The sequence below is a fragment of the Xiphophorus hellerii genome, chromosome 6 (assembly GCF_003331165.1).
Source record: "Xiphophorus hellerii strain 12219 chromosome 6, Xiphophorus_hellerii-4.1, whole genome shotgun sequence".
NCBI lineage: Eukaryota > Metazoa > Chordata > Actinopteri > Cyprinodontiformes > Poeciliidae > Xiphophorus > Xiphophorus hellerii.
The window spans coordinates 3,427,968-3,488,795 of record NC_045677.1 but is presented as its reverse complement, the minus strand read 5'-3'; the positions used below and the strand labels follow the sequence as shown (position 1 = coordinate 3,488,795).

The window sequence follows — 60,828 nt, the reverse complement described above, 5'->3', positions numbered from 1 at the left end:
GGGCCACCGCAGTAATGTGGCCCCCAGGTTTATCCTCGCATGTTGGAGGGAGTGTGTTAATATCAAGCGGTGGCCCCACCCTCAAACTGGGATTGAAGCTATCAGCCACAAAGCCAAACCGTATTCCTCCATCAATGTGTCAGTAGGAAAGCTATTAAAAAGCGCTTTACTTTTCCTAAGTATCATGAGTATAAGCACAAGATTTAGTGAAATCCTCCCCAGAGCGCTGGAAATCTTGGGGGGATTTTCCCCCTGAAATGTATCCTGATGGACTACTCAGAGGCGTCAGAAACCCGCGTTAAACTTGAAGGTTTTTTTGGACTTTAAAGTTTTTACTTGGAGCTGAAGTGACAAAATATGGAGTGGAAGCACATCTGAACTTTTCTAAATCTAACAGAAATCCTTTAGTCGGCTCTCATCAGCAGAGCTTCAGTGCAGACTGCAGGGTTCTCCTAAAAAAAAATAATAATAAAAAAAAAAAAGCAACCCGACCACTTCCCATTTCAACCAGTCTGTTTTACAGCAACGAATTGATAATAACGGTTGGTTCAGAGCACTTTACTATTACAAAAAATAAAAAAAAATACAAATGTTTTAACAAACAATCATTGCTCTGCCAGGATGTAAAATTATTTAAATGTAACTTTAAGTTTACAAAAGCACACAACAGATTCCACAGGATCATTATTTATTTTAATAAATAATGATTTGCGTAAGCCAAAAAATTTTAAAAGCATTGCATGGAAAGTAATACTTCATCAGCAGGGAATTTGATACACTCTTCATTCCAACATTGCTTCAGCTTATTGAGACCGTTGTCCTCACTATATTTTATCAATAATATATTTAAGATATTATGTAAAATCCACTTTTTTGAGCCTTTCCCCACAATTCCCCCCCTCAGCTCCTTCAGACTAGCCAGCAGCAATTAGCAAACATCTGGTGGAACTGCACATCTCCTGAGCTCATTATCGGAGCTACTTCTCAGTGAAGTGCTGGTAAAAACGTTGTTAAAAGGTTAACAGAGGAGCCATGGTGTGATGACTTCCTGAAGGTGGAGTTTTAGAAAGAGCAGAAGTTTCTTAAAGAGACAGAGGTCCATTTTCATTGCGTTGTTACAAAGTGAAATTTCTTTCAAGTTATAGTTGACATATATGGTATTTTTAGAACTGAAGGTTACATAGTTCTTGATTGTGCTTTAATATAGTACTATGTGCCTAGAAAATACATAATGCTGCCCCTTTAACAAAAACCCTGTTCCATCCAAAAAAAAGATCCAAGGTCATGATTCTGCTTCCGCCGTGTTTCACTCTATGGGGTTCTTTTCATAACAGATGATAATGTTGTTGTATCAAAATTAACTCTTGGAATTGTGGACAAAGGTAAATGCTTTTAGAGACACGTCTGTGGTTTAGCCCCACTTTTTAGTCCAAACACGAGAAGAATGCAGCAGATTTTAATTGCCTAACCGGAACGCCGTAGAAATAATCGCTTGTCCCTGAACAGTTTCTGTCTTATTTTCTCATTACTTTGGGAAAAACCTCCAGTTTTTGTGATGTGTCTGCTGCTACGTAGCCTTTTCAGGATCACGATCCAATTCTTTACATTGCACTCTAAAATACTTTGAGGATGATATTTCTAGAATCCAGATGACCTTTGACTGGTAAAGGCTGATGGAGAATCCGGAAACCCATTGGAGAGGTTCTGCTTGTTGGGAACACTAAACTAGAAAGACAAATCAAAAAGATTTATGACGAATCGTTGGAGACGGTGAAGTGACTGGGGATTGTTGGAGGAAATAAAGAAGCTGTTCTATTACTTATCGGAGCTGATTTGTTTTGTTAGATTCCTTTTTTTTCTTGGCTGCCCCCTGTCTGAAATGTCCAGCCTGTCTCTCTGTCTCGTCCTTTATTTGCTTTTTCACCCCTGGGTTTTTTGCTACCTGCCAGCCTCTTTCTACGCTGTGACTCCCTAATCCACCTGAGTGCATAGAGGACAGTTTTGACATAAGAAGAAAAGATAGTCTCCTAAAGAGAGGACCAGTATCTTTAGAGCCTAGAGGATAACCGGATTATGGCCGCCATTTTGAGCTGCAGGCACTTTCCACCCATTTTATCCCCCCCCCCACCAACCTCATCTCTTTGGAGTTGAAACGCTGCCCTTTCTTAGAAGTCCCTCTAAAAACTTATAGGTACAAAACAACACAAGACAATTTTTCCACTTAAAACAACCAAAGCCTTTGTGGGGAGCGAAAAGAAGCGGATCATTTCTCCACACTTCGTTGTCCTCCAGCTGCTGTTCTTCTGCAGGGTGATTGTCTCTGCGCCTCCTGTGTGGAGGCCCGCCTGCCTGCAGCCACGGCAAAGCCGATAACAGCAGCTGCAAGGAGGCAGATCAGCTGCCTGAGCCCGGCTGTCCTCCCAGCCTCTGGACAGGGAGAGAAAAACATCTTATCACCCCCACCTCCAGTCTATTGTGCTCCACTGGATCTTTAATGTCAGGTTATTTTGCCCTTGAAGAGGCCTGGATTGCTTTAGATGATGTGAGGCAAATGGAATAAAGACCACCCTCCCTCCCCTCCTCTTCGTCAGTGGTTGCCCTGATATCGCTAAGACAACGGAAACCTGAACGTCAATCCTCCACCAGCCACAGCAGGCCCACGTCCACAGGAAAACACACCCCACCTCGTTCACGGGATTAATCCCTCTGGAGCCATTTTGGCTTCTTTTTTTTTTGAGGCAGTTTCCACTTCAACTTTTCTGTAAATTGATTGTGCTATTTTGATATTTTTTTTTCCCCATTTTGTCAGGCTAGAACCACATACTGTGGGGAGTTTCATTCGAATTTCATGTGACAGAAGAACAAAAGTTGTGCATAATTTAGAATTTTTGTGATTTTATAAATATTTTACAACTAAAACTCTAGAATATATGGTGCGCATTAATCTTCAACTATAGCTCCACATCTTTTCTATGTCTCACTCAGCATTGCACATTCAGACTTTCAAGAAAAATTTTGCGCATGCTTCTTTGCAAAACATCTCAAACTCAAACAGGTTGGATGAAATGTCTCAGGGAACACATTTGTCAATGTCTTCCAGACTTTGACTAGGCCAGTTTATTGTGATTCTGGCTGCATGATTAGGACGACTGTCCTGTAGGAAGGTCAACGTCTGCAGGAGCTGCCTTTAGCTCCATTCATCCTTTGAACACTTCTGACCAGCTTCCCTGTCCCTTTTGAAGAAAAGCCTCACCAAAGCATGACACTGCCACCACCATGTTTCATTATGGCAATGTCATGTTTAGGTTTTTTTCCTGTCACACATTTGAATGTAGACCAAACTTTTCCACTTTGGTCTCATCCAATCAAGTGACAAAATGCCTTTGAAAGTTAGATGCTTCTAGTAAATATATATATATATATATATATATATATATATATATATATATATATATATATATATATATATATATATATATATATATAAAACATGTGCAGGGTTTGATCCATGACCTCCCTCCTTCTGTACACAAAAATTAACTGCTGGAGGAGAGAAACAAATTGAAAGTTGTTTCCATTGTTTATCACACTGATCATCCCACATCAAAAATCGCTATGGTGATATTTCATACGCAGGCAAAAGAAGTCCAGTGGCCAAAAACATGAAGGTTGTGATTTTTGGATTATGTATCCAGCGTGGTGATGGAAGCAATAAACACAGGTCCATCTTTCTACTGTTTCTTGCTGCTTCTTTTGAACTGATAAAAAAAAAGAAAAACAGTAGTTTGCCCCAGTGCATGCTGGTCCTACACCAGTCCCTATGCTTACAGGAAATGGATAAACAGCTCTTCCTGTCTGACTTACAAAGGCCAATAGCAAAAAATAAAACTAACAAAATTAAATTAAACAGCTATTAACCTTCATAAAAACCTTAGAAATAACCCAAAGTACATAAAGAGAGTCAAAAACAAACACTAAAGGGAACTATTGTGTGTTGTCCAGCCACTGAATAATTTTATAGCACAATCAAGTAGCTATGTTACATTCAGTTGTATATATCAAATATTGCTTAAAATTTTTTGACTTTGTCATTTAGTGCCTTGAAATTGGGTCTGTCTGTTTAAAAACTTTCCCTGAAACTCTGCCTTCAGGATGTCATCACAACATGGCTCCTCTGCTAACCCTTTAACAACGTTTTTACCAGAGTAGCACTGAGAAGTAGCTCTTACAACTAGCTCAGCAGATGTGCAGTTCCCCGTGGTGTTTGCTAAATACTGCTGGCTAGTCTGAAGGAGCTGAGTGAAGGAGGAGCTGCGTCTCGAAGGCGGCATTTACAGTGTGGTTGCTTCTCTGATCGATGCTTTCATTGCTTAACAATTTATGTGGACACCGATATGTTGGCAGTCTATTTACACTGAAAGAAGAAAACAGGTGATCTAGCTTTTTTTTAAAAGTTCATTTGTTACGTTTATCCAAGTAAATATAAGCTTAAGAAGTTGTCACGTCAAACAAATAAATTAAGTTTGACAAATACAGTTGACCGAAGTCCTGTACACCACACCCAGAAATAAAAACCAAGAATAAATTCAATAACGATAAGTGTAAAAATGGAAACTTCAAGTTCAAAGTCAGTGAGAAAAGGTAAACTTTAAGAGAAGACTTTTTTTTAAAAAGCACGAAGAGACTCAGTTTGTCTGATATGTAAACCATTCCACAGTTTTGGGGTATCAGAGTGAAGGAGGCTGCACAGAAACACATGTATTCGGAAACATTTTTTTAAAAACTGTCTCTCCTGAGATTTTTTCCCCCTGTTTTGTTTTGGTCATCACACAAAATCCCAATAAAATCCAGCAAAGTTTCTGAACAATGTGAGAAAAAGTGAAAAAAAGTTGTAGTTATACTCCTATTTTGTCTTAAAGGATTATGTGGTCTCTTTAATCCCCACTGTGCCCCTCAACCCCCCACCTTGTCAGCGCGCGCGTGGTGATGAGTGGATGACATGCTCTGCGTCATCCACAACAAGCTCCCACTCGGTCCCGCGTGGCCCCCATTCATTCACTCATTCAGGCTTTCGGCTTCGCTGTTCCAAGTTTTTCTCCAGTCAGTTTGGACTTTTTGTTCCCCGAATCCTCCGAAACTAAACCAGCTTCTGGACTGTTTCTCCCCCACTCAGCAGCTTCTGCTTTTACGCACGAGAGGAGCATGAGCTGTTCCAAGAGGTGACTTGATTCCTTTTACATTTACAACATCAGCCCGTAAAAAATGGCAAAACCTTTGGATCACATTAAGAGGCCCATGAACGCCTTCATGGTTTGGTCCAGAGGGCAGAGGAGGCGGATGGCCCGGGAGAACCCCAAGATGCACAACTCTGAAATCAGCAAGCGGCTGGGCGCGGAGTGGAAGCGGCTCTCTGACCCGGAGAAGCGGCCGTACATCGACGAGGCGAAGCGGCTGCGGGCTCAGCACATGAAGGAGCATCCGGACTACAAGTACCGACCCCGGCGCAAACCCCGGAGCCCCTTGAAGAGGGACCGCTTGGTTTTCCCGCTGCCGTCTCTGCTCGGCGACGCAGCGGAACACCTGAAAGGGGTTAACCTGGACTCTTTGATCGTTTCCGGGGACAAACCCAGAACTCTGCTCTCTCCCTCCTCCTCCTCCCCCTCTTCGTTCTCGCTCTGTGAGCCTGTCACGCAGTTCAGCACCGGAGCTGTCCAGCGGATTGCGGAGATGCCGCACGCTCTGGCCGCAGGCGCGATGCCCTACGGCGCGCACGCCTTCGGCTACCAGGGCGGAGGGTACGGGGGGCTGGCAAGCCCCGGACAGCACCAGCTTCCGTCCAGCCCAGCCGGGTACGTGGTTCCCTGCAGCTGCAGCGCCTGGTCCGCAGCCTCCCTGCACCCTCAGGTGGCGTACATCCTGCTCCCAGGAGGGATGAGCAAGGGTGCCGTGGACTCGTCATACGCTCCATCAAACTCCCCCAGCATGTGACCGACTGGAAAACAAAAAACTACTATCAAATATTCCTCTAAAGGAAGAATCAACAAATGTGGCTGGAAAGGCGTACAGAGGAGGAGTAACATCTTATAATAACTCCAAGCTTTTGAAGAAACAAAATAAAACCAGCTGAAGAAAGTTTTATGTGCGAACATATCTCTTTTATTATTACTTGAAAATGCACTAAGACAATGTAATCACTTTCATATGTTGCTTTAAAACCAAGAAGGGAAGAAAAAAAAACTGTTCTGAACGATTTTCGTAAATCTGACATTTCTTCCTGTTTCTCACCTGGACGCGATTCCTATCAAGGTATGCTTCTTTGTTTTCAGAACGAATAAAACAGATATTTAGATGATATCTGTGGAGCTGAAAATCTATTAATCTGGTGTCATTCAAAGAGAGCAGCGTTTAAAATAAACTTGAGTCTATTTAGTCTATATACTGTATATATATATATATATATATATATATATATATATATATATATATATATATATACAGTACAGACCAAAAGTTTGGACACACCTTTTAATAAAAAGGTGTGTCCACACTTGCTATATATACAGAGAGAGAGAGAGAGAGAGAGAGAGCGGCTACTCCATGTAATATAACAACACAAAACAATGCACAACTGTGAAGATGAAGAAAACCATGAACAATTTTCTCTATTTATACCAATGAAAGTTATGCATTTGCGCACATCCCCCAAAAAAGTGCAGCCAATTACGCAGTTTCCTCGTCAGTAAACCGAGTCTATTGTGATTCATTCTCTGTAAATAAAACTGTTCCGGACATCTTTGGAAAAATAAACCTGACCACACTCTGTGTAGAGCATGTTTGTTTGGAGCTGAAAGAGAATAAAAATCTATACATTCAATATTATATGTGATAAAGGTGCAACTAATGATTATTTTGGTGATGTAATTAATCGACTAATTGGACAAAAGAAATTGGCATATTCAGCTGGTTTTTCATTTGAACCTCTGAACCTATTTTTATGCAGTATTGAAAAACTATGAAATGCAAATAAGCAAATAATTAATGTCCTTTCTTAAATAAGAAAATAAATATTTTACTTCCTAAATTGCATTAACATAACATTCCTTTAGCCATCGCTTGATCATTTGGAGCAAAGGATCTGCAGCTAAAACAATCCTTCTAACATCAACATGTGAAAAGATAAACCCTTTCTGCTCAACTTAACATAAATACAGTGTAGGGCTAATCTGGTGAATGTTATTTATTAACCAATTAGTAATTTGTAATTTTATAGCAAAGGGTGCTTAATAAGATGTTTCTTTTTTTATTATTATTATAGAATTTGAACCAGGTGAAATTAAAATTATGTCACTAGAGGATCTGGAAAGAGCATGTTTACTATCTATCTTAATTCCAAGATGTACATTTTTGTACAGTTTCACCTTAATTATTGCTTCTGATTGTGTTAACTCCAATTATTCGATTACTACATTAATTGATCCATTGATTATTTCAATAATTTGTTAATCAGGATCATTTAGTTAGTCTTCGTTTCCACAGTCACAAAAATAATTTTGATCAGCCTCAGTTCTGCATCTTTCTGACAGTGCAGGAGCATATTCATATCAAAGAACCGACAGCTGAGACAGAAATCAGACTCTACGCCAACAAATGAAAGTTGAATGCTGCCTCTTATGCTCTTCTCTTCGCTCAACGTACTGGATTTACATTTGTGACGGCAGGACAGAAAAAGGATTTTATCCTAGCATCAAGTAGCTGGAATGTCAACAGCTAATGGTTGTTACGGAGACGCCTCTCCTCTTACCATCCTGCTTACTGTGTGTGGTGGAAAGATGAAAACGGGTCCAGTGGCCAGAAGAATGTAGGTATCTTACATAACCCAAAAATAAAAGACTGGCATGGGTTAATAATTAGAAATTCCTAAAAAGTTTGATCAGCATAAGAAAGTATCAATTTAAAAAAGGTCTCTTCTCAAGAATCACTGCCGGTCCTATGGATAAAGCACAAAATTTGAATAAAATATACACAAAATATATATATTTTTTAAAAATATCGGACTAAAATAACCTGGGGCATGTGAGCACAGCAATGTATATTTTCCTGGTGTTTGCTGAATATTTTTTATTTTAAACTTTGTAGCAGGTGGATGGTGTCTTTAAAATCCCATGTCCTGGAGCAGAACTCAAAACATTATAATAGTTTTAAACAATTAAAGAAATACTAAGATAATCTATTATGACAATTAAGTATAAGTATTCGAATAAATAATTGTAAAAGTATCAATAAATTGAATTGAAAATAATTTTTATATATTTTCCAACTCCATTGAAATGTGTCCCAAGTTTTTGTCAACACCGTCAGACATAAAAAGAATGTAAAAAAAATCAGGCGTTATTGGGGGGCATCAGAACTTCTGAGGACCCCTTGACCTCTTCCTTTCTCTTCCTTTGCTAAGAGGGCTAAGTTGTTCTGGTTAGCATATGTTATTGGGGCCTGCCCATAGCAATGCACCTATTGCACCTATTGTTCTACACCTAATAGAACGCCTCTTTATTATTATTATTCTTAACTTTTTCTTCCGCGGCCGTTAATGCGGCTCCAACCGCTGCGTGCCCACCCTCAAAAGTGGTATCAAAAGTGGTATCAAAACGTGCGGCCGATGCCGGGACTTTACTTGTAGTGATATTCGAAGTTACAATGTAAAAAGCGAAAAATGAGCAACATTTCCAACTGCCGAAACGCAGAGTGTAACTGACACCAACTGCCGCTCCGTTAGAGTGTGAAATGAAGTGAATTTTTGACCCCAAAACAATTTTGAAATCGCAGTCACGCCCACAAATATCGCCATATCGGCATCAAACTCGGTCATGACATTGATACGCATGCCTGCTCCGGTAAAATGCTTTCGAAATTTCGCTAGGGCTTACGGTTTTCTGTCAAGGTGCTTCAGAGCGAAATCATGTGCCAGGGTAAACTGACGCTCTCCCTGATTCACTTCCATGTATTTCTGAAAAATTTCAGACCTCATCACACACCATCTTTCTCTCATCGCTGTTAACAATGTGAGTGAGGTAGAGATATGAATCGCGGGACTATCGGAGACGACAAATAGCCCTCTAATACGCTTCAAACGATTTTCGAATATGTATCACGGTTCCAGAACGGAAAGGAGTTGTTCGGACTGCTTTTTTCAGTCAAACTGGCTGGCTCAAACAGATAGAATTCTGTCAGCTGTGAGTGAGACACACTCACAGCTGACAGACATGCTTCATTACCATAGCAACAGAACAAAGAGCAGGGCAGAGCAGCTGATTAGGACTACAAAAACGCATCACTGTTGTTCTAACTACAGCAGAACTACAACATGGCAGAACTGTCAGTTTCTTCACTTCAGCAGACGTTGAAGGAGACAGTTTGGGCTCATCTGTCTCCTTTTCAGAGCAAACGTTCGCAGCCGCAGACGGTTTGAAAAGATATTCATCGAACTCAACATACTCTGTGCTCTCGTCCTGGTAGCTACTGGTGTCAAATTTAATACCTGGAAGCAGCTGGTTGAACACCTTCCTCACTCCAGTGGTGATCATATATCCAGTGGCAAAAGTCAGGGGGAAAAAAAAGGTAGCCAAGACTTGTTCCATACTAAGATTGTTGAAAAATACCGTGATAAGAGACCAAGAGCTGCTTGTAAAATACCTGATGTTTTGAGATGGAAGCATTTATAACCCTAGATGTTCTTTGATCTATGTCATAGAAGATGTCATAGCAACAATGACCTCACTGTAGTTCTGGGGGAATGTCTTGCTTCTGATCGTTGCTATGGAAACGGTCAGGTCAGTTCTGCATGACTCAAACCATTAACCCTTTGCAACTGCGTCACTTAATCATTCGAGGCGAATGATTAATCATGACGGACGTTGGAAGTGTATATTTCAGGAGGTTAGGAATTAAAACAGGGATTTTAATAGTTAAATATTACGTTTAGATTGACAGTGGCATATTAAAACCATTAATTTAAGTAGGGTTTTTCATCATTCTGTCAGGCTTAAAATTTTGAATCATGACTTAAAAATAACTTAAAAGAAAAATTAAATGTAACTTATAGGCATTTGCTGCTGCTGTTGTATAATGTGGCAAGAAATGTTGCCTGCTTGGAGAAGAGCTACAAAGAAATAACTTTGGTTGAATAATTTTATAACTCTGTTACTACAGAGGAGGGCTGAGTTGGCAGCTAAAATTCTACAATGACGGAGGAACTCTGACTGACTACAGACACGGCAGAATGTTTTGGGCATTATAGAACTGATTTAACCCAACCACTGTTACACATGGGATTAGTGTTGCCATTTAAAATGAAGTTTACTGAAAATTTCAAAATAAAAGCCTCAATATTCCTCTCAGGTTATTGAGATTGCAGGTTATTTATTATTGCACCACCTTTAGCGGTGCAATAATCTTTACCTCTCAGGTTAGTGCGCTGCCTTGTGCAGCAAGGCAATGCATTAGCACAAATATTAGCATTTCTCTTCCTTCCACTATGATCCTTTTCCCTAACATAAGCACTTTAGCTATTTCTTATACATTAGCTATGTTTAGTATACTCAATGGAGGAAGTGAATGTAAAACAACATGCTAGTGATACCCCACATGCTACTCACAGCATGCATGCTAACATTAGCATTTTGGCTAATTATTCTTGTGATTCTATACACAATACAATCCATTTTAACTAAGTTACAATACATTGTGGTATCAAAAATTATTTCAGCCACTATTAGGTTGCTCCATTCATAGTTTCTCCACCCTTTCAAAGCAGCAGTATTATATACATTTAAAAAAATATTTTTTTTTATAACAACTGAAGGTAACAGTTACTTGAGTGTGCAATAAAATGGCACTATGTGACTTGAGAATATAATACTGCTCCTTTAAACTTCAGGTTATTTTTCAGCATCGTAAATCTTCAAAGTGCCAACTCCTTGAAGGTAGCGGGTAGCTAGACTGATGTTACTGTGAACTATTGCCTCTGCTGCACGGAAATTTAGTCATTAGCATGTAATGAGACATACAACATCTTCAGTCAGAGGCCCCTGCAGATTCGCTGAAAGACTGACTGCTACTGGAGAGTCTTTCTGCCCAAAGCATCACCATTCACAATGGCCCTGTAAATATACTTTAATGATTCCCCTTTGGGGTAAATAAAGCATTACTGATTTTGAATTGCGTTAAACAGAATCATTTGGTAGATTATAAGCACCTGCTGTTAAATTTAGGGATAATTTATTCAAAACTTTGACTCAAAGTTTCTAAAACTTACAACAGATAATCTATTTTCATCATAGATTATGTAGATAAATGTAGTTATATGAAAATCCAAGAGGTTTAGAACACAAGCGTTAACACAAAGTAGCAACCTGATGCAAAAACATAGCTGCAATATACAAAAAGACCACTAGATGTCAGCAGATCATCTAAAATAGACAGTTCTGTCCAGGAATAATCTGATGCCGTTTGTTGGCATCAGAGGAAAAAAAACACCACCACCTTAAAAAAGAAATTGAAGATATTCTGTTTATTGTTGCATATTTATCCCATCATCCAGCTCATAAACAAACCCTGCAAAGAAAACCAGTTCCTCTTCAAAAGCAGCCGCTGAAGAAACACACAGATTTCCATCAGAGCTCACATCCCACAACCGGTTTACTGTGAGCTCTTCACTGACGTGTGTCTCAGCAAAGCCGGGTGCGATCGCTGAGGAACGGGGATTCACTCTCTCTTACTGCATTTACTGCTGGTCACAACGGTAAGCGTCATAAAAATAATCATCTCACAACAATATCCGATAAACAAAAAGAGGAACGTTTATCTTAGCAAATGATTCCTTTGTGAAATAGATTTTATGAATGTGTTTTAGTCGAGTCATCTGGTGAGATCCACGCAGACACACCGATTATAATCAGATACAAAAACATAGATCAATGATTTAAACAGCTGTCAAGCCCAGGTTGTATACAAACAGCTAAACAGTGACAGAAATCCAATGAAACAAAAAGCAACATTTTTGCCCACTTGCCCAAAATAAAGTCCATTTTCTTGGTAATTTAAAGGACCATTTAAGTTCTATACATATAAAAATTTTTTATATTTTTTTGCGTGTGTCTATATTCGGTCTAACTTCTCACTCAGAAACTCTTCAACGCTGTCTGTGTTCCACTTGGTGATGCTGAGCTCTTCAGCGATGTTCCCGTTATCGTCCAGGAGCTTTAGGATGGGATCGGAGCCTCTGACGTACTGCGCCATGGAAACGGGAGACAGAAGACGGAAGGCATGTTAGAAACGCACACAAAGGTTTGGCAAAAATAGTTGATGATAGAAAATGACAACGGCCAACACAAAAGTAGGGCTGAAAACGATCTGATTAGTCGCGATTAATCAATTATTGAAATAATCGGCAACTCATTTAATAATCGATTAATCTTAACTGAAGAATACAGACACAAAAAATGCAATTTGGTGTATGAAAATAACATATTCAGAGCAGTAATTAAGCCAAAACGGTCCAAAAATATATATACAAGATAAAAACACCACAGTCTGTAAAAATGTTTCAGCCAAAACTCCTCCAGTGGTACGGTTTTATCTTCCCCCAGTCTAGCTAAAGGAATGGTACAATGTTTCATTTTAGGCAACAAAATATTTTTATTATTTAAAAAAGGAAGTGAATTATTTGTTTGTTTGCATTTCTGAATGTACTTTTAATATTTTAAAAAAGTGTTTAAATGGAATCTGTAGAATGTGCCATTTTTCAATCCGATTAATCAACAGTCAGAATAATCGATTAATCGTTCACTAAAATAATCGCTAGTTGCAGCCCTACACAACAGGAAGAACATAACTCATCAGCGCTACCTTGATCTGAAGACCTTTAAACATCTTGGGCATCTCGCTCCTGACAAAAGCTGAGGGGAAAAAGCAGAGGCAGAGGTCATGTGGACAGACAGACGGACGGACATCCTGAGAATGCGGCAGAAACAGCTGAGGGGACACAGCTGAGGCAACTAAACAACAGATGGACGTCCAACTTCTCTTCCCAGAACTTACCCTGGACTTGAGGGAACCTCCCCAGTTTTCATCCACACACCTCCAGGATGGCTCCTGCGTAGAGCTGCAGGGGGAAATAAAAGAATAAAGAGGCGTGCATGAGTCTCTGCTGGAGGGGCGGAGCTTAGCGTTGGAGGAGCAGAGCCATAAAAAAGCCGTGGCATCTTCTCCAAGGTCATTAAGCAGCGAGCCTGAGCATATGCAGCAGGGCTGATGAATGACGAAGATGAGCTTTTCAACAACCAATACCAGTTAGCCAGAAAAAAAAAAGGTAAAGCACACAGTGACACTTCTTCACATTTATAGTTTTGCTTTTGATTAAATACATAGATAAGATGAGCCAATCAAAATTATAAAGTCATACTATGGTTGGGCAATAAATTTATTAAGTCAATCGAATTGGCTTTTTATGGAGATTTCATTTGTAGAAAAATTAAGATATATTTTCACTAATGTACTACTTTCACTTCGTAGTTTCCTGTGTCTGTCGTTTCCATGGACAGAATGAAATGACCATCAATCCATTAGGGATTATTTTTGTAATGTCTCCTGATGCAGGGAGATGGTGGAAGGAGTCGTGTGTGTTAATACACACCACAACAGAACATTTTGACTTATCCACTTGTAGCTTTGGCATCATTGAATGTGGACTACAGAAATAAAAATAGATTCACAAAACCGACTAGCTACAAGTCCATAAAGTTGTTTAGAAGTTCCACAACAAATACTGTGATGGAAACTGTTCAAAAAAAAATGTAACAGGGAAAAGAGAAAACTGAACAGATTGAAAAAATATGATGGAATATAAAGATATAAACGAATCACTGGGAGAGACTGAATTCAGTTTTTCTGCAGTTACAGACTCCAAGAGCACAACAATATGTATTAAAGGGGTAAAAAAAAAGCTGATTTTGCATAATATGTCCCATTTATGAAAAGAACGGGAGAAAAAAAATCTATTCAAATAAGAAATCAGATTTAGTATGGGGGAAAAACAGAGATTTTATGTTTAAAACTTAAGTCATACCTCATTTATCAATGACACTCATTAGTGACAGGCAAGATATAAGCAGAAAGATGTGATTTTGAGCGTTCTTTAAACGCTTCAAAACTAACCAACAGCATGTTCTGTTAAGGTTATAAAAGACCTGATAAGGACAACTTGAAAACGGTATCAGCCAGGAGAAACCTTCATGATGGATCTCCAGAATATGTAGGCAGAATTAAAAATGTGCATGTCTGTATTCCGGCATTTCTCATAAAAGGTCATCGCGCAGCAGGCTTCCACGCTCTGCGTGTCTCACAGGTATCATCATCGATTGTTCTCCAAAGACGCCTGAAAGACGGAGATAAGTCAGGTTAGCTGAGGGGCAGCGCCGCAAACGAGCTGTACTCTACCTGCTCACTAACCAACCGGGCTCTGCAGAGAGCCTAATGACTCGCCACTCACGTCCAATCCAACAACTAAACAGATTCTTAAGGGACATTATTGTAGCTGTCTGAGGGGGAAATGTGCTGAGAGGCAGTGTGGTTTCTACAGGTACAATGGGGGGGGATGGAGTGATGTGGGGGTGCAGCAGGAGGCTGCAGATTGCTTTTCGAGTGACAGTTTTTACTCAAATCCTAAGGAGGAGACGGAGGAGGAGGAAGAGGTAATCTTGGCTGAAAGCGTCTTTCTGGAATAGAGTTATCATCAAGAGGTGTAATGAGGTGTTCACTACACTTCTGAGAATGTGCTGTTGCTAGGATACTACACACACGCTCCAGGGGATTTGCTTAAATCAAAAGAGAGAGAAGAAAAACAAACAAAAAAAGAATGCTGTTTTCCCACCATCAGTCGACTGTGTGTTTATCCATCAGAGCTCAGCGAGGGTGGCTCTGATTCCTGCTGTAATCACAGAGGGGATCGCCACGGAGACGGTTCCGGGGCAAAACCTGCCGATTGAGCCCGTCACAGGGCTGGTAAAGCTTTGTTGTGCTGGAGTCTCACAGTAGTTACAAATGTGTGCAAAAATTTGTCAATATTCCAGTAATGCTGAAAACCCCCCACAATTTCGCAATTGTATCGTTTCCATTAAGTAAGAAACACAGTTGAAAATCACATGTGAAGAAGCTTGTTCACGCATATAAATCATTAAAAACACCATCCTCCTACTAGTTCCTGTGTTCTTCTTCAGGATTCGCATCAGTAGCAACATCCAGTTGTTGATAATGTGACTTGTGTGATGTGAAATAAACGATTCCCTTGCAGTTTTGCAAAATAAACCAATTTCATGCGTCCATTAAGCTAAGTTATTTTCGCAATGTCAAACTGTGCAGTTCCATGGTCAAAGGAATCGCAGCTGATGACAGACGGCTCAGAGATGATGCACAGCTGCAAAGTGTCAACAAACCCACAGACGGAGGGCAAACTGAGCTGCTTTTAGTAGCGGCAGAATGCTAAAGAATGTGTCCGTCTGTCAATGGAAGCTGACACATTCTGACAGATCGGCCTGCATTCCTTATACCGTCTTCAGTTTGCACCTCTGACATTGTAAACTATTCTTATTTTTACAGGCATTCCCTCTGTTCTCTAAATAAGCTCTCGTGTAGCCCACCCCGGCCCTCTCCCTGCTTTACCTTGCGTGACTCCATCTGAGCCTCCTGCTGGCAGCACTGCCGGCAGACGGGCTGCAGCTTGGTGAGGCTGAACTCCCCCAGCAGGTCGCAGGAGCTGCACAGGAGGTTGCTGGAGAAGCCCAGCTCCCTGCAGGCCTCGGACGACAGATCGGCCCCGTACGCAGACAGCTGCAGGGACACGCAGGTTAGATGAGGAGGAGATTCAGTTAGGAAGTGAATACGTTCATCATCCAGTCTCATGTGTAACTCAGTCTGTATGAGAATGACACTGGTAGGAAGAGGTTTGACTCAGTTTTAAGATGGTCTGTATGACCTTTGAGAACCATTTAAAGCCAACCTAGAGTGTACAAAAACATACAACAGATGTCAGTCTATTTGTTAGACAAACCACTCCAAAATGTTCAAATTATGTTTAGCAACAGTAATTTAAATTTCTGTCTAACGTTACCAAATATCAGTGTATGATCAGATCTGTTGATGACCCGGTTTGGGCCAACCACCAGCTTTTTGGACATATGGCCCCTGACGTTTGATTTTACAATATTTAGCTATAAAGACCCATTAATAGTTAACTTTAGAGTTTTTCACACCTCATAATCCGGTAGACTCTGCTCGATTGGGGACCAAAATTGTGACATTTGTTCCATTTTCATTTGCTGCAGTTCAAATTAATATGGCACTGTAAACTAATTGAAAAAACCTGTTCCCCTCCACACCTGTGGTGGCGCTGCACCAAGGACTACTTTAGGAAACGACATTAAAACCTTTGAAGACCACTTCCATCTTCACTAAATGTAAATAAAAATGGAGTGGCATCAGATCTAAGTGGTTGTAGGATTTATTTTGTCTTTGGTAATGATCATGAGCCTAACCCCAAACCCTTCTCACAATAGCACTAGAATCCCACTTTTGTTTGTATTTACCCAGAATGCCCTGCACTATACTGCACTTCCTGCTTTTGCAGACATCGGGGCTTGATTACACATTCACACCTCCCCAAACAAACCAGACCTTAGAGACAAAAGAAATGGAGCTTTAAACAGGACTGCTGTGAATGCACCCTTAGTGACTGTCGATGTGAAATGGGGGCACAAAGGCAGGTGGGTAAATTGGCCCTTTACTACCTAAACCTGGTAACAATCTGATCATTTTCATACAAGTATGAATGCGCTAGCTTTTGACCAACACCACAAACTAAGACATGAGAATTTGCAGCAATAAACTACTGCAAATCACACATTTATTTCCTTTTTGTAGGTCTGGACTATCAAGATGATACAGAATAAGATTACAATCCCTTTTAAAATAAGAATAAAAAAACAAACCTAGAAGCATATCACCAAATTAGTTAAGATAGTTATGGCCACTCCAAACAAAGTCAATGTTTGTAGTGGTCATCAAAAACCTGGAAGGGTACCCCACATGTCTAACTCAATTCATACAGTTTCAGGGGCGATTCCACAAAATACAAAGAAAATGTATGTAAACTTCAAAAGTTGAAAAATAAAAAGTATATATATATATAGAGAGGTCAGAATATCATTATTCTGACATTTATCAAATAGAAAAAAGTTTGGTAATTATAAGCAATCTTAAACAAGAAAACTTCTTAGTGAGGGAAAACGAGAAATACGTATTTTAAGACTTTTTTTTGGCTCGTTACATGTATTGAACAGTAATCTAGTCAGAAAACAGGATGGAGAGAAGAGGAAGACATGCAGCAAATGGCACGAGACCTGGAATCAAACCCACTTTCTTGTGTTTTTCATAAAGTGCAAATAACCGATTTCAACTGTATAGTCTTGTGCCCTGAACTTTTTTTTTTTTTTTTTACTTTGACATGAAAATTGAAGATGTTGTCCTTGAATATTTTGTACGGACTTCAATGACTTGAAAATACATCTTTGTAAAATCTTTGTAAATATTTTGGCCAAATTAAGCTTGCATAAGCAATAAAGTGCACTCACAAAACAACTGTTTGGTGTATTTGGTGTTATAAAACTTCATTAGATAAACGTTTCCGCTCGCAAAAAATATAAAAAACAGTAAGTTATGCTTCTTTGTCTTCTTGTTTGGTTAGCTGTGTCCAGCAGACACGTCAGCTTCTGAGGCGCTCCACTCATTTGTTTTCGTTTTCAGTACACAGAAAGGCGAAGTTTATGTTTCATAGATCTCCTTTAATTTTCGGCATACGAATACACTGTAGACCACGAGCGCCCTCTCCGTGCCATGTAACTTTACCACTAAACATTATCTTAAATCTCAGTTGTAGTTCAGCTTTTATACAGATTGAGTGAATTTGGAACACCGGAAGTCAAATGTTAACGTTGCCTCTCGGCGCCAAAAACCTGTAAATGAACTGTTCAGTTAATTTCTGACCACAACATCATCCAGATTTACAGTGTTCAGTGAATAAGCTCAATTTCTCCTCTTGGCTCGCAGCAGTTCATTGGAAGAGCCACGTCATGTAGCGACTCCTGGAACAGGATGCGGTGCTCTGAACTGAACGATGGACTGTAAGCACTACCAGCCGACTGTAAGCGGCCGGTACCGACTGTAAGCTTGTAAGGAGTCTCCCTGTGGCTAACACCGGCTCTCTCAGCGTTAATAAACTCACCGTCTGCAGCAACGACAACAGCCACAGTAGGTACACCTCTCCCGACATTTTGCAACCTGCTTTGTTAGCGAAACTACTACAATGGTCCTTTATTATTTCACTCAGGGAAAGCTACATTCGCCTGAGTAATGTTCAGTTTGAAAAATAGATTTGTCTTTTATTTTTTTCAGCTTATTGTCAGAACTTAAACATTGTCGCTTGAAAAATGTTGTTTTATTTTTTTAATAAAACATTTATTTTCTATTCCTTTCATTTTGTACATTTCTTTCATATTTTCTATGTTGGCATTAACTAAAGCCGACTAAAAATCTCTTCCTTGTCTTTATTGAATTTCGAGGATTATGAAAAGAGGGCGACACCTGTCGTCTGGTTGAGGTAAATCAGATGAAACTGTCCAATCCGGATTGAATAGGCAGGAATAGCGGACGAATGGAAAGCCACTGCTGGCTGGTGGACTGTTCATACATCCAATAGTCTGGGTGGCAAATAGGGGTAATGTGTCCGTAGTGCGGTGGTAACCACACTCGGTGTGATAGGGGACACTGGCAACACCGACTGGTACCAGTCTAGTTCCCCAATCCGACTGGAGAAGTTCGCATTCTCCTCAAATCTACTGAGTTTTGAGACGATTTACAACCCGGGACAATTAATGAAGCATGGGGATCTACAATTTGAGGTGACTGGAGGATCTGGATGTTACAAGATATCCACACACACGCTCCTGAGAAACGACGGGGAGAAAGAGAGAGAGAGAGGGCCATGCTCACACTCCCCAGCCGCTGAGTAAACCCCCCGCCGCAGCCGCTGTTTGTTTCGGTGTTGTCTCTTCCGAGGATGGAGTGACCAAATCCCTCTCCGGATGATTTGATGGGGTTGCTCAGAGTCATTATGCCGCCCAAATTGCAGCTGCTGGCGCTGCTTGCGTTCGCAGTGGCCATGTTCCTCCTGGAGAACCAGATCCAGAAGCTGGAGGAGTCCCGGGGAAAGCTCGGTAAGTTGTAGCGATCCCGACGGAACGCGGCCCCAAAACGGGACCGCAGCACGGCGTGAGGAGGAGCGCGGGCAGAGAGATGCGGGCGAGCTCTCATTGTTGAGCATGTGGGTCAGTTAGAGACGCGAGCTGCGCCTCATCCATCAAGCATGCTTCGTCTTGTTCCTCAGAAAATGGCACACAGTCTTTCATTATTTACTGATGCAGGAGATGCTGAACTTTGCATGACTGATAGGAACGTCTTTTACTCGGCATAGGGATTGGTGATCACGTTAAACAGAACTGAACGATGAGTCAGGGAGGAGCAATTCCGTGGCTTAGTACAGAATAAGGGACAGCAGGTCGCAGTGGTTTTTTTCATCACTGATTGATCGGTACTAGAAAACACTTAGTGACATCCACTGATGTCTTGGTCCATCTTAAAGGCAGCATACTTCTAAGGTATGATCAGCTATACTTCCAACAAAGCACAGCTGGTTGTTGAAGTCGATTTCCACTGTAATATTTCACTAAATATATTTTAAAGAAGTGCTCTGAAGAAAAGAAAAGAAAAAACTTCCAGCAAATTCTGTTTTGTGTGTATTTGGGTCATGACATCACAAGAGGCAAAAGAATCAAGCTGATGTTGCGTTTGCTCTCATAAGCAGGAATTTTTGAGTTTCCAATCGAGAAAGACCCTAGAGTCAGAATCCCAACCGAGAAGGTCGACAAAGCCTCAAGTGTAGCATCCAATATGGCGGGCGCCATATTGGATTTGAGCAGTGGCACACGTGGTGCAGTAAACTGTGAGCATTCCTTCAGTGTTTGAGCTCCTGTGTGTTATTGTAGTTCGTAGCACCACAATAATTAACAAATCTAATCCGACTTGTAACCAGAACACGCTCACCTCCAGCGTTCTGAAGAGACCCAGTTCAGTTTGATGGTATTTCTGCTCAGTAGTGGGATTTTTCAGAGTTTTCAGTCAGAAATGAAACAACATTTCAACATCTGAGGTCTCAAGTCCTAACAGACACGGCTGGAACCGGTACAAACTACTTATTAGGACTTTTTTTTTTTTTTCCAACTGTACTACATCTACTGCAGACATGTTTTTTCATCATTCCCTTCATCGCCATCAGTTTGTATTGCTGCTACAGCAATTCGCTAACTATTAGCAGATCCCACAGTTTCTCCACTTGCAACTGGAATACGCTTGATTCAGGTGTGACGTCATTCTGACTTCCAAGATGAACCAAATGTGCCACCAATAGACGCCTCTGAACAGGGAATCCAATTTAAAAACTTGCAAACACAGTGGACAAGAAAACTAAGAAAAGGCAATCAGCTGTGACCAGCTGCCTTATGTGATGTCATCAGAGGCATGCGGCTGTGGAAGCTTAGCTTCGTTTTGGAAAAGTGGAGTTTAACTTAAGTTACAGTTTACACCAAAATAGCAAAATAAAAGAAAAGGGTGATCATGCATGTTGTGCGGATATCTGAGGTGAGTTTGTTTGCAGAAAAGTCTGGCTGCCATGTTTAATACAGCACAGTTCACAGCACGTTACTTCTGCTTCATGTTGACGCCGATAGACGTTTTCTGGCTCTCGATTCACGTTTGAACTGCTGGAGGGAAACATTTCAATAATAACGTGGCCTGCCACCGTAGCCAGTTTTACTGGGGAATAAATTGTCCCAGAAATGATTGCGATAAACGATAATATCGCCGTTTCGAGACCGTTTTCAACTAAAATAATGACGGTGGCACAATAATGCAAAACTACAATTTTATTTTCTTAACAGCACTCCACACTGCAACTGGAAGACATTTTAAATGGAAAATAAAACCAACCAAAGACAATAAATATAAACGAACATAAAAACACACACACACACAAGTGAAACCACATAAAAAAAAGATAATGATGTCCCTGTCAATGAAATTGCCTTTCAAAAAATATTAACCATCAGAACGGAAATTATAATTTCTTTAATGATTTAGGTCATTAATTGATTAATTGCTTATTGAGACAGGCTTGGTAATAACCTGGACTTGTGGGGACACTGCAAATCCTCCCCTGGCCCCTTTAGCAAATTCTCCTCTGATTAAAAGAAGAAAAAAAAAAGTGGCCGGCGGTGCCCTCTGAAATCTCATCGCCAGCTCCCACGGGGGTTCAATCCCAGAAAAGATCTGGGACGTTGCAGGATTATCCGTGCAGTGCAGTGCCTCCGCTGAGGGGGTTTTTGAGGAGCAGCAGCGGACCTGAGCAGTCGTTGTGAAGGGTGCAGCCGAGGCGTCTCGGAGGGATTCACACCACATCCGAGCTGTTTTTGATGAGACCGCGAGTCTGGCGCAGAGGAGATTCCAGACCCGCAGCGTTCAGACAAGTTCCAGCAGGAGAGGCGCCAGGTGTGACCGGTCACAGCTGGGATGCATTCCGGATAGGTGCTGCAGCCTCAGAGCTCTTACTCTGAAGGGTCACGAGAACACTGGGAAAAACTTTCAGAGACGCGCTGCCTTGAGTCGATCAGACTGCATCAGCACGCATACGACCGCTTGTGTTTGATTTATAAACACAAGCGGCGTTTCCATTCACCATAGCATTGTGCAACTTGACATCTCGAAAATAAATTTGTTTAAAAGAAGCATGGCGGTTTTTAAAAAAAACCTCGTTTTTTAGATAAAAGATTTTGCTGCTAGGATGGCGTGTTTTTTTGTTGTTGTTGTTTTGGTTTTTTTGGCCATAACAAAATTTGGTTTATTTTCTGAAACTATAATGGAACCCCCCCCCCCCCCCCCCCCCCCAACAACCGGATGTTGCCTCTGACCCAAACCACGAAGAAGAAGACGACAGGAAGTAGTTAGAGGATGATAGTGCAGCGTGTTTTTTAGTTACTTATAGCGTTAACAAACTTATTCAAGTGTGATTTTAATTGCTTTTTTCATGTAATGGAAACCCCACAAAATTGTGTTGTTTTTTTTCACATTTGTAATGGAAACTAAACTAATATGGCTATTGCACAGTTAGATAGTTATAACAAGCAATGAAACTGGGATACTTCAAGACACAATATGCTGAGGTGTGAGACTGGGTGTGACTATCAGGGAGCACCGATAGATCGGCCAGGTGATGGACCGACCCCATTTCCTTCAATCAGCTGAAACTTACATGTTGGGATGAACTGATGTGTTGGACCCATGTTAATATTGCTGTGATGGCAATATTAATATAGTGTGTGTATGTGTGCGTGTGTGTTATATATATGCCAGGTGTTTGGGTGTAATAGTGCTGATTATAAAAGCTGTCTCAGAGTGTTACTCAGACCTCAGCCTCCTCCTACATCTCCTGCTTACCATCCCAGTGCCCTGGTGTGTGTGTGTGTGTGCTGTCTCACACGATGCTGCATACTTTCTCTCGATAGCGGATGCTTTTTTATAAGCCATAGTGCAGCTTGAAAGCCACACAGAGATTTAGCATGTTGTTTCTCATTAGTTCAGTTCACATTATATTTTTAGTTTTGAGCTTTTTGTCACATCGGACCGCAGCAGCCTGGGCTGCAACGATAAGTCAGCTGACCGATCAATCATCCTCGGTTTCCTTAATTTTGGGCGATCGGTCGATACCTAAACATGAATCCATCGATTGCGTCTACCTCAGGAAAAGGTATAAAAATCAGATTCTGTCACCAATGGAGTGACTTTGTCGTTATATTTAGTTTCTTTTTAGACAGGAAAAAAAAAATCATTCGGGGTGGGGGGGCTATTTTTTTTCTATGCCACCTTTTTTTTCCGTCTTGGGATATAAACAAATCAAATTAAGTCATTAATATCAGGTGAACAGACACAAAAACAAACCATAATGTGTGAAACAATCCTAAAAAGTGTTATGGAGTGTGTTTTTGTTTACATGGTTCATAAATGAAAAAGAATGAAGCAAAACGAAAAAAAAAAAACATTATATAAAGGGGAGAAAAAATAAATAAATAAATACATAAACGTCCTTGATTACGTTGCTGATGATAAAGTACTTTGCAGCAATAATAATAACTATAATTGAACTACACAGGATAAGTAGGAGACATAAATGAATGCGCAGGTCAGGCTTTTTAAAAATCGGTCAGAAAACTGCACCTGTAGTCCTCTCTGTTGATGGAAATGCTCCTGGTGCAGAAGTGAGAGAGAGAGAGAAACATCCTGAAGAGAAAATCTCTGGAACACGAGCCGCACATGTTGCCCTGTTGCTTTCTGAGACAGAGAGGGGATAATAAATGTTTCTGCGAGACGGACTGATGAAGCCCTTAGCGTTGCCTGTCATGTGTCTGAAAAGGTCGTCAGAGGCACAAAGACATCCGGGGCGAATCGGTAACACCTCTGCTTCCCTTGCCAGGCCCTGTTGATGCGCAGCTTAGACATCTATTTATATTTCCTGCTCTCCCACACAGTTGTTTTCCTTGTGGCAGCTCAGCGCTGCACAGGGCCACACAGAAGATGATGGAGTCTGTCTGGGCTCGTACGAACGCCAGCCGAGCTCGGCTTCGGGAGACGAATGCGCGTCGGTCAACAGTGTTTTGGACGGATGTGAAGAGACGCCTTATCGGCCCGAGGAAGGCAAAAACACCTCGGCTGGTTCAGGACACACATGATCACATAGACCTAAAAGTAAAGGTTAATTGTGAAGTGGATGGAAAATTATACAGTTTTCATGTATAATGAAAACTGCAAATTTCTGCCTTTGGTGAAAAACTTCAAAAAACACATCAACCTACTCCTGTTAGCACAACTTGAACACATTAATAGTTTTTTTTCCATTGTCCCATCAGCTTGTTGTTGGGTTTTTTTTGTTGTTTTTTTTTTGTAAAAAGAAAAATTGGGTTGAGGGAAGCAGCTTTGTCGTCCATCGTTGTTATTAGCGGATGTCGCTTGTGTGTCAGGTTTACGGGTGTACCAGAAACGCGCAAATACAACAATTCCAACCAGAACCTTTGTATGTAAGGAAAAAAAAAAAAAAGAAGGAAAGCGATTAATTGAGTTAAAATGTTTTACGTGTTAAAAATCAATGTAATGAATTAATCGAAATTGAATTAATGTTAAAGTTCTGACCCTAGTTATAGCGTGATTAAATGTTTTTCTAATCTGGTTCTTCAGATACAATTACAGCTATAAACCAAGACTTGGAGGATGTCATAAATTTGCAATTTTTTTCCTAGTCGTCGCTGGAAAACCCCCATAAAATTTAAAAAAATCAAACAGTGGGCCAGTATTTGCAGATTCACTCATTTGTGTGTGTGTGTTTTTTTTGTGGCACGTAAAAACACACACAAATTGTGTGGTAGCACAAATTATTTGTGGATAATTTGCGCGCAAGCAAAGTTTTTCTAAAATATTCAAAAGAAAATGCAACATGGCGCCTAGGCATTTTGACGCTTAAATGCCTAGGCGCCATGTTACAGAGCAACCAATCCAGGAACGCCACTCATTTTCCTTGGCGCTGATTGGCTGAACCACAAGAGCAGAGATACAGATGTGCGCTTCTGTGGTAGCCCTGAGATGTTTTCCTCCGTGTGTATTAATGCATGATTTGGTATATTTGGTGAGTGAACTTTAAAATAGGCAGTTAGAAGTAATATATAAGTCAAAGCTATGATTATTGGGTTGAATTTTAAACCAAATTCTGAATGAAATCTATTACGACTGTAATAGACTTTTCTCCTGCTGGAGATATCAGGACGCCTGCCTGGACAGGTTAGCTCTATCGTTCACCTCCTCCTTTAAAAACCTCCACACACTCTGGAAATGAACCCAAAAGGTGCTCCCCCTCGCCGCCCACCACCACAAGAATCTGATGACTTGGCGAGAAAACTCTCTGATGGATGACCCGAGCGGGCAGACGTCTGTGTATGGGAGCAGCGAGTTATGTGGGGGCTGGCGGTCACGATGCTGACGGCCCGCCACGCTGCCCGCTCCCATTACCAGGTACGCCTGCTGTAGATCCATCTGTGCCGTGCTGCAAGGCTGCACACGGACCATTAGAAGGGACAGGTGGTGTCCAAACCCACATGGAGATTCCACAAATCATCTCCACACACCGTGATGAAGCCGGAAACTACAGCGCATTGTTAGGTTACAATGACGGCATCTACAGATAGGACTTCTGTGTTCTCGCTATTTTTTTCACACAATAAAAGCTCTGCAAACAAATGTTAATATCAGACAAAGATAACTTAAGTAAATACAAAAATTGTTTTAAACAATAATTTGATTTATTGAGGAAATAAAAGCATTCAAAAACATCCTGGCCCTTTAAAAGGTAATCAGCCTTTAAACCTAATAACTGGTTATTTCTTGTGTGGTAGTAACAGCTGCCATCAACTGTTCACAACACTAGCTGAGTTTCCATTTCAAATGGAAATCTTTGTCTATATTCTACTAATGTCAAAAAAAATCACAATTTCACATTTGCAGCATTTCCATTAAATAAAAAATGGGAGAGGCTCTGTATGTGGTGTGTTTGGGAAAATTTTGTCTGATTTTACAGAAGAGTTGTGGATTCAACACGTTGGATTGACACAAAACATTTTATGAATTGTGTTGATGCTGTGAGAGCTCTGGTGGGGCCAGCTGCACATTGTTAGAAAAAATAACAAAACCAAACCATCATCCTCCTACCACTTCCTGTCGTCTTCTTCCTCGTTTTTGCCAGTAGTAACATCTGTCTGTTGATCACATGACTGGTGTGATGTCAAAAAATGCTAAAAAATCTTATTTCGCTGTTTTGCGATATTTGACTAGTTCGATACGTCATCCTAACGCAGAAACCTGGGATTTGGCGAGTGAAGCTGAACCAAAAAATCATTGACATATTTTCAAATAAATAAGTAAATGGAAAAACAACTGCTTTTTGTGTTTTCTCAAGTGAATATAAAAATCTGGTTTGAAGCATGAATGTGTAAAGCAAAAAAAAAATAGAAGGTTGTTATTATTACTGAACCAATTATTAATCATGTTAGTCATGTCCTTGATGTAAAACAATAAGCTCCCTCTCTTTACTGTTGCTTTGTTGGATTGATTTCTCTCTTTAATTCCCACAACTTGACTCTTTTGTTTTTCAGACATTTTGTTATGCTGGAAATAAAGTCTGTAGAGTCTAAGATTACAACTCCTGTTTTGTTTTGTTTTTTTAGCCTAGCATTATTCTCCTCTAGCAGTGTGAGATTGTGTTGCTGCACAGGTTGGTTAATTCCCCACATTACACACCTCCTGCAGGGCATATGACCTCTGATTTGCTCCTACTATTCATCATCCCAACGTTAGCTGCGATGCATCTGGCATTGCTAACTTCCAAAACTCCTGCAGCGGACCTAATCCAATATTCTGGTAGCATTGTACGCCGGCTGCTCACTGGTTTGGTAGAAAGGAGGAAGGAAATTAAGGAAATAAAGATTCTTCATTACAGAGCTATAGATTTGAATTCATGGCTCGACTGTCCTTGCTAAGATTGCTGTTACCTTTCCCATATTTCAAACAGTTTAAGGTGATCTAATTGAATGAATTTATTACTTCAATCCGACGTTTCCGACCAGCATTTAGAAGTAAATGTAATTCAAGAAGTCTACATGCAGCAGTCACTTTGTTGAAACTGAAGCAGTTGGTGAGCCTGAGGCAGCTGTGTGAGAAGGTGCGATACACCGATTCTGAAAAGGTCTAACCTAGCTTAGCATTTTTCTTTCTTTAATGCAAGACTCGATCTGGAAGTGAGCAACTAGATCATTTCGAATTATAAAACGTTTAATATTTGAGTGACGAAGCTCTGATTTACTGTAACTCATTAGCTTGTTCAATCATTCAGTAATTTACTGGAACTTTCCAAAAGCCTTGGAGAATTAATATCCAGTGATGGACCAAAGTTGTTGTTGCACACCTGTCAGGATGACTGTACCCCAGAAAGTGATTCTTTGGAACAGACTTTCACTCATGGTTTTAGTTTCATAGTTGTTGAATGTTCTTAAGTCTACTGATTTTGCCAGACATCAGTATATTTACGCTGTTAAGAGATGCATTCTGGGTACAGAATAAATGTCATCAGCTGCATTGCATCATGGGCAGCTAATGTGAGAAGTACCAACAAAAAGGCTCTCAAAAGAATTCATATATGTGAATCTGTGCATGTATTTATTTAATTGACTCCTCTGGTTGTTCATAAATACCTCATTTGTTCATCTGTTGTATACTTGCCTCTTTATCAATAAAAATTTTTATAAAAAAAGAGAATGTAAGGAGAGGAAACGGAACTGCCGTGTAAACAGACTTCAAAATAAGAGCGTGAATATAGAAGGCTAGCTTCTTGGAGAATTCTTAACAGTCAGTAACCAAAACTTCAACGCAGAAGTCGAACTTTATTCAGCTGAAAGCTTACAAAGCAGTCAGGTAAAGTAGCACCTTAGAAATTATCCGATAAAATGAATTTAGGGGAATCTAAGTGCACTAAATGTTTTCAAAGTTAGCCAAACCACTAGAGTGCTAGATGAAAAATTAGCTCCCCTGCTAGAGCAGTAGCGAAACACACAACGTTTCAGAGGCCCACAACGTTTCTCTGAAATGTTGTGGAGTTGTTACACAGCTCCACAGTTAAACGGGAAGACATCTTAAAGTAGCAATTAGCTCGGCTAGCATGACTGTAGAAAATACAGTTTCCTTTTCTAGAAACTTCTCACAGAGAAGCTAACCGTGATGTTTTCCATCAGTAACACCCACGCCAAGAGGGATGTTATCAGCACAATCTGTCAGCTCTCATATGACCTTTATATATATATATATATATATAATTAAATTATATATTTTTTAAAAATCAGAAATCGTCCCATTCCGCTCACCAGGCAACTTCTCCGTGTGTGGCTTGTGAAAACTAGACATTCGTTATCCGGCTGCTGGTATCTAATAAGCTGCATAAAGAGCTAAAGTAAAGTTTTTAAGCATGGGGGTTTAAATGGTTTGATAAACTGATATCACTGCCAGTCACATTGGTTTGCTCCACTGAGTTCATTACACAAATGGATGCATCAGCGTTGCATAACATCTGTCCTTCCAAGTTGCGGTTAAAGAGAGAAGGGTTGCCAAACGCTATTAAAAGGTTATTCCCTCTAGAGAAGCCCCTGTTCATGTAAAATCAGTGTGGCTATTAATTTTTAAAGCTCAGTAAACTCTTCAGACGTGTGGTTTTAGGTGGCACTTCATGTCATGGCAGAAATGGGAATGTTGCTTGTAAAAGCGTCACCTCACGGCCCTCGTAAGTGGAGAAAAATAGATGGCCCTAAGTTAGCGTTTGCCCTCCAGGCCTGGTGAGGTCTGCTCCTCTCCCAGCAGGACGGAATCTCAAAAGACTTATCTTTTTCTTTTTTTTTCTTTTTCCACCCAGCATCAGCGGCTTTCTATCTGCTGGCAGCGAGTCGGCACGATTAAAGGAATTCAATTTCCATCTGTTGCGTGGCAGTATCTGCTTCCAGACACAAGTGGCCCTGTGATGAGCTCTGGGAGAGCCGAGACGTGCTGTCGAAGGCCCACAGAGAGGAGGGTGTGTGCGGCCGTTGTCGAGGCATTCGCCGAGCTGACGCAAGACTTTTTAAGCATTCATTTCCTGGCTCAGCGCCATCGCTGTCAGTCCCCAGTTTGACTTTGATTGTCATGCTAGACTCTTGCGGCCCACCCACACACGCCCGCTGCTCGGGGACCTGGAGATCTGGTCAGGAATTTGCTCTTGAAAGGACATCGACCAGGCATTACCGGTCTGTCCTCAGGCGCACACAGCACAGACATTGATTGCAGCTCAGTTCCCTGCCGGACGTCGTTCATCTTGTTGCTGATACTGTATCGGACACTGCTGGAAATGTGTGTGCCATACTTCCTTTAACAACACCCACAGATTTGTAGATTTGTGCCAGTTGGCACAAAAAAGCAGCTTGAGTACTCAGCTGGACCATGACTCATCTCTTCTTTCAAAGTCTTTTCCTTGAAGACATCTAAGCCCTATTATTCCTCCTCGTCCTTTCTTGTTTTTCTTCTTACACAGCTTTCGGGTTTTGCTTTTGAACTCTCGCTGAAACCCTTCGTATCTGTTTTTAGCTCTCCTATGCTCTATAAAGGATGCACGAGTCATTTGTTCTCCCTCTGCACCCGGGCATCTGCTACTATAAGCAGCTGGTGGTGTCTGCCGCCTGCACCTCTATCTGAAACATGCTGTTTTGAGCAGCTAATGGAGGAGAGCTCGCTGAGGAGATGGGCGTAGGTGCTTGGGATGGATTTGCTGTGGGAGGTTGGACGGCGTAGCGCTAATGGTCAGACGGGGCTTTTGCCGTATTGTTAGAAGCGGGCCTTGATTGGGGCCAGGGATTTATGGCCCCTGGTGTGCACTTTGTCTGACAGAAAATGTGTTTCTGCAAAGTGGCGTGCGCAGCGGCAACCGGAGCCGGCTCAGCCGTTCGCTGCCGTCGCAGGATGACAGACAGGCTAATCGGGGTGTTATGGACGGTTTCACACCCTCGGTGTAATTGGAGGCTGTTCCAGCAGAGCAAAGCACTCCAGTGCCACCCATCACTCCCTTCCCCCCTTTTGATCGCCTCACTCTGATTCCCCCTACCTCTGCTCCTCACAAAGGCAACCCGTCACCCCACATTTCTCTCCTTTCCCTCCACATTTTAAAACACGGTGCAAAAATATAGGCTGTTATGCTTCAGAATGAAACTGAACAAATCTGAATCAAACCGTAAGTGGTGTGTCAACCTCTAAGCTCCCAGTTACTTGGACAACGTACCGCCTAAGCCTTTTATGACTGTAATTGTACCTAAGAAGAGAACACTAAGAGATGCGACAGCCAGCTGGCAGGTGGTAAATGAGTCATAATCACATTGTAATTTCTTTGGGAATTACGGGTTCGACAGAAGCCATCCCTTATGCTCTTTCTTGGTGCTTACTGTGCGCTTATATTCTAATTTTATTGTAGAGAAAGAACATCATCTGGGCTAATCGTTACACATTTCTTCACCAATGGTTTCCAATGTTGACTTCTGTAAAGGAGGAGCTTAATCAAATCTTGTTGACCTTACACCCCACCACACTATTCCATGTCTACCTTGCATTTCAATCACATATGGAAAGACACACTTCCTTAAGTAAAAAACATTCCTTCATCGACCTTTGTCGATGAAGGAGATGGAATACGTTAGATATTTCATCACTGGCTAAGCCTAGCTGCCACAGATTTCTTGTAAATGTAAAAAAAATAAATAAATACACAAGTGGCACGGCTATAAAATTAATTCAGAAACTTAGCAGATATAACATTAGTTTATCTCATGCCATGCTATGCAGTTGCTCTGTCTGCACTGATGATTAAATCACCTCAAAATCCCGAGTTCTTGTGGCGACTCCAACCGAGTGGCAGCTCAACCTACTTTCTGATTAACTCAGCGAATAATTATTTATCCACTCGTGTCCAGTTTTAGAGCTTTGAACTTCCGTCCCTAAATTGTTCTTTAGATATGACCTAAAACAAAACAAAATGTGATGTTACTGCAAAAGTAGCATTTCTCACCTTGGCCCTGTTGATCTCCACATAAACACACTAGGCATTTAAAGTCATACACACACTTCAAAGAGATTTTTTGCTACACCAACATACATTTCCATATTAGAACAACTTCATTATACTTCACACACATATTTTTAATCTTAAGTGTTGAGCGGGGTTATTATAGGCCCCAGGTGTTTTTTGCCATGTTGCGTTCGTGTGTAAACTGTGTTGTTCCCAGTTAACTTCCTGCTACTTCCTGGCTGCAACATGTCATTATAGGATTTTTTTTTTTTTAATTGTAGGATCTTTTTCAAGCTCATGTGGATTTCTGTTGGCTTTACTTCAACAAACTCAACATGCCAATGGGGTGATGTTTCAACCTATAGTACCAAACAAGAAGAAGCTTGAGAGAGTACCAGCAGTTTTGCACAAGCCTACAGGTGAAAACAATCAAATTTGGTTTGATTTTGTGTCAGGGAGACACGAATAAACAGATGAGAAACCGTCTCCCGTAGTTATAAGAGCTATGAAAATGTTCCATTTTAAGAAGAATGATTTGTCGAAAATCTTATGTTGCAAGGCGTTAACTGGCGAGATTTGTTTGTGAATTTAATGGTCAAAAGGGGTGGAGTTTAAAAACTTGTCTGTCTGGTGGTTTCATTTATTTCTTTAAGTAGTCAATAAAGACTTGATGTAATTGTTGAAGAAATTTCTTCTTAATTCTGTTTTCATTTAAAAGATAAAAGCCCTAAATTTACTCTAAAACGTCCCTTCCCGGTTGTAGAACTGTTCTAAAAACAAGTCAATGTTTGAAGATATTTCTGTATCTGTGGAAGACCAACTGATTAAAAAATCATCACAGAGAAAATACAAGTCGAGGTCAAACACGGTGCAATCTAATGCAGCTGATCTATAATCCAACTCGGGTCCATTCAGTTCATTTCGATACAAATCAATTAAACAGTTTAACTGATCCAATTACAACCCTGACCTACATCTACTGTAAATGTAGAAGGAGCTGAGATGAGCTCGTGTTCCCAGAGTGTGAGCTGTACAGGGAGATGGAATAAAATACACCCAAGCTCATGTAGATCTAGTGGGATTATAACTAATCCTCAAATCATAGGTTTTCATATTTCACCAATTGTAGATGCATTACATGCCCATTTTCCACATTACAAAACAGTGCAATAGTATTGTTCTATTTACTCACCGGGGTTCTTTTTTGTAGGGATTTCATGACATTTGACATTCTCAATCTAAAGCTGCTAACGAGTGTGTTACTGCTATCAAGGTGCCCCAAGAACAGACTTGCTCTTCAGTCCACAGTACGTTCCTCCACATCTTTCTATTGTAGTCTGTAGATGCATTTTCATTAGCCCTAAAATTGCTCAAATTGGCCTAATTTTGAGAAAACTTTTCCATAAAAAGTTTTTGTGCTAGGACAAAGTGTTTTGTTTTTTTCAGTCATATTGAAATATATATTTCGCAAAACTGCAATGGAAACACTTATTTTTAGCATTACGAGTCACGTGATCAAGAAGACAAGCACAGAAGACTGTGATTGGATACAACACTTAGTTGAATGTTACATTTCTAGGTGATATGCATATTGGTACCGTATTTGCTCATTTGGATGCATGCACCCACTCTACAAGACCAGAGCAATTAGCTCTTTATCTATTTCTGCAAGAAGAAAATAATGTTAGTCTGTTTTTGGCTTGGAAGTTCTTACAGCACGAAAACCACAACCCAGGAAAGATTAAATGAGCTTCATCGCTAATTATCTGAAAGTGCAAGGTGGGCAGCAACGGCGTCCTCAGCGCAGTCTTTTCTGTAAAGATGATTGTTTGATGAGAGACTGGCACAGAAAACAGGAAGTATTATGTACTATAGAATTGAAGAGTTACCTGACAGAGGTGGTTGCCAGGGCGATCATTTTCCGAGATTCTGACCTTGATAGACTGGCATCCTCTGTGTCGTAGCAGTAGAGGAATGGCGAGTGTCTCTTTGTTGGGGATTCTTTCACCCGCAGATAAAGGGCCCACTGTTTCTTCATAAAATAATGGACATCACTGATTGAACTCCACAGTGCTTCAATTTGAACACACACCTTTTAAATGGGCAGTATTGTGTGTTTTTCAGGCATATAGTGCCATTCTAAGGCACAATCAAGTAACAACATGCTGTATATCTCAAATACGACTTAAAATAAATTTTACTTTGTAATTTAACTCTTTGAAATCTGGCCTCTGTCTCTTTAAAAACTCCTGCTCTTTCGGAAGTCATCACAACATGGCTCCTCTCTTAACCCTTTAACATTTTTACCAGCATTGCACTGAAAAGTAGCTCGTATAATTAGCTGAGGAGATGCGCAGTTCCACCAGATGTTTGCTAATTGCTAGTCTGAGGGAGCTGAGTGGGTTAGTTTTGGGTTAGTTTGGTAGTGGGTTAGTTTTGGGGGTTCAAAAAAGTGGATTTTACATAATACTTCCCCTTTACTGCTGATGAAATCATGAACATTTTGAAATAAATGAATGTTCTGTATGGTGGAAACAATTGGTGGAAATGGAAGCAATTAGATAATGCTATATATTTATGTACCAGATGTAAAAAAAAAAAAAAAAATTCTATGCACTTCAACCTGTTTTAGCAACTAATATGGTTTAGTGTTTGCCGTAGTGTGTAGTTGCCTGTTACTTCTGGCGGTTGATGATGCTTGCTGTGGCAGCCATTGTTTTCCTCACTTCCCTGACGCAGCAGGGTTTTCCTTTTTCTGCTTCTCCTCCCAGCGTCCCTCACAGCACCAGCCCAAACATCAGGTGGCTTATAAAGCTCCGTCATCACCATAATTCATAATGACTGTGCTCTCACTCGCCTCCTCCTCGATCGATTGTTGTAAACAACGTTTTTATACGCTCCCACCGTCTCCTATGTGGTATTCCAATGTGCCACTTGTGTTTTACTGTGCCCGTCCGTGGAGCGCCTGGGAGGACAATAATGTTTGCAGGAAGCTAGCTGCTGTCATGGGAGAAGGAGGCAATTGAAATGAAAGGGATGATTTCATTTTCATTGGGACATAGAAATATTTAAATCCCTCGCTGGTGGAAACCACAAACTTCTACAAAGAACGGTGGGGGGGGACGAGGACAGCAAGCCTGCAGGAGTTTTACAACCAATTACATCAGACCAAAAAACGGAGAAGCGAGGAGGAATAATATTTCCTTTTGTCACTATCTTCCTTTTCCCCCAGATTAACTGTGGCCCATGTTACTGGGAAGCTTTTACCAGCTGCTTGACAAAAAGCCCGGGTCTTCAGAGATGGGCTGTGTTTTCCTTTTACTTTGTTCAAAATATCCATGCCTCGAACACTTTCACATTTTACCTCAGTATATTTGAAGAGGATTTTATGTGACAAACCAAAAAAACAGTTTTCAGGAAAGTGATCCATGGTTTTCAAAATATTGGAAAATAGAATCTAAAAGGGCAATGTGGATGTATATACATCCTTAGGCACAATTGAATCTAAGGGTGTCTTAAGATCTGTTCAGTCGGCTCTGTTTAATCGGGAAACAAAATTGTTACATTTTCAGTGGTTTCATGCTGCACTGTGTCAAACAAGCCAAACCTTTTGAAAAACCTGTTCTGCCCCTCGCCTGTGGTGGCGCTGCACCAAGAGCCAAGTAAGGAAACGACATGAAAACCTCCGAAGAAGACAGGGAGGCCACCTTCTTTCTTCACAAAATGTAAACAACATTGTAGTGGTGTCATTTTTTAGTGGTTGTAAAAATTTGGTCTAAAACACGATCCATTTCTTCCGCTAGCGCTAGACTTGCGTGTTGATTTTGATTGGATTTACCCAGAATGCCCTGCGCTAGTCGACTTCCTGCTTTTGGAGCGGTCTCTGGTCTACTTGGCATGCGAGCTGCGCCAGTCCAATTTCACTTTAACTGAACCGAGTTTTTTTTTTTTTTTTTTTTTAGGTGAACCAGAGTATCTGTAGTATCTGAGAATCTGTAGGTAGACATGTTGACAGACAGTCTCTGGCCAATCCGCTTGAGCTCGAGCTATCTTACAAAGATGAATGGGAGGAAAAAAATGTGCAAAGCTGGTGGAGCGATTCCTCTAAAGACTTCCAGTCGTCATCACAGTCAAGCCGGGTTCTACAAAATAACAGAGGACTTTGGATGTTCCACCTTTTGAAATTCTCTGTTTAAAAAATCTTGAAAACCCTCAATCATTTTCATCCACTTCAACATCAGACTGCTCTGTGTGGCCGTAGGGTGATGGACTGTGGAAAAGCTCAAGAAGCATGAGCACTTTTTGCAAGGCACTGTAAGACTCCACTTTTTATCAGCATGTGTGCTTCTTTTTTTCCTTTCATTTCCTCCTCTCATTTCCCTCCTCGCGCCTGTTTTCTCCTCAGAACAATGTTGGCGGCGTCACCAAACTGCAAACTGCCTGGCTTCCACTTCACAGTTTATTAGACAGAATACAGATAAGAACATGACAAACAGCTGCGTTGCGGGCCTGTCTGTGTGTTTGCACAGCACCTTATTAACGACTTATCTGGGTTACTGAATATTCAGCTGAGACCGCGGCCCCCCGCTGAGTGCAGATCACTGGATTTGCGAGTTGACATCTACGTGGTTTCCTCCTCTGCTTCTGCTCGGATGTTGAAGCAGCTCACCAGAATGATTAATCGGGTTCTTCTTTTCTTAGACTCATGGCTGTGTTCTTCCCGTCAAGACTCCGTCGGTCCAACACAATGGATTACATTGCTGCTGGTTTGGGGCTTTGTTAAACAGATTAGGCGTCAGTGAGCTCCTTCATGTTGGTGTGCACAGGCTGCTGAGGGCTTGCAAACTCGTAATCTTGCTATTTTGCGGCATCTCCTTCTCAAAGTTTTCTAAAATCGAATAGAAACATCTTGAACCTTAATGTAATAGAACTTTCTTGCTTGGCCACTTTTATTCAGGAAATTTAAGTAATGTCTGGTTCAGATGACAAGATTTTAAAATTGTAGGATTATTTTCAAAAGCTGAGAGACTCCACACATGACTGTGAAAAATGATAGATTTAAAAGGTTTTAAAAGGATAGAGTGTCTTCTCTGGGTTGGTGAGGAGGGCCTGCCCAAATGGAGGAGTTGAAGTATCTTGGGATCTTGTTCGCAAATGATGGAAAAATGGAGCGGGAGACCAACAGGGATAGGTGCAGCGTCTGCAGTGAAGCAGGCGCTGTACCGGTCTGTCATGATGAAGAGAGAGCTGAGTCAAAAAGCGAAGCTCTAGATTTACCGGTCAGTCTACGTTTTTCCCCTCATCTCTGGTCATGAGCTTTGGGTAGTGACCGAAAGAACAAGGTTGCTGATACAAGTGGCAAAAATGAGTTTCTCGTGCGGGGTGTCTGGGCTCTCTCTAAGCGATAGGGGGAGAAGCTCAGTCATCCGGGAGGAACTCAGAGTAGAGCCTCTTCACATTGAGAGGAGCCAGTTGAAGTGGCTCGGGCACTCGGGTAAGGTATTCTGGCCACATCCCACCAGGAGGGGATGGAGAGAAAGACCCAGGACACACTGGAGGAACTGTATTTCTCTCCTGACCTGGGAATGCCTTGGAATTTGCCCGGAGGAGCTGAAAAACAAGTGGCTAAGGAGAGGGAGGTCTCCCTAGAGGCAGTAGCCTAAGCTAGACTGTCGTAGCATCCTTTAGATTATCGGAAGGGGAAGATCGACTTAGTGAATGAGAGTAATCCACCACTCCCATCCCACCCTGCAGTTCCTCTCAGCGGCCACTGTAGGCTGCAGGTCTCCCCTCGGTGGTGGAGGTTTGGACTTTCAGCAGAGTTCAGAGTTTGTGCTTCTGAACTCTTGCCAGAGGCCATTGGGTGCTTCTGATAAGGCATCCAGTGGATGGGGAAGTTTGGTAGGTCAGGACTTATTAAGCAAATGGGTTTCCATCTCCACTTTGGCACAATAACTCTTTTTTGGATACGGTGAAAACAATCTCAAGAGAGCTTTTAAACGTTATGCGAAATTAAGGAAGTTATTTTGACTTTTGCCGTTTCCGTTAACCTTTTCTAATGCAATACTTCCAAATGGACATAAAATACCTCTGATGGAAACACGATTAATGTTATTTCTGATATCATTCCACTTTGACATTAACACTGTAGATAAAACTTGAACATTTGTTTAATGACTGATGGCCTCCCAGTTAATATCCCCTCCAGTAATACAAGATGACATTTAAAGAAATCGAAGTCTGACTCTTTTAGAGATTGTAATATCTGTGTTTTTATAACCTGACATCTTATGAGCACAGTATCAGACTTTTGTCTCCCTTTAGTCTGTCATCTCTCCTGTGGTCTTCTGCCTGGTGCCTGTGTGCAGGCAAGAAATGGCGGAGCCGTAACTGACTGAGCACGATGGCATGAACAGGGACACTCGTCTTTCCCTGCGAATATTTGCTATTGTTGCAACTTTGCCAGGCGCCAGGCATCTGTGCAAATCTGCGACTTGTAGCCAAACAAACATGACAACTCCCTTCAGAAAACTGCTGAGTCACTTTCAACACAAAATGAAAATTGTCTAGAGGCACAAAACAAATAGATTTTATAAATCTACACTCAATAAAATGATTTATTTCTGTTGGAGATAGTCGATGAGCCTGGTGGCGCCAATTGTAGCTATGGCAACCTCGTTTCTGTGAGCCTGCACCAACACAGCTGTCATTACTATGTAGCACCGCCATCAGAGGACGAATGTGAGTATGACTATGAGGGCTTTGGAGTCCTCGGACTTGGTAAAGTGCTGTACAAGGGTAGGCCTTTTACTATATGATTTTGAAAGCAAAGGAAATTACATTAAAATAATGTTCAGACTTTAGAACAAAGTGAATCATCTAGTTTTTGCAAAGAAAAGAAAACTCTTGCAGAATGAGGTCAGCTGCATGAGTCCTTTCCATAAATATGGAAAAATGAAGAAAGATATGTAACCTGCTTAAAAATATAAAGTGCTTAGTTTGAAGCTAAAACAATACATTTTAAAAGCCCTGTCCCATTTGTGCCTTTCTGTAGATACCCAGATATTCAGATATTGCATAAAACCAGACAGAATAACTGCTAAAACAACTCTTTATCGTCTTTAGAGGTAGAAACTGGGGCTGGGACTTTAATTAATGAATTTTAAGTTGTTAAAAAATTCTAATGCCATCAATCACAATTTAAATTTTTTTATTTTACATACTAAAGTTACGAGCCAGAACCTTTGTATTCACATGTTTCCAGTACACCTGTAAATCTGACACACAAGTGACATCCACTAAAAACGACAAAGCAACTTCTGTTGGCCCACTTCAGGTTCGGTTTTGCTTCTGAAAATGATCTGATGGGACGCTGGAAACTCTTATTGTGTTCAAATTGTGCTAAAAGCAGTTAGCCTATCAGTGAAACGATTCAAGGCTAAAATAGCATCTCAATGCTAAACATGTAGCAGCAGCGCAGATGTTCCAACGTTAATGTCAGCGTTCACATTTCTAAAAAAGTTCCACGAATGACCAGAGGTTTCTGAAAAACTAGAAAGCTGATTGGGTAGAATAGCACATTGGTCCAATCTGATGGTTGGAGAGCCTGAACAACAGATTAGAAACAATAATTATCTTTGTTATTGGGCATTTTGAATTAGAAATGTATTTTGTTGATATATGATTTTCGATTAAAATGTGATTAATTGCAAGTAATAATAACAGACCCTCGATTAAACATTTGAATCCAGTCCCACCTCTTAAACAAACTCTTCTAAGATGTTTTTTTAGGGGCCACATGTGGCAGACCCCTGCTCCAGACCAACAAGCAGCCAAGAACCTCTCCTTTTATAGAGCTGTTCATATTTACTGGTGTTCAAATACTGTTGCTACTTTTAACCCAAAATCTCATAGAAATTCAAAGGGTCCCATTAATTTCTTCCATCTTGGCTTCATTTCTGCTTAAAAAACAAAGTTCAACACCTTTCATCTGTTTTTGTACAGTTGAGCTGAGATCTAAATCATTTCAGTAGACAATAACGACCAGACATATCCCAATATGTAAATCACATTTGACAGAGGCACCTCTTTTTTCTTTTTCTTTTGCTCTGCCTTGTTCTGTCTCAGAGTAAAACGCAGAAACCTCAAATCAAGCATGTACAAATAACTGGACGGTGGACGGACAGGAAGATTTGCCTGAGCTGTTCAGACTGACAGAAGTTTGACTTTAAAAGCAGAGGGAGATCTTTTCAGTGGAAACAAGACGCGGGATTCGTTCGCATCCTGGTCATTCTGGTCACTTTTTGCGCAGATGATTTGTCAGAGATACAAACCACAAACTTATGTCTCTAGACTTTTAATGATCTGATGGTAAATCCAGTACATCAGCATTAGATTAGATGGAGGAGCCACTCAGAGACAAAAGGATCAATCTTCTTGGGTGTTTTTATTTTTTGCAGAACTGCTCCGTGTAACACACTTGTCACTTTGCGAAACAGATTTTCCTCCCGTCCCTCCCACCCAGCATTAGGCCCACGGATAGCCTTCGTCTGCTCCGTCTAACAGAGTGTCGAGCTTTCCCCGGACTCCTGTGTGTGCATTATTAATTATTTGTTACAGGGCAGTCGGATAAAGAGGGAAGAGTGACAATCTCGTTTGTATCTGTGCAATCCGATCCGTTCTGTTACAACGGGGGTTTGTTGTCACACTTGGAAATAAATCCTTGGAGAGGGAAAAAAAAAAAAAAAAACCAGAGCGCTCTATTTTAGTTCAAATCCTACTCCATATGCCTTCCTCTGTCTCGAGCTCTTTCATCTTCATTCATCTGTTGATCTGACTGTAGTATTTCACATGTTTTTTTGCCGAAGGCGTCTAGCAGTGACAGCCATTCCTGCTGGGACTGCTTCTCTCTCTCTTTCTACAAAAGAGATTTATTAGCTCTTCCTCAATCATTGTTCACATATTTTCTTTTTACTCTCTGCCAGAGAATGCGTGGCCAGTAGCCTCTGCTTAGTCAGGAGGATGCTTGCCAAGACGAGAGCAGTTCCAGCCAATCCACTGTGTAACTTGTCAGACCTACTGTTTCTGTACAAAGCAGAGGAACGTTAGATCGGTTCATCCATAAAACCTTGTATTCTGGTGGCTGTTTCCGATGAATCAGCCTCAACACGCAGTTTCTCCACGGTTTCTGTTTGAGCAGACATTACTGGCTTAACAGAACCATGCAGTCAGATAGGAGACATGTTGGAAGAGAAAGTGGGAATCAATTTAGGCCATGATGATTATCTTCTCCATCTACATGATACCATATTGCTTGCATTTAGCTGTGTAATCTTGAACCTATGTAATGGGCTATAGATTTTTGTGCAGAAGCTGAACATAATGACCGCACGTCTAATAATGTTTTCAGTCGACACTTGCTCATAAAAAATCGACTTTTCCCGTTAAAGTGTGAACTCTATCTAGCTCTAACCCGTTGGTAGCACATCCTAAAGTGCAACGTCAGCAGGGTTGCAAAATTCCAGGAATTTTCAAATTTGGAAACTTTCCTTGGAAATTGATGAGAATTTGTGAGCATTAAAGCTGCAGTATGTAACTTTTATAAAATACATTGTATCTGGTCAGAAACAACCAGTTAGAGCCATGAGGCGGGACTTAGCACTGTCAATCACACTGGTTAGTCAGTGGGATTCCTGAAAGGATCATTTTGTCATTTTTAGTCCAAGGGTGACTGAAAATGACAACCATACTGACTAACCCCCACGCCCCAGCATGGTGATCATGCTGCTCAGTGCGCTAACAGTGGAGAAACAATTTGCCGTTTCTCCTCCAGGTTCCATGAAGCTGGATAAACAGGAACACTGTTTATTCGCTGTCATCGGAAGCTATGCTAACTAGCCTTAGCATTAACGACAGGCTCTGGTGTTGTTAACTGTAGCGAAGCAGAGAGCAAAGGGAGGATCTGAGTAGAACATACATGAGGGTGATTGATACTGCTAAGACACGCCTCCTGGCACTGATTGGTTGTTTCTGACCTTAGTGTTGTATTTCTGCACATGGCAGTAAGACCATAGGGGGAAGGCAGAGGAGCTCAATTTTTTCACAGATCATTTGTCTCTTTTTATACTGTCAAAACATAGAGACAGTTTTAACACATATGTCAAAAAAAATAAACATGGTGTTTATAAGAGTTACATGTTGTAGCTTTAATGGCAATATATATATTTAGGCTTTTATTTAATGGTTTGTTTAAATTCCCCAGATTTTCAGTTTATTCCCATCAGTTTTTATCTTTCCCATGAACAGTTAGCAGTTTACAATATTTCCCAAATTCCTCAATTTAGCTTCCAATGGAACGTTTCTGGGTAGTTTCCAGAAATAAACCTGAAATAATTCTGAGGTCCTCATAGATTTGTACTTTGCTGTTTGTGATTGTACTTTGATTACGATGCGAGCGATGGAAATTGAAGTCAAATTGCTCGTTTGTGCCCACAAACATAGCAAATAAAGTTGATTCTGATTCAGATTGAACATCCCTTTCATAATTTAAAAAAAACTCAAAACTACTGAAGTACAACACAAAGAAACAACCAGCACTTACCAAAGTCTCATGCTGGTATGTGTAGTCCAAATGTGTGTGTGACTCTGCTCACCATTAGTGATGGTAAAACCCCTTTTCAAAAGGTGATGCCAAAGAAGACCAAGTCAAACCACAAACATAAGTTGTTTGGGGAGAGATTTGTGTTTGGACAGTCAATGACCACAAGGTTCACCAGACTCTTTGTAATAAAATTGCCCAAAGGTCTTGTTTTGTTCACTTATTAGGCTGTAGTAAAACTCTGTATCTCCGAGTGGAACTAGCCGACTCAGAAACAGTTCCACATCAGCACTTGACCCCTGGAAAGTCCAAAAGCACTCACCATGTTTCCAGCCTTAGGAAGTTATTACCTACCATCCACATGGATAGCAGAACCTGATTTCCCACCAGAACATCTCTCAATAACGATAAAAAAAAACCCCGAAACATTTTAAAGAAATCTCCAGAAAGGATCATTTTGTTATTTTAGTCCATCATCTTGGATCCTGTCATACTGACTAACCCCCAAATGATTTTCAATGTGTAATTGTGGTCTCAAGACCCACACTCAGACCCGTTAACCACTTAAAGCTGTCTGAACGCTGTTGTCCCTCGGCTCAAACAAGGGTGTGTTCTGTGCCTTCTCTAAATTGGAGGGATGCTTTGTTGGTAACAGAGAGGTTCTTGTTTTCTTGACTACTTTTGTTGAACATTCAGAAGAAAATCAATAGGGGTTATATTATAAGCGGCCTTTACATGAGCTGTTTGCAAAGAATTCCTGGACAGCAGCGAAGGCAGCACGACTCTGTGGGGGATTATAGATGAAAATCAGGCTTCTGACCTTAACAGAAATGCCCTCCAGCTCATATTATTCTCACTTTTTCTGTCAATCTCATTTTTGCTTCCTCTTTTAAAACCAGAATGTCCATTTAAAGCATTACAGAGCTTTATAAAGCGCACGTTTCACTCAGGACATATTGTGTCGCAGCAGTTTTTGTGAGGATCTTTAACGCAGTCCTTCTGGGCGGTGACGACTAAAAATGGACTTTCTGTGACCTATAATTAAATCTGAGTTTGATTCCACCTCCTTTTATAGCCTATCTTGAGAACAAATCATTTACTCCAATTATCCCATGTGAATTGTTTGTTTCTGTGTTTTCTTTGTGTTTCTGTGTTTCTATCTATCTGTCAGTCAAGGTAGGTATCGATTGATTGAGCTGGGTCTAGATTGATTTAGGTATTGATTGAGCTAGGTGTCAATAGTGCTGTATCTATTGATTGAGCTAGATATTGCTTAATCTGGGTATTTATTGATTGAGACTTTAATAGATTTTCAATTATGTGTTTCATATTAGCCACCACGTGCCAGTCTGGGACATCTAAAAAATTGGCTTAGGCATCTGAACCTAAGAAGATTACAAGAATTCTGTAATTATTTAAAATCATCTGCTGTAAATGAACATAGGCAGTAAAATAAAGAAATCTGGAAAGTACATCAAGTCATTTGGAATATATATATATATATTTTGGATAAAAATTTTTTTAGATATGAACGGACTAAAACTGCAAATATGTGAAATGATGAATATGTGAAATTAACAGCAGCTTAGGCAGCTTTGTTTTTTTGTTGTTTGTTTTTTTCAGAGTGATACAATTTGCTTATAGGGCTATTTTAGGAGCAGACTTTTTTTTTTCTTCCAGTTTGAGATTCAAGCAGAAATACTAAGGCATATTTGCACAGATCCATTACATGCAGGCGGCTTCGTGACGTCACCATGCAATTAATGTTTGAATAGGGAGTGGGAGTAAGTAAGCTCTTCTTCTTTCCACTCTTTTTCGAGCTACTTTCATTTCCTGATTATGTATAAATAATGAATATACTGTATGTTTGCGTAGAACTATTTTCTGGTTTAAACCATTTAAGGAAAGGCGGCAACCTTCTCAATTCTTAATGAAATCTGGAAGCAGAAGCATTTAGCGCCGTTTCTCTGCCAGCAGGGTTTTAAAACCTGATTCCTCTCACACACGTTCCCATCTCCTCGTCGTGTTTTGCTCCATTTATGTGGACCTGCATCTCCTCTAACCCTAACCCTAGCCCTCCTTTCTTAACTCCGCTGCTAATCCACCCTTAGCTAAATACATCCAAAGACTGAATTTGAATAATTAAGACCTTCCAAAGTGTGTGTGAAGGCTGCAGTGGTGACATAATTGCCCTCCCCACCACCCGTTCTGGAAACCTGGCAAAGCAAAACTAGCAAGCTACACCCAGAGGTGCAGGGGAAGAAAACTCAATTTTTAACAAAAAAAACCCAGATTTTTACCACAAGAGCAAGCTAGATCTCCTTCCTGCTATCCTCCATTGATTTTGCAATCCGGCAGCGTCCAAGCAGAACCACACAAGCCGTACACCTCAGTCTGCCCCTCATTGCCAATCTCTATTACCCGCCCAGCTCTAGGCCTCGGTTCGTTGAGGCTAAGCCTCTCCGGAGGGGAGAAGGGAGAAGAGGAGAACTGGTGGATGGGAGCGATGATGGATTTATGAGCCGCTTGGAGAAAGGATCATCTTCTCTCTCTCTTTCTTTCTCTCTCTTGCTTTTATTATCCCATCAGATCTGGCGTGGGAGCAATAATACATGACGGCCTGTCCCATTTCGGAGATCAAGCTGCGAATGTGAATGATGATTTGAAATTCCAACGTCTAATCAGCGTGAAATTGCTTCAGTAAATATGTTTCAACTACCAGCCCCTCTGTCTTCCGCCCGCCTCTCACTTGGAATGGGACCGGGAGTAATAGGCTTGTAGTTGTCACAGTTTTTAAGACCCGTGTAGGCTGCACGGTTCATAATTAGCTTTTAATGCACAGCGACGGCTAGAGGGGAGGGGAGCGGAGGGAAATGTGGAAAGAAAGGAGCCCCGCTGTGTGGCCATAGTAATTCACATTTTTGTTCCCTAATTAAATGACCTCAGAGGGGAGCTCTGAGCTTAGCTCCGCGTATGTGTGTGGGCGTGTGTGTGTGTGTGGCACTCTTTGATATGGGGGTCTTTGCCAAGTGTGTTCAGTCTGGCGATGAATGGGGCACCCACTACAAAGCCCAAGAAAAACCTCTCTTCGCTTGCTTGTTGGTTGTTGGAAATTTGGCAGAACCTGTGTGGTTAACAAGCGCTTTCAGGGCCCCTTTCACATGGTCAGTGGATTTCAGTCAGCAACACGGCAGTCCTCGTGTTTTCTCAGTCCTTCTTACAGAAAAACATTACCTTACGGGATTCAAACTGGAAGGCTAATTTTGGTCAGTTTTAAACGTGACGTTTGGCGCACGCAGTCTCTCTTCCATGCGGTTTCATGTCGTCCACACAGCAGCGGCAACTCCTTGTAGGAAATGTGTTCTTCATACACAACTGGAAATACAAACCTGTGTGGGTTTTTTATCCTTTTTATAACCATTTCTGGCATATTTACCAAACTTCTAAAGACCGACTGGCCTTAAAGGAACCAAAACCTGGTATATGGAGCCCATTAGTAGGGTTAGGGTTAGGGAGAATGTTTGGGTTGTGCAAATATGCAGTTACTAAATTATGTTTTTGTTTGTTCCTTTATGATAAAGTTTAGTATTTTTGCCTAAAGTTGTCTTCATCCACTGAGAACTATGTAAAAATGGAAGCACAAGTTAACTGAGACGTCAATCAATGGCCGCCCTGGAAGAATGGCTTGAACTTATCCTGAGTCACTAGCTGTAATTTGAGCTCATAAATCATGAGTGAGGACCAGGAAGTCAGAAGCAATGTTGTCTGAGAGCTGCATCTTGGAGACTTAACAAGCCAGCACCTGATTTAGGAGTAATCTGCAAAAAGAAAAAAATGGCTACACTGGTGAAATGAAACTCTGACAGCGTAAGTTTTGTTCCAGGCAAGACAGAATTGTTATTCTGTTCCACAAAGGCATTTGACAACTGTGCCACCAGTTTACTTTATATCGGTAAGCCATGCTGTTGTTGTCTTGAACATAGTAGCACTGGATGGAAGCAGCTGAGCAGTTTTCTGGGACTAAAATACATCGGAAAAATTTAAATCCTTGGCAACCAAACCTTCGTGGGAAGAAAAACAAAAGCTACCCCTAAATATATCCTACAGACAACATGGTTTGTGTATATTGTGCTCAGTGTTTCAGAAGAGAGGAAGGATTGGGCTTAGACACTTTCTCTTCATTATAGGGTAAAGGGTCTGGGATAAGAGCCAAGACTACAGGATTTTTTTGGAGCAGGCTGTAGCAAAGATGTAGAATGTGTTCAATGGATTAAAAAGAAACTGAAGAAAACACAGCTTGATATATAAAGTGGTACATTTGTGCTAAATGTTCCCAGAGAGTTATTAGCTTTGTCATGTTTTAAACTAGTGTCACTATACAAGAAAACGCTGAACAAAGTTTGGACCTGATAAATCTTAGTTTAGCAAATTCCGATATATCTTTGAGGCTTAACATATAGTCATGTAATCATATATAACATTTTGTTCTATATTCAGTTACAAAGCAAAGGCAAAATGATTACAACCTAGACTAGAGCATTTCATACAGGCAGTTAGTGCTGTTAGCATTCTGCTAACATCATGTCCAAGTCTTGCATGTTTAAAGACAGAAAACAAAAAAGGTTGTTATAGCCGTCTTCTTCCTCTAACTTCAATTATTAGCACCTTAGTAATACTGAAAATAGCAAGCCTGGAATATTCAATCAGTAACAACATCCACACTGAAGAGTGTTGTTACCACAATTGACATCGTCTTTACTGATCTGAAAAAAAGGATCATATTTCTCAGTTTGTCTGTCCGGTCAAGGCCACCGGAGCTTAAAATCATCTGCTGCCAGTCACCACCCAATGAGTAACTGACTGAAATAGATCAGAAGTAGATTTTAAAAATATGACCACAATACTCTGAATTAGGTGTCTCATTGTTTATTAAAGTGATTTTTAAATTTACATTTATAGGAAATGCATAGTGTACTCACTGCATGGATTTACATGGTACATGTTGGAATAACCTAAGCGTTCGCTAATTCTCTTCGTATGGCTAACGGTGGGAAACGTTTACAGGATGTGTAGACGTGGAAAGTAGACTGCGTTCCTTCAAGCACCTGCCAGTCTGTGCCACTCTCTGAAGCGCGTGACGTTGATGACTTGTATTGTCAGGGACCGCTGGTTCTGCGGTACTCTGTGTACCCTCTCTGTTCCGGATCAAAATATTCCAAAGATGTCACTTGATCTGAGGCGATAAGGTTCCAACATAGCAACTGTTACTGCTGTTGATGTTGGCCGAGGCGAGCCCTCCGTCGTCACGTGAACACATGTCTTCAATCCAGTTGTTGTGCATGCGGACGAACCCTTCATCCATCACCAGCAGCTGGCCCGTCTCCACTCCGCTGTGTCCGATGTCCTGTGGACACAAGCGAGTGGAGGTGAAACCCGATCCCGCCTCGTTAACAGCTGCATGGGCCGTGTAGCTCAGGAGGGCACTTCATGTACATATACTCACAATAAGGAAAAAAGTGGAACCCCAAATAAAATTTTATTTGTAAAACCTAGGCAGGCCTGTGCCCCCTGCGCAAGGCACTGCTTCAAATCGGCGCTCCATTTGGAGCTCCCACGGGTATTAGGCGCTCTGGTGTTGCTGCCTTCCCTCTTCACAAACTCACACAAACTTCCTCTCCCTACATCCTTCCTGCAGAGCACTAGCTGTCTTTGTCAACGGCCGTCAATCTGGAGGCAAATTTTGGCGAAGAAAAGCCGGAGGGCGTCAAAGGCCAGGCCTTCTTTGTGTTGCGTCTATTCACACCGAGGCACCGGAGTCTGGCTCCTCCGCAGTCTCACACAGTTTTTGGAAGGCAATAACCCCAGTAAAACCTCTGCGCTCCTAATTTAAAGGGCATTGATGTCCTGTAAACATCCAATTAGCTATCAAATAACTGTAATCTTTACGTCTAATGGCCAACCTCAAGCCCTTAAAGCTGTCTGCTTCGGGGCTGTACCTCTAACACTTATTCAGTTCAGTTTGGATTATTAATACCGAGGCAGTTCACAACAAACATCTCAAGGCACGTCAAAAAAAACATCATGCTCAGTCAAGTTTAGTTTATTAATCAAATTGGCACTGTACTGAGTCACTGGTTTGCAGCATTCACTCTTCCTTTACGAGCATGTAGAGCTTTGCATTGTGTTGTTGACAGGCCACTGTACAAATAAAGTTCTAAAAAGTTTGCTTTGGTTTGGGTTTTCAAGCCTCCTGACCCAAAACCTGCTAGAACCACCTGGCACCGCAGTAACAGTCATGTAGGGTTTGTCTCTAGTGAATCTAAACGATACAGATTTGGCCCACTCTTTGCAAATTAGCTCAAGTTGAATTAGAATGAATGAAAATTAGTTTCCACGTCTCAGTTGGTTTTAATTTTGCACTTTGATTAGGCCAGTGGTCCAAAATCACCAAGTTGAGAGTGCGCAAGGGCCGCAATTATTATTCTTTTAATGGACAATGGAAAAATACATTTCTTAATACATGTTTTAAAACTTTTATCTGTTAATTCATATTTAGTATGTTGTACATTGAAAATTTTCACAAAGCAAGCAAAGTATTGAATTGTTTATAATAAAGGAATTCCCCAAATGTCCTGGAATTTTTTTATGTTTTCCCCTTTTCTGTAGTTTTATCAGTTTGTGGTTTGGGGTTTAAATTAATTTTTTTTTTTTAAAAGCTGCAGCTGTATTAATAAAAGAGAAAAAGGTTTTTATTTTAGGAAAATCTTATTTGTCAGCAAAACTCATATCCTAACACATGCGTCAAACTTGAGTGCTGGGGGCCAAACCCGGCCTGGAATAACTTTTAATGTGGCCCTCACATGAACAGAACCTTCAAATTAAGAGTTGTGCGCTTAATTTTTTTAAGACACTTTTATCCGTAGACCGCCAAATTACATCAGTGTGAAAAGATGTTCAGTATCATTCAACATGGAGAGTCAGTGATTGAATGCATAGAAAACTCTTTACTGATATTTTAACAGTTTTTAATGGGTAGCCTTCTCAGTGCATTCTGCCACAATAGGCCCTTGATTTTCAAAGGATCACGCCGGAAAATGAAAATGAGCTTCCGGCTTTTGAACTTCCGCCTCGGTCTCCAGTCTTTTTGTTGCTCCTAACAGATTGTCGTCCTGGGTTTCCCTGTGTGTAGCTCCATCCATCTTATCACGAACCCTGGCAAGCTTCCCAACCCCTGCTGAGGAAAAGCATCCCCTACAGCACAACGGTTCACTTTTGATCTGTGTGTTCAGGGTGATGTGCAGTGTCCGTCTCACGCTACGCAAAGCGTTTTGCACGTGAGCCGAAAAGTTCATTTTCTTCTAGTATCTTCTTCAACATGATTGCTTTTGTCCCATGGATGAGTTCTGGCACACTTTACAACGGCCTATCTATGTTTTTTTTTTCCCTCAACAGTGGTTAATAGCTGTCCTGCCAACATATTCTATTTACTGCTGAAAATGTTTAATGCTTAGGATATTATTTAGCTTGGTCTTCATGATGCTGTTTGTTTGCCAACAAACCTCTTAGAACGTCACGGAACAGTTGAATTAAGCCCGGATTACACGGAGGTGGGCTGTAATACCTAATGAGGTCACTTCTTTAAGTAATTTCTCGCACTGAACTTTATTTAGAGTCAATTTTAAACACAATATGACCTTTCACCCCAGAGTTCCGCACTACATTCTGTTGGACTGCATTATAAAAATGCAAAAAAACTCGAGCAAGTTTATGGCTGCAGTGTGAGGAGAAACTGGGAAAGTCCAAGAGACAGGATTGCTTTTTGCATCGTCTCGTCCTTTTACATCACTTTAGATCCAAATATTGGATTGTTTGTTTATGTGGCTGATCACGGCGCCGTCTGCATAATTACTGGGATGCGGTACATCAAGGATTAAAAAAGTTGTTTGTAGAAAGATTAACTAATAATCCCGTTGATGACATTTTTCATTCCACTTGCAACGCACGGCACAAGTCTTAGCTTTGCTGCGCACGGACAGGGACGATGCCAAATGAAATGAAAATCCATTTTTAATGAAGTTACGGCTCTAGTCTCTCTCAGAGCTGTGTTATTGATTACAGTCACTGAGTGCTGCATCACTGAGTGGATCAGATTTAAACTTAAGCTTAGGTTTGTAGCTCATACAGTCAGATTCTGGATCAGCTGCAGCTGTCTGATTGATTTTTTATTTATTTATTTTAGGCAGACCTGTGAAGACACTGTTGCAGACAAAATGCGACAAAAGACAAACACATGGATGAGTTTCTCTAGATCTTGCAGGGACATTAGTCCTTTAGTCCTGGACATGTTCTTCTTGTGATAGAAGGCTGACTTTGTAACTGTCTTTATGTGTCTCTGAAGGTGCAGTCTTGTCCTCCCTGGGAACAAATAAGCTAAATCTGAGCAGCGTCTCAAGACCAAAGTACACCTTTCAGTTTGTAGAACCAGCGTCAGCAGCAGTAGTTCCTGTAAATGTCCACCACTTTGGTTTGTTGGGCATTTGTATATGCATATGTGTCGTATGCAAAGCTTTTCAGCTCAGCCTAGTTTCAGGCTTTCACTGGAGCTTTGTAATGTCGTACTTTTTTACTTTCCCTTTCGTTCTGCTGTTTGGGTTCACAGTTCTGCTGCACGGCCCGGTTCAGAACCAGCTGGAGGGCCTCCCACCTGACCCAAGAAAACTTTGGGTTTCAGAAATGATTTTTTTTTTATGCTGCAGCTCAAAACAAGCCCACCTTATCATTCCTGTTTGTTCTGATGTCCTGAACATGTGGTTCTCTGTAGTCAAATGTTGGTTTCATCAATCCAGCGGGTATTATGGGTTGAGTTTGGGTTTTTTGGGGGGGGGGGGGGGGGGGGGTTCTTCCCAGGGGGCTTTCTTCTGGCCCAACCGGAACATTTTTCCACTGTTATAAACTTTACATTCTGAGACCTTAAATAAAACTTGTGGGTTTTTTCTCATGGCCTTATAATCTTTTTTTTTAGATCGATGCTTTCCTCCTCCACATTGTTTTGTCACTAGGCTGATTAATAGATCCACAAACTGTCTCCACATTAGCTTTTATAGAGGTCATCATGCTTACTGATGATCAACCGATCAATGCTTTCCAATCAGCAAGGCCTGGCTGCTTCTCTTTTATAAACAGTGACTTTGGCGTATTTTGGCTCTCACTGTAAATATGGCACGCTGTTGCTAAAGTCACACAGTAAATATTAACAGCAATAATTTGTCTTACTGCACCCCTCGCCAAGATGGACGGATTTGAAGTGAGCACCCATTTGAGAAATGGCTCTTCATTTTTCAAGGTCATATTTTCACCATGTCGCGCTGCTTACATTTAGAAATGTCAGAATTCCAAACTAAATATTTAGTTTGTGGACTAAATATTTAACTTCCAATTTAAATATTTAGTTAGAAAGTTAAACATTTATCTTTGATAATTATCTAAATATTTATTTTCCAAACTAAATACATAACTTGTCAACTAAATGTTTAGGTCCAAGCAAAAATATTTAGCTTATCATTAAGCGGGTATTGCATATTAAAATAAAAAAATGGGACCTCTGTATAAACTCCGCTGCTCGCTAATTAAATATTTTTGTTAGAAGACTAAATATTTAGCTAGCTTTCTGGATATTTAGTTTGGAAAATAAATATTCAGTATTTAGTTTTAAAATTAAATATTTAGTTTGGAGCAAAAATATTCAGTTAGTAAAATAAACATTTAATTTGAACTAGTTTGAAAACTAAATATTTAGTTCGGAACTCTAAATGTATGAATAAAATCGTGAAAATGTGATGTTGAAACATCAAAAAGCATTTTCTTTCTGACCGAAATCTCTCAGTTTTCCTGGTTTTTGGTGTTAATTTCACTCTTACAGAGTTATTTCAAAAATAATTTGAGTAGTTCTAACTTTTTCAAGCGTTAACTCTGAAAAGAGTTCAAGTAACACCCATTCTGATAAGGACCAAATAGACTCGGCACAGTGTTGATTTAACTCTGCAGAATGATTGCTGTTAAATTTTTCACTGTGTAACTTCACATACGGCGGCCGTCGCGTAAAGTATCAGAGTCAGATGAATCCTGTTTCCCTGTCGTTCCCGCAGAGCGAGCCATCGCCCGGCATGAGGTGCGGGAGATCGAGCAGCGGCACACGCAGGACGGCCTGAGGGAGCGCGAGGCGGCGGCGGCGGCCGCGTTGACCAACAGCGAGGACGACTTGGTCATCATCTACAACCGCGTGCCCAAGACCGCCAGCACCTCTTTCACCAACATCGCCTACGACCTGTGCGGGAAGAACCGCTACCACGTGCTGCACATCAACACCACCAAAAACAACCCCGTCATGTCCATACAGGACCAGGTAGACAGACAGGCAGACTGGTGACAGACAGACAGACAGACAGGCAGACTCTGGTGTAATCAGCATTTTCTGGTGTGTTCAGGTGCGGTTTGTAAAGAACGTGACAGAATGGAGGGAAATGAAGCCGGCGTTTTACCATGGACACGTCTCCTTCCTGGATTTTACGAAGTAAAGAAATAATTTCTGTTCATGTTTACGATGGCAGACTGCTTATGTACCAGGAAATCCAACCTGCTGACCCTTTGGGTCTTTAGCTCCCCCTGGTGGTCACTTAGAGATCCAAGCTTCAAACTGTGAATAGGGGCATGCTCGTCCCATTAGTTTAGAATATCATGAAAAAGTTGTTGCAGTAGTTCCGTTTAAAGAGTGAAACTAAATAATAATATATGAACGCATTACACACAAAGAGATGTGTTTACTTGACAATACCCTCGTCCAGTTGCCTGACTCAGCGAATCCTCCTCAGGTTTGGAGTGAAGAGGAAGCCCATCTACATTAACCTGATCAGAGACCCCATCGAGAGGCTGGTATCTTATTATTACTTCCTGCGGTTCGGGGATGACTACAGACCTGGCCTGAGACGCAGGAAACAAGGAGACAAGAAGGTAAAAAATAAATAAATAAATAAAAAACATGCCAACATTGCCCTCTGAAGCCTGCTTCCTCTCTGTCCCACTTTTCTGCTGAGTCATGTTTCTGAGTCATATTGATGTCAGATGTTGCTCTGAATGCATGGTTGGACATAGATCATTAAGAAAGGGTTAAAAAGATGCACGGCTTTGTCCCCTGATGCGTTTTGTGCGTATTTGTTTCAGACGTTTGACGAGTGCGTGTCAGCCGGTGGATCGGACTGTGCTCCTGAGAAACTCTGGCTCCAGATCCCCTTTTTCTGTGGTCACTATTCTGAATGCTGGTAAGAGTTCCAGTTTCACTCCTTATTCCTCTTTGACAGCAAACATTCTGGTTATCGTTCCCGTGGAAACACTGGACATTAATAACTCTTAGACTAAACTCAACCTGAGGCTAGTACAGCTGAAACTAGATATTCAGCTGTGCTCTGTGAAAAAGACCAGCTTTTTTTCCTCGTTGTCTGACATTAAATCAGAGTAAAGGCTTCCCGTCTTTGGTTAGTTAGGATTGCCAATTTTATCTCTAATTGTTAAATGTTGAAACATTAAAGGACATATTATGTCAAGTCACCTTTTTTGGACTTTACATCATTTTATAATGGTATTCCCTCATCAAAAAACATACCTGGAGTGTTGCCCCTGCACCTCCCCCCTCAGCTCCTTCAGACTAGCCAGCAGCAATTAGCAAACACCTGGTGTAGCTGTGCATCTGCTGAGCTCGTTATAGGAGCTACTTCTCAGTGCAACGTTGGTAAAAACATTGTTAGAGGGTTAATAGAGGAACCATGTTGTGATGACTTTCTGAAGGCGGAGTTTCAGAAAGAGCAAGAGTTTCTTAAAGAGACAGAGGCCCAATTTCAAGACATTAAAGTTAAATTACTTTTAAGTCGTATTTGATCGATCTATCTGTCTGTCTGTCTGAGGTAGAATCCTGCAATTTGAGTTTAGAAGTAAGGATTACCGAATATGTCTGGGCGCACTGTAAACTGTTATAGGAGAGAAAAGCAAAATGTATAACATGATGTCAGTTTTGTTGACTGATATCAAATAGTAATAGTTGGTGAATACAGCCTGAAAGCAGCCGTACTCGACAAAACAATCTCCACATTCTACCCTGTGGCACACGATGACATTTTCCTTTATTCCAGTGGACTGTGAATGTTGCTTTATTTGATGTGAATTCTGCATAATGCTTTTTATAGTCAGCAGTATATTTATTTGGGATGGAACCAAAACTGCGCTCAAGGAATAAAGATATCCAGCTTAAACTAGAAGTTTACATACAGCAAATAAAAATATACACGCACATTTTTTCTCCCTGCCTGAAGTTAAATCAGACCAAACCTCTCTTGTTTTAGGTCAGTCAAAAGTACCAAAATTATTTATATTTTCTAAATGTTAGAAAATCTTTATTGAGAACTTTTGTAACTTTCTTCGAATTCCAAAGTTCACATGCATCTGGTCAGCATCAGGGATTTAAACTGTACGACATAAACCGTTTGTATGTAAATGTATGTAAACTTCTAAATTTAAAGAACGTTACAAAAAAAATCTGTAAAAAATCCTCTGAATAAGTTTTCCAACATTTAGCAAATAGAAATAAGTTTGGTAATTTTGACTGGTCTAACGTGAGAGATGTTTGGTCTGATTTAACTTCAGACAGGGAGAAAGTGTATTTTTATTTGATTATTCTGATTTCAGCTGTGTATATATATGGATAATTAATACAAATTTTAACAATGCAGACAAAAATAAACTAATACAAATATTTCAGTAAGACCAGCATTTAATCTTTTCACAATCAGGAAACATTTTGGTTGTTTTATTTAACGAGTAAAATTACCAATTAAAACATTATCTAATTTAAGAATAAGCATCAATCTTTGAACATTTTTACCAGCTACTATAAGATGCTTCCTAATTTTTCACTTCTTTTACATTTCTGCTTTTTTTCCTACAGCCTTGCATTAAAAAGGACAAGATGAATGTTTTATACTTATTTTTTTTTCTGTATCGTTTTGTTATCTCTGCTTGTAAAATAGTTTCTAAGCAGCAGCTTTATCAGTTCACACCGCTTCACAATGGGCCTTAAAGTACTTTGCTCCCTCCTCCCAGGATCTTTCAGTGCTTTCACCTTTGACCTCATCTCTGTATTTATGTAACCATCTCACCTTTGGCATTGCTTTTATTCCTGCTGTGACTCTCTGACACCTTTTACTGTCTTCTCTAGAGAACGGGATGGAAAGCTGAAACAAACTAAGAAACATCTGAAAAGCAGCTGTTTTTTTTCTCAGCCTCCATTTTGTCCTCTGGGCTCACAACACGCTCTTGGCTCCGTCCCTCTCAGCGCATGTGTTGGTGGCGTCTCACTCCTGATGTGTTCCTATCCACAGCCCCTCCATCCCTGCTCCTATCACCGCATATTTTTTTATTTTTATAGTTGTGAGCAGCAACCGGATAAGAAATGGTCTTATCTTGCTTTTCTCCCCGTCAACCCAAACAAAACTCGATGTGTGCAGGAACGTGGGCAGCCAGTGGGCGCTGGAGCAGGCCAAATACAACCTGGTGAATGAGTACATGCTGGTGGGAGTCACCGAGGAGCTGGAGGACTTTGTGATGATGCTGGAGGCCGCGTTGCCACGGTTCTTCAGAGGAGCCACAGAGCTGTACAAAACGGGTAGCGCAAGTTTTACTCTATCGTTAAATCCTAGTGCCGTCTCAACCCCTTTTGCTGGAATAAACAACTATCATGGCTTTTTTTTAAAAATCTAACTGGAGGGAAAAAATTCAAATCTTCAATATTTAATCAAATAGCCAGACTTCAAAAGGGCAGATTCTTAAGACGCAGCAGGAGAAACTCCTAGCTCATATATTATGATGCCACCTTCCTCCAATAATGCCATAAGTCTTCCCTCCCCTGGCTCCATCCAAAAAAATCACCACCTCTCTTTACCAAAAGATGTTTTGGAAGGTGGCGATATGAGTATGTAAAAATACTCTGGGGAAAAAATAAGAGACCACTTAAAATTCTTTTATTTTACTTTTTATAGGTATATGTTTGAGTAAAACGAACATTGTTCTATGAGCTACTAACAACATGTCTCCAATATTCCAAGCAAAAATTTAGTTTTAATTTGCAGAAAATGAGAAATGGCCAAAATAATGAAAAAAGATGCAGCGCTTTCAGACCTCAAATAATGCAAAGACAACAAGTTCATATTCATTTAGAAACAACAATGCTTAATGTTTTAACTCAGGAAGAGTTCAGAAATAAACATTTGGTGGAATAACCAGGGTGTTTTCAATAAGGTCCAGTGCAGTGGGCTCTGAAATTTTTTTCCAGAGTTGTATTTTCACCCAACAACTCCGTAACCGTAGTAACCGACCTCACCTGGTGAAGTTGGCTGGTTCTGTTCCGGGGATGTCTGTGGGACCTCTGGAAATGATGATGACGACGATGATGACGATGATGCAAAGAAGGATTTTACATAAATTCAAGACCCTGGCAATTTTTATGAGATAGCTTTAAAAAGAACTTCAGTCAGAGGCTTCTTCATGTTCACTGTAATACAGACCGCTACAGGAGGTCTGTCTTGCCGAAAGCCATCACCATTTACAATAACTCTTTGAAGAATTTGAATTAATATGAGTTACAACAACATTTAATTTCCCTTTGGGATCAATATTTACTGAATCACCATTTCATTCCATCAATAAATGTTTTTTCCCTGATATATTCCACAGCTAAATCTGGTCTGACCAGTTATTAGTGTGTTGCCTTTTAATGGCCAGGTAGTGTATTTAATGTTGAAGTGGAAGGAAAATGTTTGACATTTTACCACATTAATTACTGAACAGTTTTTAAAGTAAGTAAGTTTATTCCGACCCCTTTTACTGCCTTCAGAATTTGACTTCTTAGAAAACTGAGTCCATTTGTGTGTAATTTGAGTAATTCAGTCATTTCTGAGACAATAGAGATAAATCAGGTAAATCAGAGGTTTTAATGGTGGATAGGTTAGAAAATGATATCCTAACTTGTGAAATCAAAAGAGCACGGCACGACTGCAGACCTACCGCGACATGACCGTCTTCCCGAAACTGCCACTCGGTCAACATGTTGACTTTTATTTTCACAATTCTTCTCCTCCTTTAAAACTGGCTAGAAAAAAAGCCTCAAGATGTTTGTCACAAACTGTAAAAGAAACATGGAAAAAGTTGCTAAAAAATAGACTGAACTTTTTAAACCTTCTAACACATCACTCTGAATGCACCACTCCTCCTTCAGTGGGGAAAGGCAAACCGACAAAAAAAAATAAAAAAATCATAACTGTTTTTGGGGGTTTTTATATGTGAACAGACACCTAACTTGTATCTTCTTGTCTTAAAGGAAAGAAATCCCACCTGAGGAGGACCAGTGAGAAAAAGCCACCCACTAAGGAGTCCATCGCCAAGCTGCAGCAGTCAGCCATCTGGAAGATGGAGAACGACTTCTATGAGTTTGCGCTGGAGCAGTTCCAGTTCGTCAGGGCCCACGCTGTCAGAGAAAAAGACGGAGAACTCTACCTGCTGGCTCAAAATTTCTTCTATGAGAAAATCTATCCCAAAAACTGAAGAGGGGACTCTCAGAAGAGCGGTTTTGAGTCTCCTGTGTGTGTTAAGTTGACTCATTCTGAGGAAACGGAAGCGGAGAGACTCGCCGCCGTTGACTTACTAGATTTGCGATGGAGGACTTAATGTAGCGCTGCTACATGACGGGCCCGTCTCTGGCTCGGCTGGCTGGTCGGGGAGCTTGTATTTCATCAGCAGGTTGTCCTCAGCAGCTTCTCCACTCTGTTTTCCTTCCACAACAAAATCAGAGGAGCCCTGACTGGACCGTGGATCTGGTTTGGACCTGGTTCTTCACTTAACCTGGGGGGAAAGAATCACTGGCTCTGTACTGTTTGATTGTGTTTGGTTGTATTTTAGCTCTTTGCAATGATTTGTTGTTCATATGTGAGGACTGATATTTTCCACAGTGAGATGACATCTTCATGTCTCACCACAGTGACTAACTTAAAGAGACAGTAACGGTAAAAAGCTGAATACTTTCTTGAACCTAAAGAACATTTGTCTGGGTTTATTTTGTTTGTTTTATTGGACTATTTACTGGGGCAGGTGTGTGTGTTTTATACTTTACTTGATGTGTGACTCTTGTAAACGAAGGATGCTTTTAATGTTATTGGAGTGTGTCAGAACGTTACAATTTCTCTAAACATTTCAATCCATTTCGTTCCCTCCAGTGGGTTGTATAACTTGTAGAGATGCACAGATCAGTGGTTTGTGGCCGATTCATGAGTAACAATTTTTTTATTTTTTTCAAAAGGTTTTGTCGGCTCTAGTGACCTCTATTTTGCAGTTGTCAGACAGAAAGGTGTGTTATGAGAGAGGGAAGACATGCAACAAAGGTCATCGACCTAAGGCCTCCATACCTGGGGTCACACTTTACCACTGACCCCCATCAGCAATTTTTGTAAATTGTTTTGACCTGCAAGTACCAATTTTGGTTTGATTTTCTTTAAGAACTGCCTAGAACTACTTTTTTTAAAACAGTGTTCAAATTAGTTTGCATTTAAAAAAGATTGGAAAGGTCACTAATTATTTATGTCCAGAGCAGAGGTGACGTCACACTGTGTGTGTGAGAGAGAAAGAAGTCACTGTAAAGCAGGATTTGACTGTGACAGTCACAAACAAAGACAAAAGGGATTACAGAGGGATTTTAATTCTTTTGACTGCTTTGTTAGCTATTAGCATGGTTAGCTTAGTTAGCATTACTAGGTTAAAAAGGAGTGTCGGTGTGTATTCAGTACATTAGCTGTGAAACTACAGCACTATCTCAATTGTTATTTGTAATCTAAAACAGTCAGATTAGAAGGTCAGAAGGATAAAACAGCAACTTTGTTGCAACATGTTCCTCCTCCCTGGATTCTACTAAAGTTCGCTTTATGTCAATTTCTTCCTTCCACTACTTGGGGGTTGGGGGGAGAAGTCCCGAAGGTACGTTTGAATTGACATCTCATGGCAGACAATTTTTTTTGTTTAAGTCCAGAAAAAGTCCGGTGTGAAAGGCCCTCAAACTGCAGGCAGCATTTGGAGTGAAACGATCAGCATCCAGTGAGGTCCGGCTCTGTGTTGCCGCAGTCTGAATGACCGGCTGACAGGAGATAGTTTTTCTTGCTCACTTTTGTGCTTCCTCCATTTCAAAACACCTCTTTGCTTCTGGAAAAAAAGCTAACCTTTGAGTCTTCTTTCCTCCACAACAACTTCTGCACTGAAGAATGTTGCTGTCAGTGGAGTCTTTCAAATTTCTAGGTTTCTGACCACCAATTGGTCTCCAGCCGATTTCTCTGTGCATCCCTAAAGTAACTTATGATTATATATAATTTTGAACATTTCTTCTCCTCAGCCAACATTTTGTTTGTGATGTGGCTGAATTTTAAAGTGACTAAAAATTTGCTTGTCTTTCTTTTTTTTATTTTTTTTTATTTTGCTCCTACAGGTTGGCAGGAACTTGATGTCAATTTTTTATTTTATTTTTTTAAATCAATCTATTTCATTGTGGAAACATCTCCCGGCATAAAAATATGGAACCTATAATCATAGAGGAGGTTCGTCAGCAAAATAAATAAATAAAATAAAGCAGAAGAAATTACATTAAACATTAGAAAAAATTATATTGTTGTAATTAAGTTGATTTTTTTTTTTAATCAAGCAGAACAAAGAATTATGGAATCACTCAATTTTGAGGAATAAATTATGGAACTACCATGGTTACAATCTGATGCCACAACTTTTACCATCTCTATGTGTTTGAGCTTCAGGTAGCCCCCCACCCCTTCTCCCAAATGTCACCATATCTGGATCAAACCGCTGTTGTTGGTGCTGATATTTTGAGTAGGAGTGTGGGACCCAAACCAAGTTCTGCTTAAGGCTCCATATAACTTTGGGTCGGCCCTGATTGGAGCAATTATTTGATGATTTCTTTAAATTGAATTGTGGCACATTTAGACCTCTACAAGCCAGATCATGAACCAATTAATTTTGGGTCATACCTGTACTTTTATATTTTGCTGCTGCAAAGTAAAACAACATTTACCCTCTTTAATTGTATCTTCTGTATTATTTTTGCCTGGATTTGTAGAGAACTACAGCAGAGAAATGTAATTTCCACTGGAAGCTGGAAACAAAGCAGGACCTTTGTAATGTAAGGTATCTTTTAACCATAAAAGCTTGTTTCACCATGCCACCTTCAAAAATGTTTACTATAGGAGATTATGTTGCCAAGGCAACAAGCATCACATATAGATTACCAGCAGGTTTTTAATCTCATTTTGATGCTCAGCTGATTAGCGCTGCATAAACCGGATCATTTTTAGAATAAACTAGCCACACAAAGAGGATAATATGTTTATCTGTGAGCTTAGCTCGTGTCACATTATGGACACATAATGTCACATTACGAACTTAAAGGCCTGCGGACTGATCAGCTGTAGAATCCATTCATTTTTGTGTGCCTTTTCTCCGGTTCTCGTTGCTTTGCAGTTTTGTGTGAAGGAACAGAAATACAACACTGGCTGTCGTGTGTTTTTAATTTGGTTCTGACAAAAAAAAAAAAAAATCAATATACAAAAGACTTTCATGAGACTCTGTGTTGTTTTAATTATTTTCTTGTTCCATGCAAATGTCTGTGCTTCAGCGCCAGCTTCTACATAGCCGGGACTGGACAGATAGAAAGCCACTAGGGTGGCTGATCCAATACAAGACTCATGTCCTTCAGAGATAACAAGCTGCCATGCCAGCTCCTGTGTGTGTGCGTGTGTGTGTGTAGGCGTGTGTGTGCTTATTACTTATTTCCACTACAGTTGTTTGAGAGCTCTTCAGATCTGTACAAAGGGTTCCTACAATCTTCAAAAGTACAGAATTTGATATCAAGTCTGGGTAAGTATAGAAGAATGAATATTACACATGGGAAGGAGGATAGTTGAAAGATTCAGATTTTGTCCTTTTATTTCATCAAAAAAAAAAATCATAATCTGAATTCTAATGAATTTTCTCATCAGAAACCAGTGATAGAATAAAACAAACTCAAGTACTTATGTGCCATTTCTGTATTTTGTGCTCATAAACCTTAGTGTAATTTTTTAATTTGACTAGATTATTTTTCCCATATATATACTGTATATATAAAACATGAAATTCAAAGAGCAAAAAGTTCACCTGTTTTTTTTTTTAATGCTCTGACAAAATTCACATGTCAGCTGATGCTGGCAACCTGCATCAC

General features: G+C 40.6%; 3 protein-coding genes across 3 annotated transcripts; 2 read left to right on the top strand and 1 right to left on the bottom strand.

Moving 5' to 3' along the window:
- Positions 1–4,259: 4,259 nt before the first annotated feature.
- On the top strand, positions 4,260–6,463 carry LOC116721620 (transcription factor Sox-14). The gene has a single exon (XM_032565492.1). The coding sequence runs from the start codon at positions 5,263–5,265 to the stop codon at positions 5,986–5,988; it is 726 nt and encodes a 241-aa protein (XP_032421383.1). The 5' UTR covers positions 4,260–5,262; the 3' UTR covers positions 5,989–6,463.
- A 5,076-nt stretch (positions 6,464–11,539) lies between these two features.
- selenof (selenoprotein F) lies at positions 11,540–18,460 on the bottom strand. Its single transcript, XM_032565501.1, has 5 exons — positions 18,332–18,460; positions 15,715–15,882; positions 13,096–13,159; positions 12,904–12,953; positions 11,540–12,285 (listed from the first exon to the last, which is right to left on the bottom strand). The coding sequence occupies exons 1-5, from the start codon at positions 18,377–18,379 to the stop codon at positions 12,154–12,156; spliced, it is 462 nt and encodes a 153-aa protein (XP_032421392.1). The 5' UTR covers positions 18,380–18,460; the 3' UTR covers positions 11,540–12,153.
- A 270-nt stretch (positions 18,461–18,730) lies between these two features.
- Positions 18,731–60,191, top strand: hs2st1a (heparan sulfate 2-O-sulfotransferase 1a). Its single transcript, XM_032565469.1, has 7 exons — positions 18,731–19,322; positions 51,626–51,882; positions 51,965–52,050; positions 52,349–52,487; positions 52,698–52,795; positions 55,031–55,188; positions 56,899–60,191. The coding sequence occupies exons 1-7, from the start codon at positions 19,199–19,201 to the stop codon at positions 57,120–57,122; spliced, it is 1,086 nt and encodes a 361-aa protein (XP_032421360.1). The 5' UTR covers positions 18,731–19,198; the 3' UTR covers positions 57,123–60,191.
- The last annotated feature ends 637 nt before the right edge of the window (positions 60,192–60,828 follow it).

Excerpts from the sequence above, each read along its gene's own strand:
- LOC116721620 (XM_032565492.1), top strand. The coding sequence starts at position 5,263 with ATGGCAAAACCTTTGGATCACATTAAGAGGCCCATGAACGCCTTCATG.
- hs2st1a (XM_032565469.1), top strand. The coding sequence starts at position 19,199 with ATGGGGTTGCTCAGAGTCATTATGCCGCCCAAATTGCAGCTGCTGGCG. Across the intron at positions 52,796-55,030 it reads GGTCACTATTCTGAATGCTG|GAACGTGGGCAGCCAGTGGG; the intron begins GTAAGAGTTCCA and ends CGATGTGTGCAG. Across the intron at positions 55,189-56,898 it reads CACAGAGCTGTACAAAACGG|GAAAGAAATCCCACCTGAGG; the intron begins GTAGCGCAAGTT and ends CTTGTCTTAAAG.